The sequence below is a fragment of the Patagioenas fasciata genome, chromosome 1 (assembly GCF_037038585.1).
Source record: "Patagioenas fasciata isolate bPatFas1 chromosome 1, bPatFas1.hap1, whole genome shotgun sequence".
Classification (NCBI taxonomy): Eukaryota; Metazoa; Chordata; class Aves; order Columbiformes; family Columbidae; genus Patagioenas; species Patagioenas fasciata.
The window spans coordinates 10730647-10802735 of record NC_092520.1 but is presented as its reverse complement, the minus strand read 5'-3'; the positions used below and the strand labels follow the sequence as shown (position 1 = coordinate 10802735).

General features: G+C 38.4%; 2 protein-coding genes and 1 long non-coding RNA gene across 3 annotated transcripts in view; 1 reads left to right on the top strand and 2 right to left on the bottom strand.

Moving 5' to 3' along the window:
* The window catches only part of LOC139826827 (uncharacterized), a 10724-nt gene extending 7893 nt beyond the window's left edge, over nt 1-2831 (bottom strand). Inside the window, exon 1 of the long non-coding RNA XR_011736979.1 lies at nt 2747-2831. This is a non-coding gene — a long non-coding RNA (uncharacterized lncRNA). The remainder of the gene's footprint in view (nt 1-2746) is intronic.
* Nucleotides 2832-10664: 7833 nt separating this feature from the next.
* On the top strand, nt 10665-29395 carry CHORDC1 (cysteine and histidine rich domain containing 1). Its single transcript, XM_065832592.2, has 11 exons — nt 10665-10885; nt 16228-16277; nt 18430-18486; nt 18957-19117; nt 19700-19800; nt 20743-20801; nt 21815-21885; nt 22112-22217; nt 23914-24033; nt 24728-24790; nt 25282-29395. The coding sequence occupies exons 1-11, from the start codon at nt 10822-10824 to the stop codon at nt 25423-25425; spliced, it is 996 nt and encodes a 331-aa protein (XP_065688664.2). The 5' UTR covers nt 10665-10821; the 3' UTR covers nt 25426-29395.
* Nucleotides 29396-36805: 7410 nt separating this feature from the next.
* On the bottom strand, nt 36806-71289 carry LOC139825420 (N-acetylated-alpha-linked acidic dipeptidase 2-like). Its single transcript, XM_065832631.2, has 19 exons — nt 70263-71289; nt 68622-68733; nt 65473-65659; nt 64025-64126; nt 63096-63221; nt 62485-62671; nt 61265-61358; nt 60884-60982; nt 58566-58651; nt 57855-57974; nt 57325-57407; nt 54569-54632; nt 51119-51186; nt 46113-46204; nt 44702-44792; nt 43796-44060; nt 40550-40631; nt 39564-39656; nt 36806-37418 (listed from the first exon to the last, which is right to left on the bottom strand). The coding sequence occupies exons 1-19, from the start codon at nt 70342-70344 to the stop codon at nt 37229-37231; spliced, it is 2223 nt and encodes a 740-aa protein (XP_065688703.2). The 5' UTR covers nt 70345-71289; the 3' UTR covers nt 36806-37228.
* Between the last annotated feature and the right edge of the window lie 800 nt (nt 71290-72089).

Sequence of the window (72089 nt, the reverse complement as noted above, 5' to 3'; positions counted from 1 at the left end):
GTTTCAGCACTTAGTTTCTCATACCGGTCACATATGATCAATTGCACAGCTTTCCTCCTTTTTAAAATTTCCCACTGACTGACACATCCATTTATTTACAGTTAAATGGACACAGGCTACAGATCTCACTTCCACCCAGTGCTACAGGATAAAGGATATGAACAGTGTGGAGGACAAGCAGCAGCTGGGTCTTCTCATTCCTCGCGTGGTCCCTCATTGACAGCAACGGAAGAATATTTCAAAGGGGTCCGCAGAAGACACTCTACATAATGTGTAGTTTTCAACTTCTTGCTGCAACAGAGTTTTCATTTCATTTCTAGGAAAGTGACTCTACAGAAGGTTTGTACCTTCCGGCCTCTTTGCAAGAAAAGCGGTGTTCGTAGCTCTCCAGATGGAAGCATTACTTCCAAATAACTGCATTGACATTTTCTTCTTTGCCCTCTTACTCTCCTGCCACAACCACATTAATAAGTCAGTAAGAGCAGAAGTTACAGACCAAGATGTTTCAGATGACTAATAGAGTTCAGATACCCCAATTAATTTGGTGTCCAATAAAAGGCATCTTAAAAGAACCTCAATTTTTCAGCAAATAGTCATTCAGCATTTTATGAAGATAAAATAACATTCCATAATCTCAAAGGCGGTGGCAAGTACCAAATTAAACCAAACAGGAACATCTTTGGATTTCATTAGGATTTCTCACAAAAGAGATAAAGGAATTATGTATTACTGTGTTTATCTAGAAACTATGCTTTTGTGCATTGCGCAGTTGAAAGTGCAGTCACTGTGCACTTCAGTACTACGCTGAACTGAACTCCATATTTGCAAAGCATTTTTGAGTAATGTGGTCTTTTTTCCCCTTTTTTAATGAAATAGAAAGATCATGTACTGTTTGTAACAGTACTGAGCACTCCACTAATAGCATAATTTCTTTTGCATCATCCTTCAACTGTCTTTGATTTCATATTGTTTGGATTCCCCAAAATAAACATTTTTTCTCCTTCTTTTGAGATGAAACTGTTAAATACAGACAGTGAACTGGTATGCAATATGGTAATGATCTTTAAACATATTCCTAGGAAATGTATTATTTATAACACAAATATTTGTATTTTCAGCAAATAAGTTCATTTTGGGTTAACTCCCTCCTAGCTTATGCCTCAACAGAAAACAGGGCTGCTGGCAAAACTACTCTGAGGTTTTTCAAATGCCCAGGTCTTAGGATGTAATCCACAGACAATTTTCTCTTTGGTATCTTTGCGATACCTACATTTTTGCCTAAAAGACACCTCATCTGTGAATATGCTGTCCCTGTATATGAGCAAAACAGATGTTTGAACTTACCTCAATATCTTGGCATGTTTTCCACATAGTACATATATGTTGGGTCTTTTTAACCATGCTTTCTATATCTATATTCTGCACCTGTATTGATATCTGTATCTACTCATTATTCGCATTTTCTGCCATCTTTTGCTCCTTTTTAAATCAGGTCATTCAGTATCTTAATCACTGTAATTGTTGCGGTTTCATTACCAATTCCATACATACTGTCCTATACATACTGCCCCAAACAATTTTGTATTTATACAAGGAGAGAAACAGACACAACATAATGCTCCGTTATTATAATCTTGGGAGAATGTTTGTCTCTGTCAGAACTTCAGCAAGAGGAGACTAAGAAAGCCACAGTCACTCTAAAAAGCTGCTAATTTTAAAAAGACTGCCAGTCACAAAATTATAAGAGTGTCAGGGCTTGCTCTGGGGCTCTCCCTTTTTATTTGATTTCCTGCACTGTTCCAGCAGCTCCAGCCTGCTTGCCCTATAATCCAGCCAGGAGACTGATGCTCTCTTGAACTGCTGTTCCTGTTTACTGATACGTAGATCAAGCACAGAATGCTTTTATTTTTCTAGCTCATTTTATCATGCTGACTCTTCCTAATGTCACATTAAAACTCTGCTTTGTCCATTTCCGAACTGCCCACTAAGTTAAAAAAAGTCCATGACTATAGTTACCATAGAAACTATCTCTAAGATACAGAACAATTTCTTAAAGAAATCTGCAGAGGAGTATTGAGTATCATCAGAGCCATGATACAATGGTTCAGAGTGAAATGCAGGACGGGCTGTGCTCCAGAGCCTGAATTCCTCACAAGTGTCTCTCCGTGAAGGGTGTCTGTCACGGAGGCACCCCAAGGCTAATTTAAGGGACAACAGGGTGCAAAACAACTTTTATTAAACCGGTGAGAAACAGGGTTTTAGCGCTCCAAAAGTGACTTAAATATAGGTTCGGGTATCAGTTGAGGAAAATTATTAAGGGGCAGCAACTGGTACAACAGGCGGTCCACAGAGTGCATGCACGTGGCTTCACCCAAAACAATGCCGGAACCACCCCCGAGTCCCAGAGGAGTACACACTTGCCTGAACACGTGCGGGATTATTCTTAAAGAGATAAAGGTAAAGCGTACGCTCGCGATTCCGCGAGCGTAAATTTATAATACACTCGCAATTCTGCGAGGGTTAATTTACTTACACGTGTGAATGTGCACGGAATACTACACGTGCTTATGTGGAAGCACGGGAGGAAAATCACTCGCGATTGTGCGAGGATAAATTTATAATACACTCGCAATTGTGCGAGGAAATAAAGTTACACTCGCGATTGTGCGAGGAAATAATTTAAAGTACGCGTGCAAATGTGCACGGAATATAAATACACTCACGATTGTGCAAGGGTTTTACTCACACACGTGGCGGGAAGGCAAGCGGGGTCTCCATCCCGGGGAGGAGGGGTCTCGGCGGCAGGATCTTCCTCGTGCTCCGAGAGACCGGCGACAATGGGCCCAGTCTCGACGAGGGTCCTGTTTTTATACTGGCTGATCAGACCTGACTGTAGGCATTCTAGAAGCTTCTCTGCACCCCCACACCGTGTGTGGGGCGCCCCTGAAGCCTCCAAACATCCCCCACACTGGTCACAGGTGCCCAGCGGCTCACTGGCGCCTCGGCAATCCCTTCTCCTAATGGCCCTGGCCAGGGTGCTCTGGGCCAAACAAAAGAAGCTGTTAGCCTCAAGTAGCAGAGAGAGGGAGATGTGCCTACTCCTTCCATACTGAAGGAGGTGGGGGAGAGAGGGGGGTTTGCATTCTGCCACAGTGTCTTTGCTGGAATGGCTATTCACAGTGAAGTGACTTACCTGTGGGTCACACAAGTATCACAAGTTCATCATAAAAGAGTAAAACAAAGTAAAAAAAAAGTTATCATTACACTTGTTAAGAGTATGACTGGGGTGCTGCATCAGTCCCAGCCGATGGAGAATACGTTCTGCATTTGCGTTCAGATCTGTGAAAGAATGACAGAATTCCTCTGGATGGAAATAATGTGTTATCTGGTCTTCTCATGGGACTGACAACTTCCAGTCTTGCGATGCTACGAGCAAAACAAATCTCTCGTCATTTCAGCCCATAAAAGGCTCCCTTTGGCATTAAAAAGTCTGTAAAAATCATAATTACAATTGCAAAAAAAACAGAGACAAAACCCAAGTAACAGATCGTACACGCATTCCCGACACATGACATCCCAGGCATAAGTGCAGACACTTTTCTACTCAAAGATGCTGCCAAATGAAAAAAAAAGAGTCAATGCTATTTGTTCCTGCTACTAAAAAAAAATATGTTTTCTGAACTGCATTTCAAAATCACTTTGTATTGAGAATGCCTGCTGGAACACAATTCAGAGCTGTTGCAGGAGAATTCTGCTACCACCTTCTGGCTGACAGAAATACTTAGCATTTATTTAACCGGCGTACGCTGAGTTCGTAATGTGTTTGCTGTTTTTTCAGTCTGCTCTCTTCACTCGTTACTGCCCTATTTTCTTTAATTCAGAAACAGAAAATACACACCAAAAAAATTGCACTTTCATTTTACAAACCTTTCTGGTAAAATAAAAAAAAAAAAGAAAGAAGCCTAAATATTTAATGTTTTTCAAGGATTTGAAAATCATTGGTTTGTAATTAAGAAGATTTAAATTGATCATAACTAAAATTAAACTCCTTGACATAAAACTGAGGTTTTTTTCACTTCACATCCCTCTAAAAAAAGTGACATGGTTCAATCCAATTTATTTCATCAAGTTGTCAATGAACAGAGAAATCAATTGTTTACGTTGCTATAACAATTCACAAAAGGTGTTGCCTTTTAAAGTCTTTTGCACACTTCTCCCATTGCACATGTGATTGAGTCCCACTAACTTCACAGTACAAGAAACAAAGATGACCGGTGTGCTGGATGGCTGCCTTTAAATACAATTGTTGGCAGTAAATTGAAAGAAAAAAGAGCATAATCCAGATCACAGTCTTGTTAGTTGTGTTATGACCTTTTCTACCATTGCCACAATATATTGCTAAAACTTCCCAAGTTACATAACAAAATCGGTACTTCTTTCTTTTGCTCTTTTTTTTTTTTTTAAAGAAATGATCCACCCTTCAGCTGAAGAAAAGCCTGAAGGTGTAAGATTAAAGGTTCAGAAACATGATGATGAAGAAAAAGAACTTCGTATTTTCACATGTACAATACGCTTATTCTTATAATAATGTCTGATGTGGAGAACTGTTCAAGAGCAGACTGTGAATGAGCCTGGCAACACTGACCAAGTGGGAGCAATCACATGAGCAAAGGGTACAGGAGTAAAGGTCATCATTATTTTGATAATTAAGACCAGGTTCGTTCTTGTAATGTAAGCCCTTCCTGTTGCAGAAACAGGTGGTCAGAACTCCCCCTCACCACGCACAAAACCAGATTTAGTTGTGTTAGTTCCCTGCAGGACAAAAGAAGGAAAAAGGACAAAAAAAAAGGGAGATGTGGCAAACAGAAGTTCAAACATTCCATGAAAATATCCAGGAAATTAAAGTGAGCATGTTACTACAATGTACCCTTTAAGTATCCAATCTATATTTAGGTTTTGTTCTTCTCCCACTAGTAGTCCCATAAGCCATCAACTTTATTTTCAAATTGCTGTGGGTCATAGCATTACTACACTGTGTACTTACATGAATTATCCAAGTATTTTCTCCTATCTAGGGAGCTGAATTTTTTAAATTTCATCATAGCATTTATGTTTAATTATTCACAGATTCTGCTGTATTTCATCCTTGTTTCAGCTACACGAAGGATGAAAAAGATCATTAGAACTCGCGCATCACTGCAAGTTATTGCAAAGCACCACTCTACAGAATGCATCAAAGAGGTTTTAATCCCTGCAGCTAGGTCAAAGGCATAGAAAAATTCAAATGGGGAGGCATCAATTTAGTATTTGGACTTAACTCATATCCTCTTAAACTCAATAGAGAAATTCCTAGTCTCCTTAGCACGACCTGAAAGCAGACTTCTCAAAACTGATTAAAAATTATAATATTTTCTAGGTTTCAAAGGCCCCTTGAGAATCCAGCCATCAGTGACTAAGCCTCTCTCAAAATGCAGGCACCTGTGTTACTTAGATGACACCTTTGAAACTTTCGCCTTAAATGAATCCTTGCGATCACACAGCAAGCCTGTGCTAAAGCCAGATATCAAAGGCAGGTGGTGAGCCTTAATGAAGCATCTACTCAAATTCAGAACATATTTCAGCAGCAAGAACTCAAGTGGATTATCAGAAGCGGGTGCTGATTAATCTCTCTTACCTCCTGGGAAAAAATGGCATTTAAAAAATGTTAGCAACAGCATCACAGAAGGGTGGGGAAAAATACTGTCTCCTAAAAAGCCAGTCATTCTGCTTCTCTGCAAGATGTGACATTTTAAGACGTTCTGCCCATCAAATCTGAGCATATTCAGTTGAACTGGACAGTTCATCTTGCAAACTCTGTGGGCTTTTGACTCTCTTCGCTTTCCAGGGATTTGCATTTGTATTTAAACCTCTGCTAAGCTTCCCAAATAAAGGATTTGTTTCATTATTTCACATTTTGATACTTCCAGATCTGAAACAGAGCTACCTGCCTTGACTCTCAATGACTGCCCAGGATCCCTTTAAATTTCAAGGGTTCCCTGTCCGTTCCAAGGAAGTTGAGGGCGCCCAAAATACCCTTTGTCACTGATGAGAATCCAAAACACTCCAGTACCACCCACACAGCAGCCCTAGTTGGGAGCCAGAATCTTGACAATCTTCTCCACACCCTCTGTCAAGTTTTATTCAAAACTGGTTTAGTTTGGATTTTTTTTTTTGCAATCCAAGGATTGGCAATTGTGCACGGACAATGTCCTGGCTTGGAGACAGTGGGACCCAAGGCCTCCCACCAAACAAACTAGCACGAAAATCAGAAGATTCCACATTTTGAGAAGTGAACTAAATCATGCAGTTTATTTACAGATTCAGTTTTTACACTGAAACCCTGCTGTCACAAATGCTTGAAAATTCATCACCATCTCATGTATAAACTCCATTAAGCATGGGCAAGACAGGGTGATTTTTAACTGCTATAAGCTCCAGGTGGCTTTTGGCAGAGGAAATCTTTGCACAGAATCTAGCTCTATTGAAAAAAAGGGGATATAAATCTCTCTGTTATTAGTGAGAAAACACACCTAGCATGTCAGAACACACAGAAAGCGTTCAGTGGCCAAGGGAAGGGTGAAGTGACATGGTACCTAGCAGTGACAGCTGACCACGGATAACATTACTAAAACACAACAGATCTGATTATAGATTTTCAAGCTTGGAACGCACTGAAGACACCACTTTTGCCTGCCTAGAAGTGTCTTTGACAAAGAATTGCCCTGCAATGTCTCTTTTGACAGAATTCAACATCCCATTCTGATCATTTCATCTGTTCGGTCTAAAGCAGCAAATATAATTCCTGGTAGAGGCTTCCTACTTGGTACAGAGTGCCTTGAACTGAAAACCTTCATAACAAGACCTTAAAATATTGAACTATTTTTTTTAGGAACATATATATTAAGAAGAATACAATGCATAATATTTCATGGCAGGTGGGTGGAAAGGATGAGAAAGCTTCACATGACAGTGGTCATCTCTAGGGGGTAATAAGCAAACATTCTCAAGAGCACAGGATGGGTAGTAGCTCTGCACTCCAAAAGGCAATTCCCATTCGTACAAAAACACATTCCCAGTTGTACTGGTTCAGTCTGTCTCACTACCACTTTGGGGGAAGCAGAGAGGATTTAGAAAGAGAAGAAAATATTGTCACAATGAATGCATTGCTGTGACACTTCAATCTTCTGGTCCAGATTGCAGATAATGAATCCTGAATTAAAAAGGATTTTCTCTGGGAAAAAGAGATTGAACTGCTTCACCACAAGAAAAACTCATTTTCACTGTCTGATCACCTAATTTTACTCCCCTGAATAACAAGACATGGGAGCTTCCTGGACCAACTCCTGCTTTCGGCTATAAAATCTGTGCAGTGTTTCATAGATATGTATATATATGTGCACACATATACATAAAACCAACACATACCATACAAACCCAATCTTCCTTTTAAAGCTTCCAGTGAAGGAAGAATAATAATAATCCCATCGATCATCACTACTTTTAAGAATGTGCATCTATTTCAGGACTGCAGATGTGTAGCTTCCCTTTCTAGCCAGTGATTTTTCCCATCCCTTTCCATTAGTCTCAGTGATGGCTGCATCAGAAATGACAGTTTTCCACGGAATTATACAAACTAACCAAGTCTCAACCTTGTCTAGAGTTACTCCAAAATCCCTCTCCAACAGAACATTTCTGACATCTTGTAATTATCTATGATCAGCAACAAAACGGTGTTCTCACCACCAGTGTGACTGGTGCTGACAGAGTATTTCCCACCAACTTTTTAATTCTGTCCAAACACACAGACATACAAGTCCAGAGCAGTAGCATGTTCTCCTGTGTGTTCATTGGGGAACAGTGCTTCCATATTTTTGTTGGTGTAGAATTTCTAATGTGAGAAAAAAAGAGCATATGTAAAGAAAATTAAAAGAAGTTATACAAACACAAATCTCTTCACTGTTTCTCAGATACAGTATCTCAGAGCAAACAACACAAGATCCAGTTATTAAGGATGTGTGTCCAACAGTGTGTCTAACGGTCTGGAAGACTTCACACATGGGACAAAACTCATAAAAAATTATATATGTACTTTTAATGTTTTAAGTTCCAGGGAACCAAAATCCAGTGACCAACAGTTAGGCAGTTACTCCATATCATTCCAAATCTCAGTTAAAAACCGGAGGTTTCTACACAAAATATACAGGAATGAGACTTAAAAGTCTATTATTATGCAAGGAAGATAATTATCTAAATCTTATTTGCACAAGTTACTCCCTAAATTTTCAAAACTGGATTGAAAAAATCTCTTATGCCTTCCTGTCAAGCATGGAAACTGCCTTTTTGAAGCTATGCAGACTTCTGTGAGATGCTTATTGTGTACTGTGAAACTGTGGTATTTTCTGCAGGCAGAATATATGCCATTTCAGAAGAGCCACTTAATTACAAACCCTATTTGCTTGTACACTGTTCTGTGAAACAAAAAGCTAGTTCAATTTAACATCATGTACAAAGAAAACAGATACAGCTTGGTAACCTTCAGAGAATCGATACTTGTGTTAAATTTAACAACAAAATGAGTTTTCAAATTAGTTTTTCATTTTCTGTAATGTGATACACTACAGAATTTTGAACATTCTTGATTAATTTGTTTCTGGAAGATGTAAAGGCATGTCTCCGTATCAGTGAGATAGTAAGTAGGTATGGAATAGCACCACATGATACTTTTGGTGAACATATAGGATTTAAAACTTTATTTTTCTGCCCACAAGTTTTATCTGTGAACCAAACTCCATTACTAAGGCTATAAGAATGATATTGTTTGATCCAGAAAATACCATGTTGGTAAAATAATGCTTTTTGAATTTTTATACAAACACCCTCAGAACAGGAACTGATGCTGCTGCCCCTGAAGAAGCGTAAGTTTTTTGCATTGCACAAAGCCAAAAATCGTTGGCTCCTTCTAAAAAAAAGCATTCTTGCTAACTATTAATAACATTCAATCACAGTCACAAAAATACCACACCACTTATGTTACAGTATCAGGTTTTATTCTTATATGGTAGTTTCACTTACAGCATATAAGGTGAAATAAATGTTTAAGAACAATTCTTGGCCCCCGAATAACAATGCAAATATGCTTACTTTAATTATGCAATGTTTCTGTCACTCTCCTTATAAAATAACATATCCAACATATCCAAAAGGGAAGCATAAAATTTACTTCTCTCCTTTCATTCCAAAATTACCACGTGTATTTATACATTAAAATACTGCTGGAGAACAGCGAAAGAATGTTTTTTTTTCTGCTTGAAACTAAGCAGCTCATCCTCCCAGTCTTATGAGAGGCCTATGGGAGCTTCAGATGAGAAGCAAGCACTTAGTATTTGACAGCTCAAGTGAACCTGTGTTTCTTGAGCAAGAATATGCATATCTTTACATAAAACAGACAGGTAATGAAGCAAGGGGGTGCATCTCACATAAACATGTAAGTTTGCAGAGGCTCAGGGCTACATTGGAGACAGTCTCCTAATTACCCTTAAACTTCCTTTTAAGAGGCACTTGTAGGAATCACTTAATCTGTTCATTCTTTACACATCTGCCTTAGGACTTGTTACACGCCATACAAACACCTAGGCATCTTTGTTTTAAAAACTGTGCAGTAGACGTTTAATTAGAAAAAATCAATTTGTATTCACCCGTGGAAACATAGCCATAATTATATAGAACCTATTATAAGACATCGAAGGGGTTTGCACACTATGGACGACACAAACTGGTCAGCTGACAGCACTCAGGGAACAGAGAGAACATTAAAAAAACTATCTTTCTCATAGTCCTTTCTGGTGCAATTATCTTTGTTTCTGTGCAAATGAGGCAACCTTTTAATAGATACACAAATCCATCAAAAACCAAACAAAATCAAATGTATCTAAGACATTCAGCAATCAAACATTCAGTTTCCTGTCTTTTTATGTGGCCAAATATTTTTTTGAGGTGACTTAACCAACATTTTCCAAACTAATTAAAGGTTCGCCAGAGGCCGAGCACCCACCCTACCTGTCCACCCACCACCACCATCACTACCCCCACCCCCCCACCCCCGGCTACAGCCCAGCGACAGCTCCGGCCACAGGCTGAGGTGCTCGCCGGCTCCTGGTGACCCCACGCCGCAGGGGAGCACAGCGCAGCCGCTCAGGTGCCTTTCCACAGCCCGTGCCAGCCAAGCCGCGGCCGGGCCCCCTCAGCACCGCCCGGGCCCTGCCGCGGGACGAGACTGTGAGGAGGCCGGCCTGGCGCGACCAGATCCTAGGAACAGAGAGCACCACTACAGCCAACAACAATCTGCCTCCTGCTACAGCTGAAGGGCTCTCCAGGAATACTTCACCCCGGCGCCAGCCTCTCCGTGGGCGGAAAAGCCGCAGGGCCATCCGGGGACAGGGAACCCGCTGCCGCCCACTCGCCTCACTGCGCATGCGCACGCCACCCGCTCGCTGCGCACGCCCTCCGCGCATGCGCCGCGCGGCGCCCGGTCACCCCGCGCCTTCCTCCCGCCTCCTCCCGCTCTGGCCGCGGCTCCCGCAGCGCCTGCGCAGTCACGGGTGCCCGCTCTCCCCTTCCCCCGAAGCTTCTTGAAGATTCCGGAAGGCTGCGGCCGGCTCTTTCCGCTGAGGGAGTCGCCCCGTCCTCTGGCGCTGCCCGGCTTCCGGCTGCCGCCTCCCGCCCCGCCGGGCTCCCGTTCTGCCGAGCGGCGGGGTAGGAAGCGCCGCCGGCCGCTCCGTCGCCATGTCGCTGCTGTGCTACAACCGGGGCTGCGCCCAGCGTTTCGACCCCGAAACCAACACGGAGGGTGAGAGCGGGGGGGAAAAAGGAAGAGGGGCGCGGGGTGCCTCCCTCTTTGTCACCCCCTTCCCGGGGGGTGAGGGAGGTTCTTTCGGGGGGTTATGATGGGTCTGCAGGAAGGGTCTTCGGCTTCCCCGCCACCCCCTCTGTGCTCCCCCGTTGCCGGCACCGCGACGCGGAGCTGTCACAGGCCCCCGGGCAGGGAAGGCCCTGGCTGGGGGAAGGGGGTCCCTCTCGCCGTGGCCTGCCTGTCACCGCAAGGTGCTGGTACCGCCTCGGTTTTGGGCGGTCAGACGGTGCTGCCGGGCCACTGGGCAGCGAAACCCGGACGGTGTCCCGGTGATGCGGGGCTGTCGGGGAGCCCGGCTCTGCCTTTCTTTTTATTAATATAAACGGCTCACAGCTGTATGAGGGAAAAAAGGCAATAAGAAGCCGTTCTGTACATTATTGCAGTGTGTTCTAAAGGTAGAAACTGGAGGCCTCCAGCAGCAGATGGCCTCTGAGGGTGTTGAATACATGGCAGGTATCAACGACTGTAGTATGTGGACTTGCAGCAGGTAATTACAAGTATCTACTTTACTTTGCCAAGTGCCGTGAGCTCCTGCAGTGCTTTCCCTGTGCATACTGGGGATCCAGTGCCTGGTGAAACATGTTAAAAGTGCTGTCATTTCAGGTTTCATAATTCCACAGAAGCTGCAAGAGAGTGATTTGAGTTGCTAGCAGGCTCGCTCTCAATGTAACTCTGTTGGCTGAATTTCTAGAATAGCCTCTTTCCATTAGCTTAATTTCTACTGACCCACAAGATTAGAAGTAGGCTAACGTGTTCTAGCATGTGTCTGTTTTCTGATTAAGAACAATAGCATCAAGTGTGTTTATTTTTCTGAGCTAAGTATTTCCAAAGAGGGGCAGCATTTTGAGTAAGACTCACTAACATTAGTAACAGAAAAAGCAGATGTAGTGATTGAATGTTTCCATTTAGTGATCTCTTCCACCACCACCCGCACACCTCTTTACCACAGAAGATAAAGCAGATAGGGGTGTTTGTATTAAAAATTCTCATTGGGGCTTCATAACCTGTATTTGTAAAATAACAGTTCTTTACCATGTGTTCAAGTGTTCATGATCAAAGTTGTAGTAGATGCAATCTGGTTGTCATAGCCCTATGCTAGTATTGTGGTGCTTGGATTGGGAAAAATAACTTATTGAGATGAAGTTTGTTTTGGTAAATAGCTGGAACACTTACTAAAATTATTGTGCCCTAGACTAAGCAGTTCTAAAATTAAATGTAGTTATTCATAAGCCACTTAATGAAGTTTGATAAGGCATCTAAATCCATATGTAGCTGTGTATGGCTGTCAGGTTCTAATGTTTGTTTTTCAGAACTGTGTTTGCATTTACTTGTAAAATATTGTGAGGATTAAGGCTAATACATGTGTTAAACACCAAAATACTTATCCCTTTAATAAGTTTTGCATTGATATAATCTAATACTTTTATTATCAATATATTAATAGGAAATTTTCTTAAATGGCAACAGGTAGAAAATAAGGCCTGCTGACCTCAAAGCAGTTTTGGATCTTTCAGGTTTTTTGTCTACATTTAGCCTGCAGTATAGATATTCCTATAGTAATGATGGATATAAGAGGCTATTAATCTCTTCTCTTTAGAATCAGGTAGCTGAAAATTTCTGTAGAAACTAATTGTTTCTGAACTATGAGTGGCAACTCATTGACATGAAGGACTGTGTTCCTGTTAAAGAGAGACAGAAAAAACAGCCTGAGGGCAAGCATTAAAGTATGTCTACACAGTTGTGACTGAGTGTACAGTTATGAATTAATCCATGGCGTGCCTGGCAAGGTAAATGTTTCATGTGCATTTTAGATGTGTTAACTATTAGTTAATCCATACTGTTGAAGACTTGTACAGCATCAGACATGGAAGGCAGAACTTAACTTCAGAAATATTCTTTTTTTTTTTAAGCTGTGAGTGGCCAGATGAACATTTCTAATCCAAGGTCTGGTCAAATTTTGCTGCTAAAACACTGGTATATGCACATTTTGTTTAGATTTGAGAGCAGTGCTGCTTGATGACAACTGTAAAGGTGATATGCACAAACAGGCAGAATGTGTATAGGTTATATGTGTTTCTCTCAATTTCTTCACTGTACTGCAGTGGTTTTTGGTTTAGGCTATGATTTGCATCTTTCTTAATACAGTTTAATTTGTTCCATTGCCATAACAGAGGCATGTACTCTTTTGTGCTTGTTTATACCCTTTTCCCTCAGATCCAAGTTAGTTATGTTGCACCTGTAGGACAAACATGATCACAGATCTGATGAAAAAAATGTTTTCTGTATTTCTGGGATGGAGTTGCAAGAAATTGTAGGCTAAATTTTTTAAGTCTGTGTGGCCAAAGTCAACTTTCTTTATCCTTACGTAGTCCCACAGTTAAAACTTTTCCTATAAAGTGCGCTCTCTGATCCTCTGTCTTTACCATGGCTTTCTGTTTCTCAGGCTAAGCCTTTCTTTTCTCTGTGAACTATTTATAAGCTGTTGCCATACCGTGTTTTCAGTGGAATTAGCTTCCTAGCTTCAGCAAGTGCTCAAAGGCATCAACTTACCCAAGGTTCTGAATGAAGTTTATCAGGTTTAATGACCTTCCATTGCTTTGAGGCTGCAAGCATTGCTTGTAGAACATGGGAGTGTTTCCACAGGATGGCAGATGGGTTTGCAAGTTGTATATAGACACGTGTCTCATTTAATCCTCAAGAATTCAACAGGATTCCATTGTAAATATCTCAGAGTTCGGATGACCTGTACCATTTTCTACTCTGACGTTCAACAAGACGACGTAATAAAGTGCTGCAATGAATAAGCAAGGATGTAGCAATAAGGTAACAGCAGGCAGCAATGTGTACATTGTGAAAGTGGGGTTGGTTTGAATGTGAAATCAGCCTAAAAAAAAATAACACCAAACAACCTGAAAATTTGTGGTAAATGCATCTCCAAAAATTATCTGAGGGTGAGAGAAAATGCTTTGTTTTGAAAAGCCTTAATTTGTCCTGGTTAGGGAATGGTGTTAAAAACTCTGGAGAGGTGACTTGATTTTTTTTTTTTTTTTCAGTGAAAAATGTGAAATAGCAACCACAGACTGGAACTTGCACCCTAACAGATCAGAAATAGGTGTGCTCAGGTGGCTGTTGATGCGTGCTAAACTCCTGATTTTACCCACCTAGTCTGAGGTGGGATATTTTTATGGATGTAAACTCTAGTCAGACAAGAGTTGTTGAACTTTGTATGAGTGAAAATGAGTGATGTGTTACTGTCCTCTGGTAGGCAGAATGGTCAGACTGCTTAGCAGGTGGTTCTTGCTGCCTGTTTTTGAGGTACTACAGAACTCTGTGTCTCAGCATTTTCTACTGTGGAACATCCATGGCCCTCATAAGACAGCAGAGGCTGGGCTGTCATTTGCTCCATTATGTACCTGCTGCAGAGAGTGCTTCACGGAGCAAGGAAAAAGGATTGGGGCTGGCCAGATGGACAAATACACTTGTCAGTGTCTGGCTTGTGAGCCATCCCTAAGCTAATTGATCGTAAAGTGGTTTTGATCTCTAAAAGTATTGCACTAACAGCACCTCTCTTATTACAACCTATATGCCCGTGAGGCATTAGAAATATTAGTTTAGGTCTTCTGATTCAGAAATAACCTTTTCTGCAAACAGAGCTTAGTTTTACTACCATGATGCTTTTGATGACATACTTTTATACTTCTGGAATAGAATAACCTCTATTTTTAATTTTGTGAAGTCCTGGGCTCTTTATGCAAAACAAACACTTTTTTTTTTTCTGTGAAACTTACATTTACAAAAGCATTAGCTTTTCATCCTGAAGCTGAAGGAATTGGTAGAAGTTCATGGATATGTAAGTATGTAAGTCCAGCTGAAGGACTAAATTCCCAAAATATGTGCCTTGTGAGCAAAGGTGGGAACTGTTGTCTCAAAGCAACATGTCTGTCAAACTGTATTAATGCCTTAGACTTAGAGGCACCAAATATAAAGTAAATGCTACTAAGCAAGATTTCTTAAAAACCTACATACTTATAAAAAATGAAAACAAAATTATTTGTCCTTAAGCCCATTTAATATCTGTAAGCAGATTACCAATAAAGTTATTTATCACTTTTCTTTTTTACCTCTTATTATGTGAATTGTGATATTTTCACTCTTTTGTTTAATGGAAGCTTATTAGAAAAATTGTTACTGTTTGTGTCACTTTTAATTTTAGCTGCTTCTAGCAACAAAAATTTTGCTTTAAAGGCTGAGAGGTACTTAGTGTTTCTCATCAGTTTTACAGTCAGGTCATTAAAATATTATTGCTGCAGTATTTGACAGGGAGAAATGATATAATCAGAGCAGTTATATTACACTTGAAAAAAATACATCTGTTAAATAAAAAAGGAACAGCTACTTAATAAAAAGGGAACAGCTACTTAATGAAAAAGTATAGTGTTGATAAACATCTGTGAAGATAATTTAATTAATGCAACTCATGTTTCAGTGTAGTGTTTGTACAGAACCTATTAATTAATAGCATTGACATATCTTAATTGTTTGTGTGGAAGACTGGCCTTTGAGTTCAGGTCCTTAAATGACCTGGGGTACCACAAACGGTGAAAAAAGAACAAGCTAATTATCATGAGTAAAATAATGAACTCGAGATTTATATTAAGATAATTTTTTGAACAGAGTGCTTCTAGATAGAAGGCCTTCATTAGCTGCAAATGCATGTATTCGATGCTATAAACCAATATTTTATGTCTGTCAGGTGGCCATAGGGTCATGTTTTTACTTCTTCTGATTTACCATTAAGGATTAATTATTGATGAAGGCAAGGGATGGTCCATAGAAAATTTACTTGCTCCACATGGAGCAGAAGTTTTCCTTAGATGCCTGCTTTGTCATTTGTGGTGTATAATACAGAAGAAAAATATCTGTATTATTTAGGCTTAATGTATACACTCAGAAAGCTTATTCTGTGGTGTTTTCCTTCATAATTGTGTGCACTTCGGGAAGTGAGACAGCTCTGTGCAACTGCTCCACATGGAGCAGAAGTTTTCCTTAGATGCCTGCTTTGTCATTTGTGGTGTATAATACAGAAGAAAAATATCTGTATTATTTAGGCTTAATGTATACACTCAGAAAGCTTATTCTGTGGTGTTTTCCTTCATAATTGTGTGCACTTCGGGAAGTGAGACAGCTCTGTGCAACTGTGAAATTTTTGCTGGGTTTGTGATCAATTGAGTAAGGATTCTTAGTATGCCTAAATATTAATAATACTCATTTTCTTCCAGATTCATGCACATATCATCCAGGTGTGCCAGTCTTTCATGATGCTCTCAAAGTGAGTATGCAACTACCTTTTTAAGTCTTCCTTCTTTTTCCATACATGTAAAAGAATATGCTCGTTTTCCTTTTTCATTCCAGATCTTTCAGTGATGTAGAAACTGATGTTCAGCCTGTTTGAGCAACCCCATGAAATTAGAAAAGCAAATTTACTCAAAACTGCAGAAGAAATTAAAAACTGTACTCATATGCTCTAAATGCCATGCAAGTCTGTATGACACATTTCCTATTGATTGGCTTCAGGTGTCCCAGCAGCTTAATTAAGTTCTCTGAATAGGTCTTTGGAGGCATTGAGAGGTGTCATAGTCTTTAATTAGCCTGCTTGGAATTTAAACCAGCTGCTTGAGATCTTATGTGGCTTGTGAACTAATGTGCATATGACATTTACCTGATGTAAAAAATAGTGGTGTTCTGTTGATCTGACAAACAGGTATATTGGTGAAGTTAGAGCTGGTTCCCATGCCTCTGATGCAGCTGTCCAGGATTCTTGGGCTACATCTTTAGTGGTGAATTAAATATATCTGTGACTGGTCTCCAGTACTTAGGCCAACTGCATAGCCCATATTTGTGATATTAAACTGTTTTCCTACTTCAGGATCTACTGGATGCTTCTGGATTGCCTACAGGCAATTATCTGAGACACAACTGATAAAACAGCAATGGAAATCATTCTAACAATAGTGGATGGTCAGAAATCTGTTGTCCAGAAACGGAACCTGACGTTGTTTACTGTATTCATACAGATGTAGCCTAAGTGGCCTTTCTTAGGCCACCAAATTGCAGTTTAACTGAGCTTTGAGGCAAGCATTTTTTCTTGATATTAAGGAACTGCTGCTGCTGGCAGCGTATCTCGTCCCTGTTCCATAATGTGCTGTCTTTTGGGCTTATGGAAGTTTGTGCGTATATGTTGTGTAGCGTGTTTTCTGTGAGCTGTTGCTCATATTGCAGTACGTGACACCGGAGTCAGCCACAGCGTACCGCTAGCAGATTGGGAGGGATGATCTTAGATCAAATACAATACAGTTACTTAGGCTGGGAGTCTAAGTAGGAGTAGTTACATTTATGCAGTCCTAAAATTACATTTAGCCCTTGGAAGGCAACTGCGAGGCTGACGTGGCCCCTGATGAAAATGAGTTTGACACCCTTGACTTATACAAAACAAATTGTCATAGTCTAAAATTATAGTTGTACTCATAAAACAGTACATAAAGCTTCTACCTAATTATGAAGACATAAATTATACAGTTACTTCAAAATATGTACTCCCTCTTTTTCTTATATATGCACCATTTTTAAAACAAGTATTCCTTTCCCTCATCTCCTTATCTCTTGGTTTAATTACAAATTTATCATTTTGTACGGGCATTTTTCTTCTTACTATGAATTCTAGATAATGTAAGCAGACAGAGTGAACCTTTTGTCTCCTTGCCTGTGGAAATAGTTTATATTTTGAAGATATTTCAGAACCACGTACCTAAAACCCATTGTGCTACAGTGCTTAAGCTGTCGAAGTGGTGGTATACTTATTAGTCAACCTGTTGCCTTTAATAAAGTACTTGAAGTTGTAATATACATTATCCACAGAGGCAAGATAAGTTCTCTCTAAAATTGGATTTCTGGTTCATATAATAAAAAAGTGCCCTTGGTTGATATAGTTAGATGGCTATACAAGGCAGATCTCCAGCATTGTGGTGGGAAATAAGCAGTTGTGAGACTTGACTAGTGCTCAAGGAAAGAAAAAATCCTCATCATTCTAGGAAGGGAGCCTGTATATTATGCCACAGGTGAGTCTAGTCTCAGGTATAGTATTTGTTTTGTTTACGTGTTACTTTATGACATAACATAACATTTCTGTTTTCTGTCGTACGGAATTGGCGCATACCTTGTCATGGAAATATTGCCTCACATTTACTGAACTGTTGACTAAGGCAGTATGAGTGAACTAGAAGTGGCAGCGATAACAGGTTTCTCTGTCTTGGCTTTTAAAAATGCAGTTGATGACAATATTGTGCAAAGAAAGGAAAAAAAAAAACTCTAATCCTGATATATTGCAGCTTGTAAAGGAATATAATTAGTCTTTTGCTTTTTATAAGCTGTTGCCAAGTTAAGGCACTCATGCTTGGTGTGTTTTTATTCTAAAATGTTTATAGGGTTGGTCATGTTGTAAGAGAAGAACAACAGATTTCTCTGACTTCTTAAGCATTGCGGTATGTACTCATGATTATTTACGATTTTTATAGTTGTCAAATGATAGTCATAAATATTAAATTGTACATATGCTTACCTGTTTGAAATTTGTGTACGTTTGTTAAAAACTGTCTTAAATCTTGTATGCACTATTTTTCTTGGTATAATGTTGATGTTGAGTCTCATTTTCAAGCTTTAATGGTTATAATTAGTTCTCTCAAAATCTATTTAGACGCTTGTTAACAATGAAAGAAGGTCAATACTTTTTGTTACTTTGCTTGATTATGGGAAGGATGGTATATTTCTTTAACATATTTCCAAATTAAGAGATTTTCCGTTTCAGTTCTAGGATTTCCTTTGCAGCCAGTGTTTAGCGTAGACTAAAGGAGAAGATGGGACTGAAGAAATAAATCAGTTGCAGATTTTGATAATTTTTAATTGTGTGCACAGACTACAGCACATATATATAAACATATGCTTTCCATAATAGGGCTGCACAAAGGGTTTCCATAACAGTGAGAAACCTCCTGAGCCTGTTAAACCAGAAGTCAAAACTACCTCTGAACGAAAGGAGCTCGCTGAACTGAAACCCAAATTTCAAGAACACATAATTCAGGCACCAAAACCATTGGAAACAATTAAAAGGCCAAGGTACGGTATACAGAATTAAATTTTGCCAGATTTGTGGTCAGTTGGCCAAGTTAAAGCTTGTTCGGTTATTCAGTGTTTCGCATCTCGTATAGTGTAAAAACTCCCAAATTAACTTTAAAAGAGCTTGTGTTTGGTAGCAGGGATGGTGTTATCTTAAGCTTCAAAATGAGATAAAAGACCTCTGCTTAGGACAAGGTAATATTGGATCTCTCAGCATTTAGCCTCCCAAGAAACAAAAACTGTCTAAAGCCTATAGCTTAGTATGCCACTAGAAGTTGTGTTTAGTATTTTAAACAGTCATAAAAATAATTTTAGGGAGCTTTTATTTAGATTTCTTTCTCTCTCTCTTTATTTAGGGTTTATATGTAGGGTTTTCTGTTGAAGGCCCAGACTGCCTTCGAAATTTCTAATCTATTTTTCCCATTATCAGTAAGAATTGGCATTTACAAATCTGATTTGTTTGTTGTTGTAAGGGAGGTTGGAAAGGAAGAGCCTTATAGCAAGATTGAAAGTTACTACTTTGTTACCTTTTTAAAATTGGTTTTCATGAAGCTGACATGATTACATGGTCTTTTTTTTTAGCCCAGATGAGCCAATGACAAACTTACAGCTGAAAGTGTCAGCTTCCTTGAAGCAAGCACTAGATAAACTGAAACTGTCATCAGAAAACGAAGAGAAAAAAGGTAAGGATATAGGGAGGTTAAGCAGAAATATGATGCTAATTGTCACACAGATAACTGAAATGCTGTTTTGTTTGTTGTTGTTTCCGAAGTAATTATGTCATGTAATTATATCCTTGCTCTTAATAGTCTGGGAAATACCTTCCGGTCTAGGGAATGATAATCAAAGTTGAAATGTGAGCAGTGTGGAGACTTGGGTGTTAGAAGCAGTATGTTCCTATTCAAATTATTTGAACTGCCTATTTTGTAAGATATTCAGGTAGAATGGACATGATGGGAACATGCATTTCTGGATGACTGAAAGAGTTTCCCAAGAAATTAACTCTACTCCTATGTCTTTGCAAACACAGTATCATATAAAGTCTTAAATAAACTGTTGAAGTTCCTCTGAAGACTAGTTGGTTCTCCCTCGTCTGTTTTTCCTCTTTTTTTACTTTCCACAGTTTATTTGGAATTTGCTTTCAGAACTACATGGCTTCTTAAGAAGCACTTTTAATTTCATTTGCAGCTATTTGTTCTTGTGCCAAAGCTGTCATTTACCTCTTCTTTCTACTTGGTATCCACATTCTTTCCTTGGTGTGTGTTCATAGAAAACAATTGGAGCCTTTTACAGTCTTAGTTTTACAAAACCCAACAAGTAATTGCTCTCTTTCTCTATGATTGTAATAATTCTCGTCATCATTTTTTTTGCCCCAGTTAAAACAAAGTAAAGGTATGGAACCTGTAATCTGATGCATGGGTAATACAGCTTTTGGGATGCTTGCATAATTTGTTTCATTGTACTTTTCTGTCAGACTTAAGTGCCAGGCAGAATATCAGTAGTTTGAGACTTTGGGTTTTTTCCCTAGTCTACTCCTTAGCTCATTTTACTTCTTAATAAAAGCAGAATGTTTAGTACATTTTGCAATTCAGTTGCAATTTTCTGTAATATGCTTCTGTTTCCAGAGGAAGACAGCGATGAAATCAAGATTGGGACGGCATGTAAAAATGCAGGCTGTTCTAAAGTAAGTGATCCAGTTTCATTCTTAAACCCAGTTGCTAAACTATTGTGTGCAGTTCCGTTTTCCTTTCTTGGGTGCTTTTTGTGTGCCACAATTTGATTTGGAAATGGCACAAAGTCCATCAGGCTTAGCGAGTGAACATTTGATTACATACTTTAGTGTGGACAAGTGTGGGCTGTTTTGTGCTGGGGATGCAGTAAGTTTACTTTTTCTTAAGTGTGTCCTGAACTTCTAATCTGTATGTCTGCCAAATTCATGATACTGATGTATTTCAACATAAAATGTTAAATAAAATGTTGGTGAGAGGTGGGTTACTAATAACACTTTAATTGTTCTTGATAATCTGTGTATAGATCAGAAGCATCTGCAGATCTTATCAATTAATGGTTTGTGCTAGAAGAATCCGCAAATAAAATTCTTGAACACTTCTAGCACCAAAATTAGTCTCTATATTACATAGTCAAACTGAAAGCTTTTTATACTGACACCCTTGTGCTATACAGAACGAGCCAGTGCAATTTAAATAGGTATTTCACATCTGACAGATTTTGAATTTTCTCCTGAAACTCTAGTGACAGAAGAATTTATAGCAGTCTTTTGTATGTTTTTAGGAAGAGCTGATGTGATATTCAGTGGCAGAGTTGTATATTGTTTCATTTACTGCCTTTTGAGGATCCATGTGGTTTATGAATGATAAAATGAATTTATTTTCCAGTTAACTTGTTTTCTCTGAATATTCAGAGTATTCTTAAAGATATCTTGGGGATCTGAAGTGACCTTTATGAGGATAGGTCATCACATCATTGACATACTCCATTGAATGTTAGTAGAGTGCCAGGGAAATTTTGTGAATGAAGGTCAAATGGCTATTTTGAAAAGCTAGGGGAAGCCATTTGGTTTAGATTATTTACTCAAAAGCTTTATTTCTGTTGTAGGTTGTGTTTTGTTTTGTTTTACTTTTTCCTTTGGTCCACATCCTGTAACAGCAATACACTTTAAATGCTTTGTTTTACTAGACGTACGAAGGACCACACAGCACAGAAGAAGTATGTATATACCATTCTGGTGTACCTATATTCCATGAAGGGTTAGTATTCCGTTAACTTTAATTTTTTAATTATTCTATTATGTGTTCCGGATTCCTTGTAAATGTTGCCTTGTTTTCATTCTGTATTTCTTCTTCAATCAGAAATGACAATACTTGGAAGGGGGTGTACTAAATTAACATTATATTGCACAAAATAAAGATCTTAAGTATGCACAGTAAGTAGTGTCCTAAATATTGTTTGTTGATTGCTTTGTGAACTTTCAAGGATGAAGTATTGGAGCTGCTGTAAAAGAAAAACATCTGACTTCAACACATTTTTAGCTCAAGAGGGCTGCACAACAGGAACACATGTATGGACTAAAAAGGATGCGGTAAGTAGCATTTATGTTGTATTCTGTACCTGGCCATTCTGAATTTTGAGCACTGAAAAGTAGTTTGTAGCTTGATTGAGTTATTAGTGTAGTTGAGCTGTTATGGATTACTGCCTCTGAAATAATATGGAAGGTACGTACACCGTGACAATGTGAAATGGAATTTAAAGTGCTCTGTGGTAGGAGTATACTTGTAACAAAGTACAACCTTTAGTTTTCATGATAAATATAATACCTCTGTTTTATAGTAAAAGTGCTTTTGGCAAATTCTGGAAAAAAAGCAGTGTTTTCTGATTTGTACCTTGAGAAAGTCTATGGTATTCTGTATAGAATATGTTTGCTATATATTCCTTTAAAGTGAGGTTATTAGAAATCTTTCCTCTTCCAAAGACAGTAAAGAGAGCAACTGTACATGTTCTGTGGTAAAATAACTGTGCTTCAGGTTCATTCACAGCATTTGAGTTGTTTAGGTCGGCATGGCAGGGCAGATAAGGTTCCATGGGTGGGGACGGAATGGCCTCTTTCTGTCTAATTTGGCTTATTTTTATTTTTCTGTCTGTTTTTCTGATCTGAATCTAATGCACTGTTTTGGTTTAGCCACCATTATAACACACACAGACAGAGCATCTGTTTAGTTTGTGGCTATTTCTTTGCAGTATTGTGAACAAACTGCAGAATTACAAGGTGAAAAATATTCTTAGAGAATAAAAGGTTCTTAGAGAATATTAAAGAGCGTAATAATGCAACTGAACACTTACTTTAAAAACTTTAGCTGGTCACATACTAGATGCATGTGAAGACAAAATTCTTGTTATGAATATATTGTTTATTGCTGAGGCAAAATTGGTTTAATACTGCAAACATCAGTAACATTTAACAGAAGAAAATAAACATAAATTCTAAGAAGTGTAGTTCTATTACATCATTCTGTAACAAATACTTCACAAGTCCTTTACTTCCTTCAAGTCATGGAATTGCTGGTTGCTTTGAAGTTATGTTTGTGTTTAAGTAGTATTTTCAAATACAGAATAGAAAGATTAAGAAAAAAAGCTGGAGTTGTGAGCAGGAGAATATTCATGTAAAGAATTTACCCAGATGTTTAGAAACTATGTGTATATTAAACATGAGTATACTGAGATAACAGGCTTCTAGCTACCGGGGCGTTTTTGGCTTTACCTTTTTGTTGGTCTTTTCTTGTTTTTCACCATTTATTTTTCCTGCGTCAGAGAAAAAAGGGTAATATTCAATATTTTTTTGCAGTAATATGGAAGTTTCTTGGAGACATGGCTTTCTTTGTTCACTTGCTTTCTACCTGCTTGATAACTGCGGTCTTGAAAAGGAAGTTAATCCAGCACATAAGATTTATTTTTATTTTTGGTATTCGGGTTTTTTTGGTTTTCTATCTCCATGTCCGGGTTTCTTACTGTAGTCTCTGTCGTAACCATTGATTTGGCTTTTTTTTAATTTGTTTTTTCACCTCTAATGTTTGTTGGGAACCAGTAGCTCAAACATTAGTAAAAAAGGATGTTAATGGAGTCTTGCAATCTCCTGTGAACATGAAATATAGACCTTATTAGCTATGCTTATTGGCTATTAAAATAGTCCTGAGCTTTTATCCTGATTAATCTTGTAAAAATACTCCTCAATGCCATTTACCCTCTTTTTTTTTTTTTCTGTACCTTTTTCCTTACAACAGGGTAAGAAGGTAGTTCCATGCAGACATGATTGGCACCAAACTGGAGGAGAAGTGACTATTTCTGTATATGCTAAAAACTCTGTTCCTGAGCTCAGCTACGTAGAAGCAAATAGCACTATGGTGAGTATCTATCTTAAGATGTAATTTTTCATATATATATATTTTTTTTAATTCTTCCAGCAGCTTGAAGTTAGGAAAATCTGGCTTCTTACTTTATTTACAAGGCAGAGGTAACATAAGAATCTTTTCTGAGTAGCGACTTTTTCTTAGCATTTGTGTTTGTTCAACTATGTGTATCTCTTTTGTTTTTTTTTTTCCCTCCTTCTGTTTGGACATCTGTAATGTTTTGGGTTTGTTTTTTTCTTTCTTTTTTAGCTACAACATAATATGTTAAAAATATCTTTAATTTGACTTCGGCAATTGAAACCTGATTGTGGTGGATTTACTTGGTGATATGTGTAAATAATTATAGATTGATGATTTAATTGTATTTGGCTTAATGTAATTTAATATTGTTCTTCATGATATGCAGTTTCACAGCTACTAGTATTAAACAAGCGTTAGAATGCTTCTCCGACTTCTCAGTTGCACATTTGGAGATAATGATACAGCTTCCAGGATGGAAACCACTGTTGACTATGACACTGTATCAGAATCTATTAGAATGGATTTTCACTTCTATGTCTGAGGGATAATTTGATCACTTTGTTCATTGTAGGATCTGACTCTTAATGTGATAAATTTTACTTAAACATACCTTAGCTGTCAAATGTTTAATTAGCCTGACAAAATTTTCTTTTGTTTTTCCTGTAAGTTAAATATACATATTGTATTTGAAGGAGAAAAGGAATTTCATCGCAGTGTGAAATTATGGGGAGTAAGTATAAGAATAATTTTTCTATCTTAAAAAAAAAAATCAAACCTTAGCTGCTTCTCTTTCAGAACATTTTTCCTTGTTTCTCTGCTTATTGAAATTCAGTTACATGCCATTCAATAATTAAATTAAATCTGAATCTAATGCCCCAAGTGATCAGTATGACCTCACAGTTGACACTGCTTTGAGCAGGCAGTGACCTCCTGAGGTCCTTTGTGATCCCAAAACCATGACAGTGGTGTTGCAGGAAACCCTTGATACTATGTAGTCGCATGCTCATGTATGTGTTAGACCAATGTATATGTTATATATGCATAGGCATATGTTCATAGCTTGGAAATGGGAGAGGGCTGACTTTTCTGGGTAACAGAGGGAACTCCATCTGCCTAAACATCTACTCAATTTTAATGATAAGTTGCTCTTCCTAGCTGAACTCCCAAATACCTTGCAGTCTGTTTCTTAAATTGAAGTGTGAAATATGTTTTCTCTTCTAGGTAATTGATGTAAAGAGGAGTTATGTGAACATGACAGCTACAAAGATTGAGCTCACTATGAGAAAAGCGGAGCCCCTATTATGGGCAAGTCTTGAATTACCCGTGTCCAACACAGAACAAAAAAAAGAGAGTTCAGATCAATAATGATTCCAAGAGACGAGTTATTTCCCATATGAAGTGGTGACTTGCTACTGTAATCAAATATTTAACTTTTATATAGATTATTTTTTTTTAATTCTAGATCATATGTTCCATTCTACAAAGAAATTTGCTGCACAGTAAATGGGGGTGTAAATCTGAAGGGTAATAGCTATTTCTCCTCTTGCTCCCATGAGTATTTTTATTCTAGTTGGAGTGTCTCCATGGAGATCTAGAGTAAAGGAACTATTGCCCTTTGCTTACAGCCTTACCTACTGTGCACTGACTGTCCAAATAGATTAATTCTCAGTCCACTGTGGGTGTTAATTTTTCAAGTGTTGGTTTTAGACTGGACCTACGGGATAGCACATGTTAAATTCAGCACTGCTCATTGTGAAGCATACAGTAATACAGGTACAAAAATGGTGAGTTTATGAAGTGTTTCACATGCAATTCTGCATCTAGAATTAAAAAGTACATAAACAAATACGAAAGAACACTTTTAGAACACCTTTTGACTGTGAAGGGATGGAATAAACGGTATTTTGCTAAGGATTTCAGTACTTGCTGACTCTTTTGCTGCCTTTAATGTATAAAAGCAGGAGATCAGATTAAAATAAAACCAAAGTTGGCAAGAGGGCTTTTTTTTTTTTTTTACTCCTGTACTTTTGGTGTTTGAATTGTTATATATAAAAGTAAGTGGACAGTGAAATGTCTGAGTAACTTAGCAGCTCAGTGGTGGATAATATACGAACAGCAGAGTATTGTAAAATTACCAAGGTGCTGTAGATATTGGACAGTGTTTAGAATGTATATTCTGTCCTATTCTGCAACATTCAAAATTATTAATCTCTTTTTGAAGTAGGTGCATATGTGCAGTAGAAGACAATACACACTGTAGATGTCTCAGGAAAATTATTTCCATGCATAGCTCTTGTTTGTGAGGATGGTAATCCAAGAATTAAATTTTATCCACAGGACAGATCTTAGGAGAAACAAATGACAAGCTTTAAAATGTCTGTCTCAAATCATAATTGTACCTTTGAATTAAACTACTTTTAAAAATATTATTTCTTTCAAACAGCATAAGCAAAACGCTGTAGTTAGAAATCAAGACCTTGTTTTTGTTTTCAGTTCTCCATCAGTAAAGATTTGGCGCTGAAAACAGGATAGTTTTAAAGATGAGACTTTCTAAAGCAGCAACTCATGTTGTTTTCTTTTCCTTTTTGACATAGTTCCTTAATTTTGGGTTGCAGCTGAAAGAAAAATGATGTTTTCATGTATAAGTCATGTAAAGTGTACACCATTATTTATTGTGCCAAAACTTACATATGGAAACAAGCAGTCCTGTGGACTGTTGAAATGTGTGGATGCTCATCTGCCTCCCTTGGCAGACCTGGAATAACACCAGGAGAAACAGAGCGAAGTAAAGGCTTTAAATGTGGGTTCCTAAGAGTCTTACTGTTTTCCAACAGGTATAATTTGACTTGAGCTCAGAGTTCTGTCTCTAGCAGTACTTGAAATCCTACTTCATGCTTAAAGTAGTAGGAAATACATTACCAAAGACACCATCCCTAAACACCAAGAAAGTAACTACAGTGCTGTAAATATGAATATTTTTTTTGGTGCTTCTTTACCTTTATTTCAAGATCCTGTTTCTTTATTGACTTGGAGGGAGTATGGTTGCTTATTCCTTGAGCAGCTATTAAATGTTCCAGCTCTAAGTTCTGCCTAAAAGATTCTATTTACTGCTAAAAAAAAATAAAAAATTGAAGATGGCAAGTACTATAAAGTGATAGGGTACAAGCTTACAAAAAAACATATGCCTGCGATTGGTCCTCTAAAAATCATACACACGTTCCCTGGTCTGTTCTGAAGCAAAAAGTGGAACTCTTGCCAGTAAAATACTGAGAGCAATCACTTCAGTGAATGAAAAACTCCGTCTCGCAGTACCTGGTCACGTGCCATCTGTGGTTTTGCGTGCGGAACTCTGAGCTTGGACAGCAAAATGAGCCATGTTTAAAAGCCAGGATAAAGTTCTTATTTAACAAGCAAGTTCAAACATACTTATCCGTACGGATATATAAATACCCTGGATATCTCATGTGTTCCACTTTTTTTCATATATCTTCAGTTTATCTACATCCTCCTGCAGTAGGTTTACATCATGTAAAATCTGTTTTAAAGAACTATGAGGAAAGTGGAACTTCTTGGGAAAATCTGTGTTTTTAAGCAAGTCATCTGCTGCCTTAGAATACTAAATGCTAAATGGAGAAAATTGTGGATGAATGGACTTTCTGCTGTTACTGGTGGAGGCTTTGGGACCCCGTAGCTGTTTTTTGAGAGTATGTTCTGCTGGCAGCTGGGTCAATGTGGTCGTAAGTAGAAGAAAGCTCCTGTAAACATAGTCCTCAGCTTTGCTTTTGCTCTTTATTCATTCTTCCTACTCTTTTACTGTTGTTTATACCTTCAGCAGAAAATTATAGATACCTCAGGAGTTCCATAATGATTTTCCCCATCTATGACAATAAAACCAAGTTCAAAATTCACCTGTTTAAGAAAGTAAGTAAACAGAGAAACCCCAGCTTTGATCAGCCAAGAAGCTGCAGGTTTTACAAATAACAGCCTAGTTTTCCATAACCTGTGATGTTTTTCACATTAAAATTATGAACTTTCAAATTGCATAGACTACCATGAGTCTCTTGTTTAATTGCATTAATTTGCAGCAGCCTTTTATAACCAGATATCTGCATCTATGATCAGCCTGCAAAAGCTTTATATCTCTGACTGAATTTGGGTGTTTTGATCGGTTGCTTAGATCAGTCTACAACACGCTGGTGTTTGATCCTGATTATTTGATGAAATGACATCTTGACGTGGGTAGTGATAGCTGACACTCAGTGGAATATTGGTGTGGCTGGACATTTTATTAGTAAATGTGGAGGAAAGGTGAAACTATCTGTAATATACCAGACCAATGACAATACTTTCTCAAAAGCAACATCTGAGAAGCAAGCTAAGTGAATTTTTGATCCTACAGGCTTTCACCGGTTTAATAATAGTGAAACTGAATTGCAGACAGGTATGTACTTGCAGTTAAATTTAACCTTTTTTTTATGTTCTCAGAAGTTGTGCTGTATTTAACAAGTTGATTAACTTGCTGCAGTCTAGCTATATTTTTATAATCATTGACACTTTAGAAGCCGTAGTGTGTTTCAGTATGGGTTTACATGTTCCACATGTTGACAGCGTGTTACATGTCTCAGAACTGACTGGCAGGGTGCATCTGAAACTTTTCCCTTACAATCACATTTTAATATGAAATATTGTATGAGTATACAAATTTGTGACAGAAATTTTTATCTTCTCCCTCCTGTATAAGCCCGTTTTCCTGTCTGGCATTATACGCCATCTGTAACAACATTTGGAGGAGCTGGAATTTAATGTGAATACACTGTTAAGCACTGGGCTGTTCAGCTACCCCAGCTCTTATGTTTTTCATGGCACTGATGTAACTTGAGAAAAAAATCTTCTATTGGATGATGTTCTGTAACATGTACATTATCAAGTCACCATTTCAGTAGTTTAGGGACTAGTTTTAATAGGAATTTTGCCTTGGAAAGAAAAAACAAATGTAACAATGCATCCTTTGCTTGCATTCTTTAAACATGGCATGAGTACTGTTTAAATACTGTACCTGTTAATCATTGGTCTTTCCCAATTGCTACTGTTTTTTTTTAATCTCCATTCAGGAATGAGATCCTTTTTAAGGTAATGAGTTACGTGTCTGGAACACTGTATTATGATGGTATTAATTTTCCCATTATGAGAGTCTTGAATTAAAGTTGGGGAGATGTCTTTTTGCATGGTTATTTGATTCTGCACATTCATAAAACTTACATATGCAGGAATTAATCTCATGACTTCATGTTCTAGTTTTTTTTCTAAATGTATTCAATAAAATTCTTATTACATGCTGGTTGCATTTTGGGTTGGTTTTTTTTTAATTCTTTTGTCATGAGAGAGAACTTTCTTTGCATTTGCAGTACCACTGTAGAAATAAAATAGAAGTGGCCATTTCCTACAGGTCAGTCTACATAGGAGGGAAAGTGTGTGGCGAAGGGTTTTTACCCCACCCCTTGGTTTGGTTCTTTGCCTGTTGTTTTCTGACACAACAGCCTGGCCCAGACGTGCAGGTTTTGCAGCAGTTTGATAAGTGTGACTACTCAGATGGGGGCCTGTCTCATTCGTGGAAATTGTCCTGTCTGAGAATTTTGAGCTGTCACGAACTTATTGACACTGGAATAATTTCAAGTACAATGTTAGGGCAGTTTTTAAAAATGCTGAAGATACTCCAGCTCTGGTGCTTTTTTTTCTAATTTCTTGGTTTCCTGGAAAAAGGAAGGAGATATGCATCAAAACCTCTCTTCCTGCGATGAAGAGAAAAAGGATTCACTTCTTGGGGACCGAAATTTCCTGTGGTGATAAAAACTTTGTGTTTCCTCAAAATTTGGGTAGGTGTTTGAACAGAAAAACAGGATACTGTCACAGACATTATGAACTAATGCGCAGTTACTGTGCCAAATGTTAATTGCGCTAACTCAGTTTCTTTGTGTTTGCAAACTGAAGGGGAGATAGGATGTCAGCAGGATGGGCAGGCAAAGGGTCCGATCCTTGAGACGTCTCTGTGGGCAGCACAGATGTCAACCCCTGTTCATAAAGTCAACATTTTCCTGTTCAACTTGGAATACTATGTTTTGCTGACACAATGTTGGCATGAACAGGATTGAAGAGCCTCTGCATGTGACCGCTGTCAACTACGTGTTTGTGGTCAGTCCTATGAACCTGAAAGGACAGAGGCTGCAGGAGCAGATACCTGTCATCGGGTGGGATGCGAAATACATCATTGTGGGTTTTTTCTTTCTTTAGCTCGGTTGACCAACCTCTATGATGACTGATTCTGGCTGTCCAAGAAGCGTGCAGGTATTTCTGCAGCCAGTGCACTTCTATGTGAGAAGGAAGCATCTTCTTGAATAAACAATTTTTGTCAATAACTGGAAACAAGTATTTGAAAAATTAGTTTCTGGTTTAATACTAATAAAAGCTGCATTGCAACAGAAGCCATTGAGAGCTACCTGGAGGCTGTTACCTTACAACCATTTATGAAATATTTTTAGTACAAAATGTGTTTCAAACTTATGATAGTGATACTGCAATATTATTGCTGAATTCAGGGCTTAGGAGAAAATTAACCTAATGTGTTTGTAGTTTAATATGCATGCTAAACCTGATTTGTTCTTCCTCTATTGAAAGTAAGACAGATGTGTAAGAGGCAGAGTTGATACTGTGCGCTTTTAGACCCCAAGGGACCTAATTTGTTTTGAGGGAATGCTTTGTGATCAGGTTATATTGTTGTATACATAAGCATTAACCCAAACTTTAAGTGTTCTGCTTTCATTTGTGAAAGCAGTTAACATTTGGAGTGTCTACTCGGAAACAAACCTACAACAAAAGTGTTCAGTTCAGGATTATTCTTTATTTGTAGATCTGCAAATCGGAAGCCTGTTAGCACTTTTGTTACAAAATTTTTACTTCAATGGATTTATAAATTAGTGGAATGTTTTTACTTTACAAGAGCAGCTAACAGTTGTAAATGAGGTAAGGCAGAAAAATGGAGGATATTAAAATGTAGTTGAGAAAAAAAAATATATATATATTATTTTAAGAGAAAGGTTTTCACATTTATAGAAAAAAGGGAATAGTTCATAGAAAACATGCGAAGGCTGAAGGGTAATACAGAGCAACACCAACTGTGAATGAGCCAAAGCACTGAATCTTTTCAAATCAGTGTTTAATATTTTCCTGTGTCTATAAAAATTCACCTTGTTGCTATGTTTACGTGAGCAAAGTGGTGTTGTCCAGCTTTTCCTCTTTTGCTGTTTTTACTCTCTTCAATTATATTTTATTTTAGGATGCAGGCATTAAGTTTATTGCAGTTATTATTGAACCGTTATATTGATCCACACTGCCTGAAGACTGCAATGTGCTTGGGACTTGCACAATGAAAAGTGGCCAGAAATTTCAATGTGTCTGAAGTGGCTGTACCAAAATGTTCAGCACAGAATTCTTAAGCTAAAGTGTGTGTCATTATAATGAATTTTTGCATTTCATCATTTTCTTATACAATGCAGATATATTTTAAGCAAACGTAACTATTCAAGATTATATATTAGAATCTGTGGTGTTGTACATCCTCATTTTCCCTGTGTATGCTGTAGGTATTCTTCAATGAAACTGTAAATACATTTGTCTGCAGTACGACCGCTGGCCATGAGAGAGCTGACAGATTTTGCCAGAGCTTCTCCATATTGTGAAAATTCAGGTTTAGTACAAAACCGAGTATAATGCTGCCGGAGAGGCAAGTGCTGATTCCTGCAGTTACACTCTGAACCCTGTATAAATATCGAGTCCTTACGCGGGTTATCATTTATCAGACTGTAGGTGACAAACGTCATGGGTATTTGTGAAAACAAAGTCTAATCAGGCTGAATTATGTGAATGAGGATGGTTTGAAGATGTAAAAAGAAAAGCTAAGTCCTTTATCCATTTCTCACATTTCTCACATACCAGGACTAGATACTATGTATAAGTAGTTGTCCTTAATGATTGCTCTTTCAAAATCTGTGGTCTCCCCTGAGCAGTCGTGAAGTGCCCATCTCTGCTGACAGCTCAATAAGCTTTTCCCAGGTCTCGAGGGTCTCAGCACTTGCCAAGCTTGTTTTGAATGTCTCTTCGCCGGCCTGCAGCTTTGTTTTACCTTTGTTTTTCCTTTTATAGTTACATAGTATAACCCTATTTTTTTATGTATTTATATTAGTAGCAAGCAGTTTTTCTGTGCAAAACAGTATATTTATGATTCTAGCATCATGTTGGGGAGGAAGACAAGCCTGTGATGTAGAGGACCACGAGCAGAGGACAATTAGAGAAGGGGCACAGGATGATACTGGAGACCCCAGGAAGATAAACAGCTCAGTAGTAGTTGAATCATTGTAGACTTATAAGCTGGGCAAAGATGCTTCTGGGGGTCAAAAAAAAAAGAACTCGGTATATATAAGAAGCTGCATGTAATGCAAGGCTGAGTTTCACAGCGATGGAAAAAGAGAAAGGTGCAAGGTCTGCTGGGAGACATGGGAGCCCCATCGGGTGCGGAAGAAGGACACATTGACGTCAACTCCTCATAGTGAAGGGCTGGATGTCATTGACCACTGGCTGCAGCTTTCCAAGCCAACAAGGGAGTGAGGGGGTAGGCACTAGGAAGTGTGTATTTAATCATGTTAACTGTTTTGTTATTGAAAGGTTTGCCTGTAATAGAATTCCTTTTTTTTTTTTTTTTTTAATTTTTTGTTTTTATTATCTTTATTATAGAATCATAGAACAGTTTGGGTTGGAAGGGACCTTCAAAGCTCATCCAGTGCCACCCCTGCCATGAGCAGGGACATCTTCACCAGATCAGGTTGCTCAGAGCCCCGTCCAGCCTGGCCTGGGATGTCTCCAGGGTTAGGGCATCCACCACCTCTCTGGGCAACCCGGGCTGGGGTTTCACCACCCTCAGTGTAAAAAACTTCTTCCTCATGTCTAGCCTGAATCTCCCCTTCTAAGGGGTGTTTGCTTCTACCTGTAGTAAGACAGGCAGGATCCTCATGTTTTACTCCTCTGCCATGGCAATGGGCGATGCTGTGTGAGTGCCCATGTCTCTGCAGGCTGGTGCAGGATAATTCTGTCTGTGCTGCAGGCTGCAGATGATGTTTTAGCACAGGCAGGAGGTGCCAGGGTGTGCAGGCTTGGGTGGAAAGAGCATGGAAACATGGCTTGGGAGACAGAGAGAGCTGAGGGAGCAAAAGCAGCGCTTCAGGTGGGGGTGTTGTTTCCAGGAATATCTAAAGGCATGAGTGATCTCAGAGGGAACTAAATCTTTCAATGCTCAGTGTTCAGAGCTGATTGTTTCCCCAGCCTGATGTCCTACTGCTTATGGGTTGCATAAGGGTGTGTTGTCACAACAGTCGTTGTGTCCGGCAACTGTGGCTTGAGTTTCCTTCTAAAAATACAGCCAGTTTTTGAGGTAATGCAGATGGCAGCATCAGGAATGCGTCAGCAGCTCACTGTCAGCAAGCTGGCAAAGCACATCTGGAGAAAGTGCCGTATAAACACAGCAAGTCTATTCTTATCTGATACCCTCCTGCGAAATGCTTTTCCCATTATCACCTCTCTTGTTCTTTCCGTTTATGGAAGGCTGTACCGTGTTTGCAGTTTACTTGAACCAGGTCCAACCCCTTCTGCGTGAAGTGCCTAACAAACCACTCCTCTGACTTCTCCATTCTCTGAGCTCTTAAAGCTCATCCAGAAAATGGATTTGCCTTAAGGGTGGGTTGAAGAGTAGCTCCTAGATTTTCTTGGGTGAGGAAGGTGTTTAAAGGTGTAGGATCCATCGTGACAAGCACTGTGTTGGCACTGACAAGAGCTGCCTTGACAATTTACAACTGGCACAAACAAGGATAGAGTAATTCATGGGACACAGAGACCTTAAACTGTCATTTAGACTGTTCCTCTTGCTGACACTGATTAACAGAACTAACTGCTGAATTTGCCTAAGAGCTGAACTCTAATACACCATAGCCTTCCAGCTAAACTGCAAGGTTAAATGGTTTTGTGTTACTGGAGCTAATTTTAGTCTTGGTGGTGTAATGCAAACAGTCCTTTGCTTTTAAAAAGGCTGCTCACTAAATTCAGCTCCTACGGTTTCCTGTAGGGGCAATTTCTGCATAGCAGGTGCTGCTCAGTGAGGAGCACAGCGCTTTGGTTCGGCTGGGAAGAGAACGGAGTAGCAGAAGAAAAATTCTGTGTTTCTTTTCATTAGTGTTGTCTTCTCTGCTTTGCCATAGGGAAAGTGATGTTCATCATCATTCACCTCTAATGATGGCACTCTTAACTGTATGCTAAAATCCTGTGAATGAAAATAGGGGAATTTAAAGCAAGAGAGAGAAAAAACAGGCCATGCTGAGTATATCCTATTCCTCCCAGCTGCAGAGAGGAGGTTCCTGACTGCTTTTGATGCTGTCTCAACTGGCAGTTCCAGCTCTGCCTCCTTGAGGGTCTCTACAGTATTGCCTGGGAGGTGCAGAAAGTCCTCAGTGACTTTCAGACCCAGTCAGGATCTTCCAGAATCTCATCCTGCTGCTGTTTCCATAGGAATAATGTGGGGTCACTGCAGTAGCTCTTCTCTTCACATGCTGCACATCACCTCTTAGCCTCTGAATGACACCACCCCAGGAGAAACTATTTCTGCTCGCAAGCAATTTTTCTTTCTTAAAGACCTGTGATTGACATATTTCATCATTATTTTGGTTTAAACAGGAGAAAAAGCAACCTTTTAAATGTATATTTATTCATTTTCATGGGCTTCAATCAAGTGCACATGAAGGAGGAAACACGCTTTGCTAGGTATTTCCTACATGGAAATTCCTTGTTTGCCTTATCCTGTCATGATCCTAGAGCAGCGACCACTGACAGACCTGAAGCTGGTTGCTGTTGACAAGGAAAAGGCGCTAGTGGCTTTTTTCTGCCATCTGGATATCCCAACCCTTCCTTGGGGCACATTTAGTTACTGCCCATGGCAGTAAACATGAAGCTGTGATGGAGCAGGAAGAGCGGGAGATTCAGAAAATGGGAAGAAAAAGTGGTGCAGGGAGGTACCAGTCACCGTTCACAGGGTGTTGCATCCTTCAGCAACACCTTAAGCTATAGATGTGGAGATTAAGGGTCTGGAGAACCTTTCTTATGGAGACTGAGCTGGGTCTGTTCAGCCTGGAGAAGACTGAGAGGGGATCTTATAAATGCTTATAAGTATCTCAAGGGTGGATATCAAGAGGAGGGACCAGACTCCTTTCAGTGGTGCCCAACGATAGGATGAAGGGCAACGGGCACAGACTGAAACACAGGAGGTTCCATCTGAGTATGAGGAGAAACTTCTTTACTCTGAGGGTGCCAGAGCCCTGGAACAGGCTGCCCAGAGAGGCTGTGGAGTCTCCTTCTCTGGAGACATTCAAACCCACCTGGACACATTCCTGTGTGATCTGCTCTGGTGAACCTGCTTTAGCAGGTGGGTTGGACTGGATGATCTCCAGAGGTCCCTTCCAACCCCAACCATTCTGTGATTCTGTGAGATGAACAACTCAATAATTTTAAGTGGCCTCAGTAAGGCAGAAGCAAAGAGAACAACTAAAACGTAGTCACTGTTCTGGTGTCCTCAGCATTGACTACTCACTTCTCTTGTGAGCAGGCTGACAAGGTGAGTTAAGTGTTATTTTGTCCAACAGAAGAGGTAAGGCATAGACTATGGGAGTGTAATTGCCTCCTCATGTGCCTAAAGCTTGGTTTGTGTAAAGCAATTTCAAAGTAAATCACGAGTACAACATTCATAGGTACCTTGTCCTTCATCTTTCAGAGAGGTGTAATGGAAGTGATGCCAATGAAAACCTTTCTTCTTGGTGGCATATTAACCCCCAAATGAACCTCCCAAAGGACTGAACTACAGTGATTTTTGGTTCCCTTTTCTGAATTCACGGAATCTGAGATCGAAACAACTCTTTCTGTACCCTAGCAATAGTTTTATCTTCTGTCCTGTTTTTCTAATTCTGGTTTTTTAGTACCGCATCTGTTCCAGTCTTCATAAAAGAAATAGAAGATATTATTCCCACAACCTGGTGCAATTTATGGTTGTGAGAAAAGCTGTAGTATATTTTACATAAGAGAATAAATTGGTTGATAGCAGCTGCCACAAACTGGAATATGATTTAATAAAACTCTAGCAATTTTATTAGTTGGAAAGCATGTAGATGAGAAGTACATTTAAAGGACAAATGAAGCAAGAATTTTAAAATTATTATTATTTTTTATTTTTTTTTACCAATTAAACAGTTTTAAATAGTTCCCTTCTCCTGCATTTCAGTTTCTCTTTGAATACACTTACAGCTTCTGATGGGAAACTTTCTTCAGGTCTTATCTGAAGACAGAATAACATCAATATTCAATAGTGACAACATCCCCCACCTCATCAGTTGGAAGAAGACTTCTTCATGAAAGAGATCTCCCAGAAAAACAGGAACAAAAGCTGTCATGGGTTGGGACTAGTGAAAACACCAAAAGGAGCAGAGAGGTCAGCTTTTGGTTGTCCCGACAATCTGTATATTCCAAAGTGCAAATAAAGGAGAGAGGTGCACAGTGTGCTTCAGAGGGATGGATAGTCACTCCATGAGAAAACACTATTGGATTTCTGTGTATAATCAGCTATTTATTTGATTACTAAGAATGGCTAGTACTGTTTGAGCAATTAGCAGGTAGACAGTATTTTACTTTTTCAGGAAAAGAAAGCAAATCAGTACATTGAGCACTCACCAGTCCTACAGAATAGATTCTAAAATACAGAGAATGCCTTTTGTGTCTCATAAAAGCAATTATCAGAACAAGAAAAATATATGAAAATGCATGTGCTGAGCTGTGTTATAGGCTTTTTTCTCATGGAATGTGTGCTGTTGATCACTGCTACAGACAAGATTTACCAGTTTTGTAATTGTACATCCAAAATAATGGGTCCTCAAAATTGTCAGATCTTTCAGAAAATTCTCATTGGGAACTGATTCTTCCTTTTCCCCACCCCCAAATTTGCTTCTGTCTAGAGCTGTCCTTTCATCAGTGTCAGAGAAGTGGTAATTTCTAGCTCAGGAGTTCTTTGATGGATTTTGAAGTCATCACCCTATGCTACTTCTTCCAGTGTCCCTGCTGCTGCCTGCACAGTGAAGGCAGCGATGGAAATCTGCCTCTTTACTTCTTCCCAGGCTCTGTGCTGATCTGTTTTGCTTTCAATATCAAACATGGCGTCATAGATCCCTGGGAAGGACTCTCCAGCGTACTTGTTGTGACTGCTTGGAGCAAAGATGACATGTCTGGCAGGAAAGAAGAAAAAAATGGAGATATGCTAAATAAAATGATCATTAACAGTGTGTATGTTTATTGTAGGGAGCTGTATGTGTGTGTGTGGCAGTTGCACAACCCCCAGTGAAGCCTGGAACTTTCCATAGGGCAGTTGACGGCTCTTTAGTGTATTCTGTGCCCCACGGTGCCTGTTCCCACCTGCACACCTTGGTTGTACACACCAGGTCTGCAATCATAGACTCTCCTCCTTAGACTGACCATCTAAGGAACATTCCCCAGGGACTGAGACACCTTGCCAACCTGGTAAGTGATCTGGGTGCCCTTCAGAATCCTCCCTTTGTAACAGAATGAGATGTGCATTTTGAATCATCACTATAGAGTTCTGGTATCTGATCCCCTTGAGTTTGAGTTGGCTGTGTAGTAATCGACCTCCTAACCAGTATCCAAACCTGTGTTGTATAATGTTATCAGACTGCTGAATAATTTTGGATAAACTCTGTTTGTAGTTGGTTTTCTGCTAAACCTTCTGGTTAGAATAAAGTCTGTTTGGAGCTTTTTGCCTGCTTAAATTGACTTTTCGGTGCCCCCGTGACAATGTGCTACATAAAGCAGCTATGAATCCTGTGAAGATCAGAATTTACTAAATCCACAGGAAATCTACCCGTCCCTGTCTTTGAAAGGACAAGAGGAAGCAGCCCCAATGGCAAAATCTATGGGAAAGGACACAGATTTGGGACAGGTAGCCTTCTCCTTGGGAAGAGATGGTATATTTGTCTAATTAAGAATCAAGCTGTGTTAATTTTTTTGAAAATGGGAATTAAACAAGTCTGTTGAACTAATGTGGCTGTCTGGAACAGGGAGTAAAGCTAGTTATGAATGTACAATGAGAAGAGAAATGGAAACCTCAAAAATAACTAAGCAGTTGAATGATGGTCTGGGGATCTGGGAAATCAATGTGAAAAGAGCGGGGAAAAAAATCTCTGGGAAAGTTCTTGAGCAAAGCATGAATTCTTCAGAGAAGAAGTGATCATATTGGAACAGAACTGCACAAAAGTATTAATTTTATTTGTTGGTGGTCTTTTTCTCTCAATGAATAGCCGCAGATCTGCTTTTAAATTGATTTTGTTCGTATGAAGCATAACAGCACAATTGTAGCTCGGGAAATAGTCCTCCCAAATCAAAATAAACACTAAAACTACATTAATAAATGCAAGCAAGTTAAAAAAAAAAATAAATCCAGACAGCTCTAAATGATACGTAACACTCAACATGAAGAACTGAACAAAACTACTTCATTCTTCCCAAAGTGTGAACAACAGTTTATCCCAGGAGGATGGAAGTGTGATTCTCAATTCTACCTGCCCGAGGGACTTCTGGCTTGGTGTGGAAGCTGTCAATCACTCAGTCAGGTATGCCCCATCATTAGGAAAAGGGGGTTATTGAGAGTAAAGTGAAGTGAGGTGGTCACACACCTGACACTGGAAGCCAGCTGCTTGTCAAGTGTTACTGATAAATGAATCGGGTTTCTATAAAGGATGTTGTGGTACACTGAACATTGTATTTCTCTGGGCCCATGTGCTTGTACAGAGAAAACTTCAGGAATAGCTAATTAATGATTTAAGTTAATGGAGCATATATAAAAGCAGACAAAACTGGGACAGATAGATCTCTGCAGCACAGTTCACGGGCCTTTATTTAACCTGTGCTCAAAAGTCACTCTCCAAGCTCCAAGACTTCTCTACTCACTTGACCCTCACTACACATCTTTTTTCCTCCCCTTGTACCCTCATTTCTGCCTTCTTTCCATAGTCGATTCTGCACTCGATCCTCAGTTTGTACAGTTTTAAAAGAGCAAATGGTAACAGAAGTAGAACCACACACCTGGAAATAAAAGTCTTAGAGTACAATTGCTAATAAAAACAGTGCCAAACCCAAGAACAGGAATTAATCACCACAAGACTGGTACAGCCAAGGAGTTTTCCTTGGGGATTATAAACAAAGTCTGCTACTCACTGGGTTGTATCTAAACCAATCTCTTTAGCTGTAATTCATATATGAGGCCTCTACAGCTATTCAACTGACCAGTCAGATAAGGTGGGATTCACCTACAGAAATACAGTGCCTTAGAATGCTGATGAAGAAACTTGTAGCCTCACCTGTAAAACTGCCTTCCTGGTAAGCCAAGAGGATCAATGAAAGCTCTTTCTATAAGCATCAGCTGATCATTCATGATCCGCACTGCAACTGGACTGCAAAAAACAGAGACAGACATTGCGCACAAGGAGGAAACATGACTTCTCAGTTTCATTTAAACACTTTTCCTCTTGTTTGGACAGAAAAAAAATAATCAAGATTGTCTACAGTTTTCAAAAATATGAGGGTTTGCAAATGGAGATATTTAATACATGTTACATTAATGCAGTAGGATTTCTGTGCATAGAAACTCAACTACAAGATTTCACACTATACACAATAAAATGGGAGACTTTATGAGAGTGTCAGATACTTGCTTAGTATTAAACAGCACTGGAAAGATCTCACTTATCAGCAGGGAAAAGGCAGGCTGAGGTTTAGGTCAAGATGAAGACAGCTAGATTTTGGTGTCTACTCATAAGCCAAGTGTTCAAACTCTTGCCCTAATCTATACAGCAAAACAGAAAGGACAGGATTCAGTTGCCTAAACACAACTAGCTGGTACTGTAACAGGTGCACAGGAGTCCCATAGGGCCCTCGGGTTTGCAAGCATCATATGGATATCTTAGCTACTCATCATCCTGTCACCTTGAGGTGTGCTGAAAGTACCAATTCTGCATCACCTGCAACACCTGCAATGTAGCTGTCTAAATACAGAGCACAGTCAAATTGTCACTGCTACCTGCCTTTCCATGCATTACACTAATTTTAATGACAAGCTGATACTAGTAATAAGCTCTAGAGCTGATGCTATTAATCACAGGAATTCATCTTAGCAGCTATTGCCTGTCTCTGAGTTCAAGGGGTCTGTTCTACACTAATTAGAGAGACTCCTTGTGTAGCTACTGGGAAGAAAGAACTGCCAACTTGGATACCTAAGGCAGATATACATATGTATCTAGATAGGTAGATATAGATATATAATTTTATTATTTTTTTTCAGACTTACTCTTTCTTGTCAACTTGTTCAAGTCTCCTGTGAAATTCAGCTGCAGCCTTTGAGAAGTTCACCACAGCAGAAAAAAGAGGATCTACAAAATGAAGGACTTTGTGAACAACTTCAGGGCATCCAGTAACCCCAATATACCTTTAAGGTGACCAGCGGGAGAAAAACTACATTTGTTTTGCCGATATAATTGCATTAATTTTGTTGTCTTTCCATAATTCATTGGTTTCCCTAGTACAGACTTTAAAGAGCTCATTATGAGAAGTAATAGACAAAGACCTTGTGCAACAAGACCAACAATAAAGCAGAGCTCTTGATAAAGCTTTCATCAGTTGGCAAGGAAAAGACTGCCTGGCATTGCAAACAGAGAACTCTGCAGTTTCCTTTTAACAAAGGGATGCAGTAGGTCTAGGCCATGTGGAATAATTTGGCCAAAGAAGCAGCAGACCTTTCAATGACAATATCAGCTGTGTTGATTTTCCTGTGGAAGGGTTTATTTAGTGCAGACCTGGGAAAAGTATCATTTTATACAAATACTTTTTGTAGAATAAGTAAGAGGTGAATGTTGTGAGGTGAAGAACTTCTGGCCTTACCAAAATTCAACTAATTTACAAAGAAGGAGGTTTACAACTTGTACATTTTGCCCACAAGTTTCAGAAAACTTTAGATCATAGAATCATTTTTGTTGGAAAAGAATCTCAAGATCACCAAGTCCAACCATGAACCTGGCACTGTCACTAAACCATGTCCCTAAGAATCTCATCTACACATCTTTTAAACTGTGACTCCACCACTGCCCTGGGCAGCCTGTTCCAATGCCCAACAAACCCTTTCAGTGAAGAATTTTTTCCTAATATCCAGTCTGAGCCTCCCTTGGTGCAACTTGGGGACATTTCCACTCATCCTATCACTTGTTACTTGGTAGAAGAGACCAACCCCCTTCATGCTACAACCTCCTTGCAGACAGCGATAAGGTCTCCCCTCAGCCTCCTGCTCTCCAGGATAAACAGCCCCAGTTCTCTCTCAGTTCTCATCAGACTTGTGCTCCAGATAAACCGGAGTGTCCTCTCAGGGCATAAGATTAGGTCATCACCTAAATCTCGTTCTCTGCTGGCAATTATGGCCTTTCACTGTTTTTAAATTTATTGCACTATTTTAATGTGATAGGCATTCTGTAGGTGATATATGAGACTATTTATTGTGAGAGGCTTTCTCTTCCCAGGACTCCTACTGAAAGCTGTTTCGCAGTCTTATTTGTTCTTCTATTTCTAGCAAACTTATTTATTCATCACCAGCCTACACTTCCCTATTCTTGTATTAACATTTTTGTTTCATTTACATAACTAGAGGCAGAGATTTTATGTATGGAACATGTTTATGGACTGCAGGATAGACAAACCCATGCCACTTTCTGAGGGTGAGAATTTACACCACGTCCATAGTTATAAGTTTCCAGAGGACAGGGTTCTGCTGTGCTGACATCATGGTTATATCATGGCAACAGATTATATTCCAGAAGCAGTAGGAGGGGATTTGAGAGAAAACAAGAAAGGTCATCTGAAAATACATAAGAGAATTGGTTCTTATGTTGCTTAACTGTTCAGCTGGCTATTTTAGAAAATATCAAAACAAATTTTCTTCCCTTGCAAACCTTTGTTCCTGATAGCATATAACTACAAGCACATATTTAATGAAGAAAAATTTCCAGCCCTCATTGTTGCAGAGGAACAGCTGAAATGTGAATTCAGAGGCCAATAAGGACATTAATCTATTATTTTAAAGGCAGTTATTATGTGATTTATTCAGGCTTAATGATCAAGTTTCTGACATTCAGTGTTGTCAATAGGCAATCCTATGAAAGTGCTGACTGAAATGAAATTTAATTTTCACACTATTGTATAAACCTCCTATATATTTTAATTCACTATGGTGCAAAAAAAAAAAAAATTGTTTTATTTAAGAAATAATTTAAAACTGATCAGACATCAGATAAAAGCCATGAAAAGACTGAAGTAAATGCTTTGCAAAAAACTAGTCAAAATGACACATCTATAAAGATATTAAGGAGAGGGTTAAGTCATATTTTGGGAAAAAAAAAAAAAAAAGAATCTCGGAACCAAAATAGATGCATTGGTCAGAAGGTAGTTTGGGCACCTTCTAATCTGAAATGAGAAAGAAACTCAAACAATGAAAATAAATGACTTCATGGAAATTTTGGTAGATGTTATACCCCTGCAAAAAGAAATAAAGGGTTTGATGTCTCCTTACAAGATATGCTGCAAGAACATATTGAAATAAATCCTTGTGCTATGCAAAATCTCAGACAAGATGACCCATCACACAAGGCTTCCTCTGTCATGAGTGGCCTTTTTGCAAAAAAAGTGCATCTTTTCAAAATCGAAGGATCACGGAATATTAGGGACTGGAAGAAACAGTCAGTAATAGTCCACCTGAGCCATTATACAAAGGTTTAAAAGTCTTTTTTAGTTCTTCCCAAATGAGCATTTGATTTGAGCTACTTCTAAGGTTTCGCACAACCCAAAAGAGTCCTGCATCTCCAAAAAGATCATTTATGCCTCTAAACCGTGGGTCCACCAGATAGCAAGTGAGTTAGGACTGACTGAAGATCCTCCTTGGTACAGAGAGAGGGAGAGAAAGACTCTGACTGTGGAAGCTGTCCCAGCCTGGGGACCAGAGCACTCTGCTGCTTCACACCCGCTCTATACGCTTCGTTGCAATGTGTGCAACTGCTCAATAAATTGATATATTTATGCAGAAGTTTTAAGAGAACTATTCCTGTTGTCTAAATGTGGTAGCCAGGCACTGACACCGATGGTGAGCAAGTTTCCCAGGGTCAGATGAGATCTTTGGCTGAGGAGGAGTGGGCATCTCTGTCTCTCAAGTTCCAGGCAGTTGACACAAACATTTAACTTGTCTTCTTTTTTTAAGTAAGAAAGTGAGGAGCAGGCTGAGCTATCTCTTTGTTATACATTTGATTGTGGTCCCTGACTGCTCATAAGCACTGTAATAATGCCCACAATTAATAATATGCATGAAAATTGTTGTAACTCTCTCACCTAGGCAATAATGTATTAAACCTGTGTTAAGTTTAGAAAAAAATTAGATGCTCTTTATTATGATTGAAACACAAAAGTAAGGAATTCAGTTTAAGAGCTATAACGGATATAATGCGTCCATGCATAACTGTAATTAATGCACTTCAGAAATGCTCTTGTGATTATTACTCACCAAATGATACTTTGTAAGTTTTCAGCTGTTCTTCATGTTTCTTGGCCAATATATAAATTCTATTGCTGTATCCTTTTAAGGCTTCTCCATAATCTCTACAGTCGAATGGAATGACCTGGGAGTCTGCCAGTTCATAAACCAGTTTGCCTCGTAACTGGGCAATTGTTAGCTGTTTCTTGAAGGTGGGGTCATAAAATTTTTCCACTAACTCAAAGGTCTCATACACGGTGTGATAAACAGGATAATTGCTGAATTTGTCTGTTTTCTGAAACAGAGCAAGCAAATTCGTCAGTGCCCTGGATTCTAACTGCAGTTAAGGGACGTACTGATCAGTTAATGACTACGATGTTTTGCACAGTTCCCAAATTAAAAAAGCTATTTGCTGCAAAACACAATTTACTGTCCTTCCATTTTTGTGTGTTCATTTTAGGAAACTAAAACAACCTGAATCCACAGACCGTTCCTTCTCCCTGTCCACACAGACCTGCCTTCAGGTCCATTGTACAGAGATTGCCTCCACTGAAAGTAAGAACAGTTTGTGGCTTTGGATAGCAGAAATCCTCAATCATGGCCCCCTTTCATCTTGCATAGTCACTTCTGAACAAAATCACAATGATTTGTATATTAAGGGGGTTACTAATAGTATGGTGGAATTAAATATATACCTCTAATCAGATTCTATAAATATCTTCAAGTGAACTGGACAGCCTATAGGATATACACATCATGGTAACGTGTTCTAGTCTTCAAACATTTAGGTTTCTTGCTACATTTTTGTTTAAAAAGGCACTGATATACAAACCAGTGAAAGATTCTTTGAAGCTTTTTTAAGGATTACAAATAAATGCTTTTAAAAGGTGACTGCTCAGCACTATCAAACTTCTTCAAGCAACCTGGAAGACTTACCCTGTTCTTGGTGTAACGGACTCTGCCTGACGCAATTCCCAGCCGCTGAAAGTAAGCTTCAAAATCACTGCCTGATCCCAGTTTGTTTATTCTGCATGTGGAAATGACAACATCTTAGTGAGAGCACTTACTTTATAGAATGGTATTAATTTATGCAAAATGCAGATTTTTTCAAAGAAATGGAGGTCAGTTCTTCTGGAAGGCACATCAGGGACATTAGTAAGATCAGAGACTGAGTGGTAAGGCTAAATTACTCTAACATATTATTCCACCACACTAATTCAGTATTAAATACTGCTAGTAAGATCTTTTAACAGTAGCAATCCTGATCATGACAGTGGCCACTTTAAAAAAAAAGTGTACATGTTATGCACAAGAGCCATAAAATTGTATCAGACATGTCTCTTCAATCTTAAAACATCCATCATTTATTTCCAAACGAATATGAATTGGGCAGCAATATATGTAAAGACAGACGTGTTTATAGCCTCAGCATATTCCACAGTAGAATCAAAGACTGATAAACAATTTCCACTGTAGAAGACACAATTCGTATGTGTTACTTACAAGCAAATATTGCCATCTGCTGGGTAGGTGTAGCAAGACAGAGGAAAAGAAAATTAAAATAAAGACAGATGTAATACTCTAACTATTTTCAAACATTTATTTTAAGTTTTATATTATGTTTTAGGTTTATATGTCTAGCCTGGTGAATAATTGGTGTTTCTTAGCTAAAAAAGAAAAAGTTTCCTCTGTTCCAGCTAAAGTTCTTCTCTTAGTATAAATTTCTGCAAGGAACTATTTGTATCAACAGAGAAAGATCAGATGTGGTAGCTTTTTCAAAACGAAGAAATCTTGGAGAGTCTGATGAATCTAGAAATGAATCACAGGCCCAAGCAGTGTTTTGGAGTTTTAATACTTTAAAATATGAAGATTTAATGCCTTCATATATAGCTTTGTAATGTATTACATTTACATCCATTGCATAATCAAAGAATATGTATTGTGAGAGCTTTTTAATTACCGCTCTAGGCAGTTTCTTTCAACTGAGCATTTGCTTATCCTAACAATTTTGATATTATCTCATCTAGCAGGGAGACTAAACTGTATTTTGAATTCCTTCCCCACCCTGTTCTTTTTTGATTGCTTTCCAAATTGCATTTTTGCTAATAAAAGGCCTTTTAAAAGTGTGAGGTTCCATTTTACAGCACGCATAGATGTCAGCACCATTAAAAAAAAAAGTCATAAAATTTTATTTTATGTTACTTTGAAAGATATTGCTAGAGAATCACCTTGCACTAAAAAGTTTTGTATTGCTGTCATCAATAGCACATCTTGAAAAATTCTGGAGAGTAGCCATGCTATGATATGATGAAAATATTTGGAAATAAAAAGCAGATTAATAACTTACCTGGGATAGCTATTGTTTTCAATTGCAGGATCTTTCTCAAGCCAGCTCTCATAAAGAGACTTATTTTCATAACCCTCATCAGGGCTTAAAATCTGGAGAGGAAGATATTACAATCTCATTGGAAATACCTCTAGCTCAATTTATTATCAAAGCAGACTTTTACAGCAATCTGCAGCATTCTTAATCAGCAACGTTGCTGCATGCAGTGAAGTACACCTACACTATTTATATTTGTTACATACATTTATGGATCCCGGTCGTGAAAAGCCTCTAATGGGAAATTGGAACCAACCACAGACTGTGGGGAAAGGAGATAAAAAACTCAGGGAGACCAGCTGGAGTTCACCCACTTCCAAGGGAAAAGGATCCCTGGGGATTTCTAGGGCTTCTTACTACCTTATTATAGCACTGTGTACGTACACACACAACAGTATATATACCACTATGGAACTCCTCCAGCATCCAGGATGCCCCAGCTGCTTTCCTTTCAGCAGGAAAAGGGAGATGACAGCCCTAACCCTGTGGAGGTTTGCCTCATACAGCAGCAGTATTCTCTCAAGAGGCTGAGCCTGAAATTTGACTGCTTTTTGCTATAGGAAGGGTACAAAAGAATTGTGCTAGAAGGAAGGATCAAAACCAGTCATTAACTATATCACAGCAGTGCCAAGGAGACTCAACCGAGACTGGAGCACCGCTGTGTGAGACACTGTATGTACAACTGTAGGTCCCACCCTTGCCTTAAAAAGAAAATCCAAAAGCTGTGTAACCTGGATGGAAAAGGTAAGTATTAGTATAGCTATCATACAGCTGGTAAAACTGTGAAAGTAGAACTATGAAAGCTCTAACAAAACTTGTGGCAGAGGGAAAAATAAACCAAGACTCAGGCCCCATCTCCATCTACACTTATGCAATCTTTAATAGGCATGGTTCTTTAAGTATAAGAATGGTTATGATGTGCAGAGGATTGGGATTTTTTTTTCCAAAATACAGAGGATAAATGCTCATGGCTAGATACATAGTACCACAAGATTTTCGAGACTTAAATTCTGCATTGAAAAATATGCAGACTACAAACTGAAAATCCAAGGAGTTTTGACCTCTGCGATATGTCAGCAGCCAGCAGAAAAAATGACTTTGTGCAGTCACTGCTTGGCTGCTGTCATTTTCAGGGCACTTTGTTCAAGTTCTAGCGCTAAATTGAAAAAGGCACATTAATAAGAGCAAATTTAACTCTGACATATGGGAGTAAAAGCACTCCATGCTCTGGCAGAGATGTTATTCTGACTGTTCTGTTTATATCAAAACCATTGGCCAACCGTTTTGTACAACACTGAGAGCCCCGTTAAACACTATTTGCCCTTAGATACACATCTAGAATCAGCATAAGCTTACTGCTACCACAAGGGAAGATGCAGTATTCTTTAAACATAAATAAAAATAAGAAGTTATGAGCAGAACAGGGCAACTGGAGCTGACACTGACTGATGGTGACCCAATGTCTAAAGCCTGGCAGTAGAGCAGGACTAAAACAGACTGTCAACTGCTAAATGTCCCATCTGTATGCTGAGGACCACACTTAAATGCAGAGCTCCTTGAAAGATGACTGCTCATGTGTACACTAGAATTTTTTGTTGAGAAGTGACTCACTGAAAAACAAGAAGAGCAAAGAGATGTTGGGATGCTAGACAGTTGGATGCTGAACTCTTTAACATGAACAGAAATAACTTTCTTATGGACGTGCATAATCACCCACATCTGCACTAATGTTCTTTCACACACTGGGCTTTCCAAATGAAATTCAATCCCATGCAAAAGCCAAGTGCAAAGCATAGGGAACATTTCCATCATGTTTATGCTGTTGCCAAGAATTAAGCAGAACTCCTGAGGTGCACAGGACTTCTCACTTTTCCTCTTCAATAAATTAACAACAAGGGTATGCAAAGGCTTAATGGGTTGAGGCTTTGATGTGTACATCTAGCTTCCCAGCGTCATCCAAAACCAAACGCACTGCAGTTAAAATAGAAAAACCTAGAATATAATCACTTTCTCTTAGTCCTTGTAGCCCTTAAAGAAATTAGGGTGTTATTTTATTAAGATAAGTGGAAAAGACACAATCAATTAGCAAAGCTGCAGATTGTAGTCTTTGGTTGTCTTTATAAAAGGCTACCTAAATGCAAGTGAAGAAAAAAAAATTAATAAGATTCCTCTGAAAAACAGAGCTTCCCTGTTCTAGCTGTTGCTTTAATTTGTCATCCTCTTTTGATAATCCAATTTACTGCAATTTTTGGAGACCTGGAGAATAAAGAGGTTTGAACCCTTAAATGATTTTTATTCTATGACGCTAGAAGCAGTCAGCCAAGCTAAAGATGCGTCGCATTTCTGTAGGGTCTATCAGTCATCTGAATACATGTTTCTATGCTAATTAAAAGATATACTAGTTAGAAGTGGTCCTTCAGTGAAAGTCTTCTGGTATCCCTGACTTGTGTCCAAGAATGCATCAAAATATATTTTTCCTTGGGAAAATTCCAACAATATCTATTAATAATCTTAGAGAAAAGTGCAAAAGAGTTTAAATGTTCTAGAGAGTTTTCACAGCTTGTGATTTGTGAATCACTGGAGGTCACTCATAGCACGTCATACTGGTAAATGAAAGATGGTTTGGAAATGAAAACTACAACGTTGAATTACTGTAAAAATGGAACCACAATTTTATTTTTCAAAAAGACGAGAGGTGGTCCCAGGTTTAGCAGTGAAAAAAGAAGAAAACACTCCTTTAGAAGCAAGAGTCTTTGGACAAGGACAATATGGTAAAACTGGGGAAAGCACTCTTCAAATCTGTACAGAAAGCAGAGAACAGCAGAGAATGAGAATGTTGTTGCAGAATTCCACTCTGCAGAATAACGGAAAAGAAAAAGTAGTTGTGGGTTTTGCCTATAACAAGGCAAAAAGAAAAAAAAATCTAAGATGTTCCAACAATGGCTTTAAGGAGTTCAAGAAATATGCTTTTCACTGACAACTTTCTACCATAATTGCCTTTACAAATTAAGCTACGAAGCTCTTCTAAGAGCATTTTAGCAAGGAAAGAGCATGAAATTATGGAATAGTTGTCATGCTTCTATTGTTTACATTATACATCTGCTGTTAAAAGCTTAAATAACATTGAACCGGAAAACTAAAAAAAAAAAAAAAAAAAAAAAAAAAGCCAGTCTCAAGTACTTCATATGATACTTTAATGGAAGATTTCTACTCAAACCCAGCATTAGTTCCATAGTTGACATAAGATCAAGAGTGAGGCATTATTTTTAGCCCAGAACATTTTTTGACTTTGTCTGTGTTTTACAGAAAAAATGCATCCCTGGGTAAGTGTCTTGCTGCAGACAGAAGGTAAATTATTTTATCCAGGGCCCTGCAGCACTAAGGACATAGAATTTTTTATAGGTGGAACACAATGCCCTCAGTGTGTAAAGAGTCACAGCTTGTGTTTGAACAAGCACAGATTCTTCCCCAGCAAGGAAGAAAGAGGAGGGTAAAAAGAGCTGATAAGAAAATAAAATGTAGAAAAGAAAAGAAAAACATGTTAATAGCATAAATAAACTGCCCCAGATTCAATCCATGGCAGTTCCAATGTTAAAAGCAAGTGTACTGCATTTGAAAATAACTGAGGATAAATGCATCTAATGGGATCTAATAGTTGGAGTCATCCTATCAAATTTTGTTACAGTACAGATTTTTACATCAGACCAAGTCACCTGGGTTCCCTTAATATCAGGGGAAAAAATAGCTTGAGAGTTCTGTATGTACAAGAGTAGACAACCACATTTGGTCAAATGAATCTCATCCTAAGGTACCTATTTCTACCTATTGCCTTTAAAGGGCGCCTTTGTTGCTAAAGTCAGACAGAGGTGTCTTCTGTTAATGGAGATGAAACCAGATGGTGACAGTGGCTCATGCTAGGTGTCTAATCTGGTTAACTCATCATATGGTCAATGATGTTTCATGCTTTACCGGATTGCAATCTTTCAGTCTCACAATAATTCATTCTGAGAGGTGAAAGCAAAGGAGACATGATTAGACCACTTGTAATCATGCAAATCCATACATCCGGCCTATTACAAAACCCACTCAATACTTCAATATTTATCATAGTATTTCAGGGGCTCAGTGAGATATGAAGGAGTTTCAAGGGGAACAGATAGAAAATGATAGCTAGCCAATGTGAAATGGAACATGTTCTCTGTTGCACATGAAATGGAAATTGAAAATGTAATTCATTACCTTGAATGCTTATCATTTTAGAAAACTGATCTTACTCAACTGTTTTATTATTTTTACTATGTATTACTGTGGCAGGATGCAACCCCCGCCTCCCCCGCCTTCCACCTTCAGTATGGAAGGAGTAGGCACATCTCCCTCTCTCTCTGCTACTTGAGGCTAACAGCTTCTTTTGTTTGGCCCCAGAGCACCCTGGCCAGGGCCATTAGAAGGGAGTGCCGAGGTGCCAGTATCTCTTTAAAATAATCCCGCACCGTGTTCAGGCAAGTGTGTACTCCTCCCGGACTCAGAGACGGTTCTGGCATTGTTTTGGTGAACCCACGTGCATGCACTCTGTGGACCGCCTGTTGTATTAGTTGCTGCCCCTTAAAAATTTTCCTCAACTGATATCCGAACCTGTATTAAAGTCACTTTTTGAGTGCTAAAACCCTGTTTCTCACTGGTTTAATAAAAGTTGGTTTGGACCCTGTTGTCCCTTAAACTAGCCTCGGGGTGCCTCCGTGACAATTACAAATGATATTCCACGTATGTTCATGACATATGTCAGTCTTTCTCAGAATACTGAGAAACTTGAGAGCCTGGACTCTGTATTGTTTTGCTATTGATCTTGGTGGGATCAAGATGCTTCCAGCACACTGATAAGATAAATCTAATATTATTAATTATTCAATTTTATTCAATAAACTTGCAGTTTACATTCTTAGCCACAAATAATAGACATTCTGATTCTGTACCTCTTTTGTCAGATTATACACCAGTTTGTAGAGAAGAGGGGTGCAGTCAACTCTTAATGTGTAGTTTCCTGAAAATGAAACAAAGACTAGGAAATTTTCCCTTCACATACCAATGGCATTATCTTCTTAATGGATTAAACCCTACAGTCCTTTCTTAAACATATTAACTCTACGGCAAGAATTTAGGTCTTGCCTTGGAATATATACAGAAAGACTACTTTGTCACATTGTATGAGCTACTGCTACTATATGACAATGATGTATTGGTTATAGTACATACACAGTCAAGTAATTAAGCATTCCAATAGTTCTAAACTATTCTCAACTAACCCTCATTAGCTACAGGCCCTTATCACTTACATGCTCCCTGAAGCTTGTGTTAAACAGAAGTCAATGGTAACATCCTACTTTTCGTAGGATGCTAAAAATAAAGTTAGTGCCCTAAGGAGCTGTGCAGGAGGAAAGATGTTGGAGAATGGCTTAAAAATAAGGGACATGGGTCTGCAGAGCAGTTGTATGAGCAGAGCCTGTTCTGAAGACTTTAGTATAGGTAGTAAGGTTAGGCCGCGGTGGGAACCGCTGACTGTTTCAGTAAAATCAGCAAGGTCACTGAGACCTTGGCAGAGTTTCACAAACAGCTTTCAAGAGCACAAGAATGTAGAATAAGCATAGCTAGCAGCTGCAAGTAGGAGGACCATGCAAGTGTGACTGTTAGAGCTTAAGCCAAGTAGTAGGTGACAGGTATGCATAATTATCGTGAACTGTATAAGTATATGCTGTTCAGGCTAATAAATCGAACTATGCTTTATCACTCATATTGAGTTGACCTGCCTGTTCCTCTGCCGCTCAAAGAAAGATATATTTCCTGCAAGACTTTTAAATAAGTCTTGCAATGTAGCTGCTTCTTCACTTATCACAAAAAGGACTTTTTCTATGTTTTTGCAGACTGTATCTGAAAGACAGGTCATCTTCTAAGAGACTTGCAAGACATTTGGGATTTTATATTTCAGAACTAAGTAGCACCCAAACAGGAGGCAACAAAGATGCAGAGCATTGTTTTCATCTGTTGTCTCCTAAACCTTCCCTTTTACCACTACACAATGGCTTCTGCATTTTAGACCTGTTAGGTTTCCATACGACCTGTGGGCTATATTGAATCATAAAATAGTTTGGGTTGGAAGGGAACTTCAAAGCTCATCCAGTCCAACCCCTGCCATGAGCAGGGACATCTTCACCCAGATCAGGTTGCTCAGAGCCCCGTCCAGCCTGGCCTTGAACATCTCCAGGGATGGGGCATTTACCACCTCTCTGGGCAACCTGGGCCAGGGTTTGACCACCCTCAGTGTAAAAACTTTCTTCCTCATGTCTGGCCTGAATCTCCTCTCCTTTAGTTTAAAACCATCACCCATTCTCCTATTGTAACAGGCCCTGCTACAAAGTCTGTCCCCATCTTTCTTATAGGCCCCTTTTAAGTACTGAAATATTCAGCTAGGTAAGTATCTCATCCCAAAGTTGTCAGTTACAACATCAAGAGCCCCATTTAAAAGAAGATAACAGCACTTTTGAGGCAAGCAGGAGTGTGAAGCAGTCTTCTGTATAGACTACAACCATCAGAACTCAGCTGGGCAAACAGCTTTGCCCTCAAATACAGAGAACTACAAAGAGGCTAAGAGGGATGAGAAGGCTTTGACATAATAAAACATAAGCTTTCAGGTAACACTGTTATTAGAGTTTGATACAGCTTTAGACCTTTGGATCATCCTTTGCACATTTTGTACTCACAAAATGACCAGATTGACAACTACAGAAAACACCATGATGGTGGAAAATATACTAGATAATGTTACCATTTCCAAGGAGAGTCTGTATTGGAGAACTAGAAATTAAAGGAAGAAAAGTGCTAAAAAGCATGACCCACTATTATTTTTTTAATTGCTAAAGGACAATGAATAAAAATAATCTGATGTCCAAAATGTTGTATAAGAAGTGCCATGGAGAGTGTATGACGATAAACAAAGTAATAGGCAGAGTACATGGATTCTATGGCTCTACAGAGGATTTTGATGCTCAGTCAGATGGAAGACGTTCCTGATACTTAAAACAGTACACTGCATCTTGTGTTCCTTTCCTTATTACATATTTCTTTTCCAGTGGTTTTACTTTCACATTTTCTTTAATGCATAAAGTGAGAGGCATGTTTGAATAATCAAGGTTTGGAAGAAAATAGTGAAGGCAGCATGTTGGCTGCAAAACAACTGAAAAATATGTGTTACAATCCATGCTGAGAATATGAAGCAGTTGTAAAGCTATTATTTCACTTGTGAGATCTTCTAGCCATGAAATTCTGCTCTGCTTTTTACACAGCATGTAGGCTGCATAATTGAAGGAACAGCTCTAACCCTCCCTACACCACAGGTCCAGCTGAGCATTTAGAAACTGAGTTTGGCTTTTCTTTCTTTTCATTCCTTTTGTGACAGACAAAACTTTCATCTGACAGGAATAAAAAGAGTCCTTAAATATGCCTGTTGATATCCATTTTATTCACACACAGTAGACCCAAATAAGTTGGGTTTAACACAGGAAAATGCCCTTAATAACGAAGGTTATGATGCAGGACAGCTTCACAGGGCTCTACTGATTATTATTTCAGCATAGGCAACAGTAAATGACATCATTTTGTAATAAAGCTCAATATAATTTCAGCAGGATTTTGTGATTTAGGTCATAATGTTGGACCCAACATTCAAAGTCCAGTTTCTAAGCAGCACTCCTGTATGCCAGATTCTTCTCTGAATCTGAAGTGCATAGTAAATTAGATAATGGTGGATCAGCTTTTTGTGAAACACTCCTCAATGTGTGATTTTCTAGGAGAGCCCTGCCATAATACGTAAGTTACTCCCTGAATATTGACCCTGCTCACAGCAATAAGCAAAGGCAAAAAAGCACAAAAAATGACTTCTCACAAAATGTAAGCCTAAGGTTTCAACACAAATTATCTTGAGATTGTAATAAATTATGATGTCCCAATAAATTATAGTGTCCCAAAATATTATAATTACACAGGAAAAGGAGCTGGAGCCGCAAAGAAAACCAGTAACAACCTTACATTAAAACTGTAATTGTAAATTAAAGGTAATGCAGTTAAACTGGAGTTTAACATTCAGACCGCTCAGTTCATTAGCACAAAATACTGAACTCCTCCAGAGGGGACATTCAGGACTCCAGACACATTGGCTGCAGCTCATGGATGGTGCTATTCGCAACAAGAAAGCAACATGAGAATATAATTTTTCCTCTCTCTTCACTTAATTCTGTATTTGCTACATTTATTCTGAACATCACATTATCCATATTAAGTTTGCCAGCTCTGGATGCAATAAATTATATACACAGTGAACTATTTAAATCAACATATGTGAAGTAAAACAAGTTTAAAAATCAAAGACACACCTTCTATGGAAGAATCTGTGTTGATGTAAGCAACTGCGCGTTCCTGAAGGACTCTGGCATTTTCCTGGGGTTGTAAAAGTGTAATTATTACTTTCATTTAATGACATTTAATCAAAAGCATGTTAACGGTACTGCTTTTTACAGCATTATCTGTAAGAACCCTATCAGGATGATACATTACTAATTATGTCAATGTTTGAGCATGTGAAATTCACTCCTGCTTTCTGGGACTTAATTTGTTGTGGAAAACATCCACAAAATGTAGGTGCTGCCTGCTGCATCACACAGTAGCGAGGTGGAGCAGGAAAATTACCGAAGAGCATTTTAACAGGGTAAATTGAGGTTATACACGTGTTTTAACTGTGCACTTGCAGTGCATTTTGAACATGCAACATGCGACTGTAAAGTCAGCCAGGACGCCTCCATGCTTTCAATCCCTAGTTATTCATATGAGCTCCCAGCACAGAACTCAGTTTTAACACTGATAAAACAAGTCGAGCTGTCATTTTTACACTCTTCAAAAAAGGAGCAATGAGTCAAAGCACTGACATTTCCTATTCAAACGAATCTGACTGACTGTTTTGAGACAACCAAGCATTGTTTTCATGCTAAATATACACAGAAACACATGCTTAATATTTTACAAACTAGCAATTATGTTTGAAATTGATATTCTAATCAGTAAGTGGTATTTTGTTAAGTCTTGGCTTTGTGATAGATATTCTAATTAGGTTAGCAATTGTTATTTGATTCATTCAATTTACAATCCAACTAATCACTTGTAAATCATACGAACTAAAAATTGGATCGGTAATTGATCACTTCATAAATAAACTGATATCTTTAAAACAAACATTAAAAGGAGGTTCTGCAAAAGAATTCAAAGGGAGGGAGCAGGCCTGTGCATGCATACACATGCATATATGCAAAAGCATATTTACAACATCAAGAAATTCCTTCATTTACAAGCAATGGAGATTGTCTATGTAACAAAAGGATGTTGCCACAGTTTCAGAGTCTTTCTGCTACACAGAAAACAATGAACACAGTGGGTTAATTTTCCTCAAGATTTAATAGATGACAGATCTGGCAGCTGCAGAAAACATAAATGTAAGCTGTGAGGAATGTCTCTAGAGAAACTGAATCTAATTTAGGTGTCAAAGAGAAGGAATGCACACCATCAAGATAAATCAGGAAAACAATAATATAAAAACATTGAGGTTCTAATACAAATTGTGCTCATGGCTTTCTAATCTAGTACAGCTGCCGTTTTGTGAAATAATGGATGATAGATTACTAGATACTAAATTATTAAACAAAAAACACTACAGAGCAGCAGTAGGAATATGTGAACAAATCAAATATATAAAGGACTAATTTACTCACAGCTTGCTCAAGACAAATTAATCATTTAAGTGTCATTGTTCCATATACCTTATAGTTAAAACAACTGTGCGTTTTTTCTTGACAGCACTTAAATATGTGCACAGATACACAGGGAAAGAAATCACAAAGTTTTATATACAGTATAATTATGTCACCAGTAGAGCACAGGTGGGACAAAATGTTAATGTCATCCTTTTAAAATCTCTCAGTAAATGATGATAATCTAAATTATACTATCTTCATGTGATGTCCCATACAGCATGAATAAGGTGCAGAGAGTCTGTAGCAGCTGGAAACCAATTTGTGAGAGAAAGAATTAGTGCAATTCAAAGGAACAGAAGTCTCAGCTTTGTTAGAAGAAGAACAATGGAATCCCTTTGGTGTTTGGGAACATGCCTCTGGTTCTGTTCCCTCCTCTGACACGTGTCATTTTGCTATGTTACTTTGTGGTTTACTGAAATACATGCCAATAAACAAAAAGATTAAAATATTCTATTTTGCAGTTTTGAAAGCTCTATCTGCATACTTAAATATAACCTAGTAAAAATTCTAACAGAAGAACGAGACAACATATTTCTGTTAAACCATTCAGTACTAATAAATTGACACAGTTCAGCAGAAATGTGTTTCTTCAAACAATTTTCTGCCTGCTCTATTTCTAATTTGGATTTTGGATTTTACAGATATTTCTTGGGGGCGGGAGGTGCTGAACAAATTCATTTACAGGGCTAAGAACTGACCATGCTCAACAGGGAAAGGAAGAGAAAAACATTCAGAACCACATTTCTGAATTTCACAACATCATTCTATCAAGTAGGAAGGTAGTCAGGGACCACATTACCAACTTAATTGATTGTCCTGCCCCTGACAGTCTACAATAATCGAAGTTTCACAGGAATTTGGAACTATTCATTCAAAGAATACCCACCCTTTTATTTACCCAGAAGGATTAATTTCCATGCAAAGGGCTCGGTGTGCTTATGGATCATAGGTATATGATCTGGACTTCAGTTTATAGCAACTAAGGAATTTCTCCAATATAAAGTTAGAAAATGAAGCAATTTAGGTCATATAAAATGCTAACATTCTGTTAAATTAAGGCATAGATTTCCACATAGAGACAACTGAGGGACATTAGCTTTGAATCAAAGTAGATATTTATATCTTAGAAGAGTTAGTGTTGCAAGAAGTTAGGTAGGTAATTTGTATAAATATATGAGGGTCTCACAGCACATGAAGGAGTCTGTTGTGCTCCAGTTTTACCTTGAAGCTATTGATGGCAGCCTAGGAATAGATACCAGGAATAGGTTGCAGGAATAGCCTGCAACAGACTTTCAACCTTTGCTTTCTTTACACTATTTTTTATTTACCTCAGCCCATTCTGTAGAACCCAACAACCCAAATTCTTCTGCATCCCAGCTAGCAAAAATAATAGTTCGCTTTGGTCTCCAACCTGCAAGCACAGAGTTAAACTTGAGAATTCAACTTAAAGCTAGAAAGTCTAGTGAAAGGTCACAGTTAATTGAAATAACTTTAAAAAAATAGCACTTCATTGATATAGCAGTAAAAAAAAAAAAAAATAAAATAAAAAAAAATATTCCGCTTTAAACTCCTTAGAGGAACGTATTATTGCAGAAGCATTTCTAGTTAATGCAATATTTTCATTCCACACAACTAAGAGGGTACTATTACACTGATGAGAGACACAAGGGAATAATCTCAGTCAACTAAGATGCAACGCTACCTATGCATCACTTCAATGAATTTGTATCTTTCGTAATGAGGGATACAACTTTCTGTAGAGGCAAAAAGGTAACACAACTTCTTATGAGAACATTCAATAAAGTTCCTCAAAGTTGTCGTTTTTCATATCTATCATTTTATGTCTGTAGTAAGTTACCTTCCATCTTCATTTTACCAAAACTCCGTACAACCTCTTGCAGAACAGCTGCACCTGTAGTTGGATCAATACCGCCAAATACCCAAGAGTCTCTGTGACCTCCTAAAATAATATATCTGTCTGGAAACAAACACAAAATATCAAACCTTAATTAAAAATGCAGTTAGGTTGCTTATACTTCCTCCGATTGCACAACTACTTGTGTCAAATGAAATATGAAGTTTAATGCCCGTGTTACAAATTTATGTTTAAGGTAATCTGCAGTCCTTCACTTACTCTACTGAAGTATGTAAACGAAGACAAGAAATATTTAATGCATTATTTTTCCACTTAAAAATCTTCCATGTATATGACTTGCTGCTAAGTATCAACACTGAGGTCCCAACTCATCACTAGTTTCTGTACTTTGCATTGTGTTAATTTTTGCAAAGGCAAAATGTATGAATGATGTAAGGGGAAAACTACTGTAAAATGACAGGTGTCATAAAAAAATTATCTGACTTCTGTCATTCTAGCATTCCTATTCAAATATATTATTGGAAATGACAATGAAAAATAGTGTAATGGGAGGGACAAGACAACTATTAAAGGTTTCTCAGATTCCATATTTTCTGACTATCTGAAAAACTTGAAGTTTCTTGCAACATGAGAACAATTTCACCAAACACAAAATGAAGAAGGAATTAAAATCCTCAAGCAGCTGATGCTCACCTGGTTCTACAGCTCCTCTGAGGATGCCAATGACATTGTAAATTCGTGCTATTTTATTGTTTGTATGAACATGCATTCTGACTTTTCTGAAATGAAAAGCAATATGTAGTAACCATTTCTGAAAGAAAAGGCAATAAAAACGCAACAAAATAGCTTGTAAGCCAGAAAGTCTGTGCTTCTGTTCTGCTTTGTGTGTCGTGCTACATCAGTGGCCCACTTTTTATCTCAGATTAACCTGCTGACAGAAAAACTCCTTAGAAACAAGTCTATGAAGTGGGCCAATCTATAAACTTTCAAACATTTACAGAATTTATTGAATAGTTATTTATGAGAGTCAATTGCATAATTGTGTATTAGAGGAGTAAACTGAAAAGCACATACAGTAGTTAAAAATACATTTACGTTATGATCAAAATTATAATTGTCGATATATATGTTCTTATAAAGAATAGACTTTGGGTTTGTAGTACAATTCAGTGTAATAAGATAGAACTTGGAGAGAAAGTAATTAGAAATATTCAGCCATTAATGAATTGAAATCTCTGTTTAGAACAGCAGATCTAAGTGAAAAAGATTTGTCAATCCTCCATCCTTCCCACACCCAGCAAAATCCACTTGTGAAATTTTATAAAATACAAGGCAATTAGGAGGTATTAGGAGAGCTAAAAATAATGTAGTATTCAGCCCCTCTTAACCTGTAGAAGAAAGTAAGTATCAAACAATGCTTTTTTGTGAGTCTGGCAAAACACCAAGGGTTTCAGATTTGAAGTTATCTTTTCAGCAGCAAATCTGCGTAGCTGTCAAAATCAAAACCCACTTCAGGACAGCTACTGGAGCTCTGCCCAGAAAATAACTGACACCAGTGCCTTGAGCATGCATTTACTTGCACACTTTCCATTTTGATATTGAGGCACTCTGAGGAAGAAGTATATGTAGAATTAGACCATATTTACAAAAACTGTTACCCTATCAAGCACGAAGATATTAAATAGTGTATTCAAAAATATTTCCTATGTATAAGTTTTCGGGGTGAATCATTTTGTTTCTTTTCTCACTGTTGCTCTTCAAGATATTCCGAACAGCATCTTAGTTACGTCAGATGTGTTTTCTTACTTACTTATGCCTACTTTATTCATTTTCAGCTAGTGGTAAAGCAGAGTAGAAAAGAATAATGATCAATTAAGTCTTTATAAAATTATATATTCAGACATACTCTTGTTTTGCAGGAATGATAATTTGTGATAACTACATTACACACTGTTCATTGTTCATTCACTACCAATCCTCATAGAATATCTCATGTAAACTGAAAGTATTTTTAAGTGAAAAAGTGATAGAAATGTGATCTTTAGCTTTATCTATTGCAGTTTATCAGCTATAAACAGCAAAGAATGCTATGACAGTCCCTGGTAGCCAGTCACTGATAGCTAAATACAGTTTTTAAGTGGCTTAGTCTGCTAGACAGTGACTCTGTTAGTGCTGGAGACCTGGACAGTTGTATTTCTCTGTTGGAGCTGAAAAACGTAAACCACAAACACAGCATCGCTGATCCAACTCGTGAAAGGCCAGCTCCTCCCAAACAAATTAATAAGATATATGTGCTTTGGGCTCTTCCATCCTGTCTAGTGAACTGGTGGAGCCACCATCCCTGGAGGTGTTTAAAAGATGTGTAGATGAGGTTCTTAGGGACATGGTTTAGTGCTAGAGTTAGGTTATGGTTGGACCTGATGACCTTGAGGGTCTCTTCCAACCTAAATGATTCTATGATTCTATGACTCCCAAGTCATTGACAACCTTCATAGACTGGAGTTCACAGAAACACTAGGAGGCTTCCAGTGGGCAAGGGAAACATGCGTAGAAGAAAACTACTGAATTATCATTCCTTCTCCATTTGACTGTTAGAAGCCAGTTGTTCTATTGCCCCCTTGGTTATCAGAAACAGAAGAGAAAGACCAAAGCTTGGAGGAGGAAGTTTAGGGTTAATTCAACAGTATTAAAACATGTCTACTTACTGTTACCTAGCCATCTTTAAAAGGACCAGTGAAAAAAAGTCAGAACCTTAAAGTAATGATTAAAGTTAGAATGAAAGGGCTGGACCTATGCCCTGTGAATCTGTATATCCACTGACAGTGGGGACACTGAGAAAAAACATAGTTTTGATAATTTGTTTACAAATTCTAATAGCTATCACCAAGTGTTGCCCACTCAGAAGAAAGTAAATTTTTCTAGAATATCTCTAGATGTATTGTTTCACAGTCTTTTTCTTGTTGAGATTTTTTTTTGCAATATTTTATAAATAGGAAAACATTAAACCAGACCTTGTAGAAGCGTTTCCTGCAAATCCTGGCCCTATGTTATATGGCACATTGAGACTTCCCTTCCAGCTGCTGTCTGGAGCTGCAGGTCCTCCCATTGCACTGGCAAGTGAAAAGTAAGACAAATGTAGTTGACTAGTAGGCTAAAACCTTAAATTCCCTTAATGGTTACTTGCACCTAAAACAAGGTCAGTATACAAAGCACTTAAAAACATTTTGCCACAAACAGGTTGCTTTGGATTTTTTGCATTTTCTGAAGTACACACTACTACAAAAGAACTACGAATACAAGTAACAGCGTAGATCTTACCATCTTAGTATAAAAAAATTTGCTGTACATTTTTGAATACTGACTTCTAGTGAGGAGGTCATACATATACTCACCGCAATAACACTTCTGCATCATGATATCCAATGGGATGAACTGGGATTTTGGGAATCCCTACACCTTCATTAACTTTATACCTGAAAGTGTACTCTGAGAAACCAGAACAAAACGTCAAGTTTATAGCGTTCTTAGCAAGTTTCACCAAACTGGAAATACATTTAAACAGTGCAGCCACACAGTAGCCACAAGCATGCATGACTCTTCTCTTTTTAATTCTTAGCTCACTTCTTAGATGTTATTTCTAGGAAACCAAAATGTAATGACAGAGTCACAAGCTCTATAGTGCATCTGCCGAACTGTGTAAGAGAAGACCTTATGTTTGACGTAAAGTTAGATTTGCTGTCCATCCATACGATTACACCTCCTCCAAGGTGACTGGGGGGCAACCAAGCTGGTATGTGAGGTGAAGACAGCCCCTGTGTAGTCTGTTTACAAGCTGTAGAGAACATCCACATATGCATTTACCTATGTCAAAGACCGTCAATGTCTTGCCAAATCTGGTGGGCCTGCCACATACAATCTATCTCTTTTTTTCAGTATGGTGTTGTCTTGTGGCCCCAACAATGATCACATGGGCCACTGAGCTTTGCAGAAGCCCCCCTGTGTTCCCATCACACTGGTAGACAGGACTGGTAGGCACCTTCAGATTGTGTTCAGGATGCCTACAAGGACGAGACAAGCACACGGTGCCAATTTTCGAAAGACTCCAGGCTACAGTTATTTTTAATACAGATATTTTACTGCCTGTAAAGAGGATTTTAAATTGTTTTTCTACTTGGAATTTAGGAGCAGCAAGGAAACATACCTCCAAGCAAAGCTATTACTCCTCTTTGATGGTAGACTATAATCTAGTTTGAACTGGTCCTCTTGAGAAACACAGGTATTTAAAAATGTCTATAAATTCTCAGCCATTTTCTAGTGCTTCACAGTCTGTAAACCTACACATCCTGCTTTTCTAAGAGTTACAAAAGTGGGCTTATACAAAGAAAATTTCCTAAATACTTGCTTTCTCTGCCTACCTCTAAAGCAACCAGTTGAAATGACATACAGCTAGAACTTAGTCTGCAATAGGATAACTAACTAATGCTAAAAATAGTTTAAAACAACATTTGTATTTGCATCTGTATAAAAAAAGTGATTAATTTCTAGTGCCACAATAACTTTCAGCATCATTTATGAAGGACTCAATGGCTGAGGGTTCAGAGCTTTCACTCACCTTTTGCAGGATAACCTGGTGTTAGAGGGTCCCCAGCCCCATTCAGGTTTAACACATTCCCACGCTGGGCTCCTCCACCTGGAAGGTTCCAGCCATCTGGATAAGCACCTACTCCTGGGGCGCAGTAGTCAGCAGGATCTGAATAAAGTATGATCCCTTGGGCTCCTGCTAGTATGGCATTTTTAACCTGTGAAATTATTTGCTTTTAAGAAATGCATTTTTTTTTTTTCTTTTTTTCCTCCATGGGGGCATAGCCTTAGAAATTGTGTGTGTGGAAGAGTGAAAATGTTCACAGACTCCTTATCAAATACTTACTTCTTCAAAATACTGCAGTTCTATAGATGAAAACTATTAGAAGCTTTGGCTCTACCAACTACTCAGTTCCCTAAATTAACCTTTTGCCAGAACTGCCTAAGGAGTTTGCAGTCATCTCAATCTCAGGAGATTAATACATTCATCTGTGCTTATTGTTTTGGAAGTTATTCTTAGAATGCAGTCACAATGGACATATTGCAGGCTTCCTTCTGCTCCTGTGTTCCTCATTAACTCCCTCTAGCTCTACCATGAGCAGTGTCTGACCCACTGAGGAAAAAATAAAACACAATATTTACTTTGTTTCCTCTAAAAATCTTCCCATATCTGGCAATGGCAATCTTTCCTGTACAGTTAATTCCCATTTCACGCTCCAGTTTAAAAAAATCTTCAGTGCGGCCATAATTCACATATACCAGATCTGCCTGCACAGAAAAGAAGAGCAGTTTCAGGGCAACTGGTCATTAAACACATAGAATCACTGTTTTTAGAAATACACAGTTTTATTCACTATATATGATATAGTTTTGTTTTTCTGTTTTTGTTTGTTTTTTGTTTGTTTGTACAAATAAGAATCTGTGCTCATACAAACAATAGCAAAAGATTTCCATAATATTCTATAGGAGGCCTTGGCTTAAACTGCTGGCCTTTCTATATTATCTTTCACTGAGGTTGTAAACTAAACCAATGTCCTTTGCTAAACTGACAAACTTCTGTGGCCATGAAAATATAGTGGTATTCCTTGCATGCACAAACATTCATTATTATATAATTTAACCTGTGCAATGCAAAGCTGTCCCTGACTTGGCCCTCCATGACGAATTACCAGATTAAGTGAAGCTTTTGAAGACATTTACTTAATCTAAAATGTTTTCCAAATTGATTTACATGTTGCTATTTCTACTTAAGGCTTTGGCAAGCCCTCTCCATATGATTGAGTAACGTGGAGTAACCTGAAATGTATCCAACATTTTCCGCGAAGATAAAGGTTTTTCACTTGTTATGTGATTCAGATTTCTAGCAATTTGAGAAAGCATTTTTTCTAATAGGAGACCTCTAACCTCCACACAATATGTGGCCTAGCTGTCCTTACGTGTTCTCTTATACTAATAGTTAATTAAAACTACTACAAGAAATATTTTTTAGAAGTTGGAGCAACCTATCACAGCAAGTGTTTTGCAATATATGACTTCAGCTAATTATACTCTAACATATATTTTTTTCTTACCTCTGGTACTCCTTGTCCTGAAAAAGCATTATACGGTGGTAGTATATCAGTAACATTTTCATACCCCTGCGGTGGTGGTTCAAACAATGATGTATTGAAAATCTATCAATAAATAACAGAAGTCTTTGGTCAAATACACCACCTCCAGGCACAAGATTGTACTCTGAGCTGGGTTATTGCAAATGATATGCTACTTTCTATAAATTGTTAGCAAAAATAAAATTCTAACTAGCATGCATAAGTTCAAACAAAAAAATAGCTAGGGTTTTGAATAGAGATGTAAATACTGAGATAGATCACTTGTTAGAAGATGCTCATCAGTTGCTGACTGAACCTAGGCAAAGATTAGCTGAAAATTGTCACCAGGTGGTGACAATAAAGACACCCAGTTCATCCATGAAATCACACATTTTTGTGATTCCTCTCACCTGCATTATTACTCCTTTTTTCACCTCTTTGCTAGTTATGCTCCAGTCCAATGTGTTGCCTTTCATCACTACCTATTGTAACACTCATGTTGCCTCCAAGTTCATGTCCACCCTGTCTCACTTCATCAGATTATAGCCGAAAAACTATGTTAGGAAGTTTCTGGAAAAATTTCTTAATTCTGTCATCCCTAAGCTCTATCACCTTCGAGCACTTATTCCTTAGTTTCTACAAGGGGTCTTCATCCCTATCTATGTGCTATGATGCTTCTCTGGCAGCCCCATCTCCTCTCCTTGCTCAGGTTCCTTGTCAGATTTTGCACCTACTTCCTTAATTATTATTACTGCCAACACCAGCTTAGGAGACACCATAGGAAGCCAGTAGGATCAGGTTCAGAACAAATGAAACAAAGCAGTACTTCATACAATGGGTAGGATCTATGTGGCATTCCTTACCTCTGCATGTTGTGGAAGCAAACATTTTACAAATGTTCAAGCAGAGTTTGGACAGGTACTTGGGAGAGAGATCTGCTGAGGGTTACTAAGTGGATAAATACTTGGAAAAGAAGTCTACTGAGGATTCTTAAAGACAATAGTTGTACTGTGCTCAGAGAACTACTGAGCTGAAAACAGCTAGACACTGGAAGAATTTAATTCCTTGAATGCATTTCTTTGTTCTTAAACTTGTGCATACACTTAAGGCTGTTTATGTAAACAGAATATTGGCCTAGATGTATCATTAAGCTGAAGCGCTGTGGCCATTCTTACACCTCATGGTCTATTGGTATTAGTAGTAGCCTCTCCACACATCCCTCTCTTCTGTATGAAGCACTGAGATTTCAGCCACTCTGCTGTTCTGCTGCACACTCTGGAAAACCATTTGTAAATATGAGTTCCTGTTGCACTGGATTTTTTATCATATTATAAAGCACATGCTGGGATGAGTGGGTGGGAAAAGAGAGGAAGACACTGTTTCTTTAAAGAAGTCTGACATAAATATAGTTTAATCCTTAAAAAGATCACCTCATTCCCTTCATCATCAATTACTGAGATGTAGTTTGGCTCTTTTTCATTTGGGTATGAAAGAAGTACATCGTAATGAACGAGTTCTGCTGAATCCAGTCCAAATTCCTTCCACTGGCCTTGAATTTGTTTGGCAAGAAGAAGATTCTGTTCAGTTCCTGCGAGGTGAGGCAACTTGGTAAATGAGCTAGAATAAAATAGAAAATCACTTGTAAGCAGCAAATGCATAGGAGCACAATAGTGAACTTGGATCAATGTGTATAAAGCTTATCTTCAAGCCACATGCATGGAAAGTAAGGTCTTATAATTAAAGTTTGAGCTGTATAACATGATTGTTTATCAGAGTCTGCATCAACATAAGCATAAAATGAAGTCAGCGTAGAGGATCTTCCCGAGGCCTCAAGATAAGTCAGATGAACCTTTCTGTTTGCATAACAGAAATAGCCACATCTACACACAAGCATAGGAAATCAAAGACATTCAGCAAAAGAACATGGACACTATGCAAGGAGCAGAAGTAGGTACAGAAAAGGTACATATTCAGAAAGGAGCCCTCCAAATAATTCTGATGCCTGATGATGGGTTGGTACATAGTTGGCATAACAGGTACTAATACATTCAACTTGAAAATCATTATGTCAAATCATCTGCATAGACTCCGGGTTTTTTTTCTTAATCAAAAGCCTAAATAATATAAAACTTCTTATCAACATTTACATCCAGAACAGATATAACACATAATGGTGATAAACAGTCAGGAACAAGATCCAGCCCCTCTCGGCTGCCCTACAGAAATCTGTCTACAATTTGTTTGGCCCAGTGAACAAATGAGTTATGGTGAACACTGATCAGCCAGCAGGGTACTAAGCACCAGCTATGAATTCCCAACAGGTTACTTGTTAATGGCTGCCCCACAGATGTCAGATACCATTAATTACCATAAATCAGTGCTATCAAGTATTATGATTAGCACGACCTCAGCCTGTCAGTTCAGACTATTTTCAACCCATCTAACAACTTCTTCAGTTCGAGCTTCCTCAGCTTCCAAATGAGATGATGTCCAAGGCCTTGTCAAAGTCAAGCATGTTACAGCCACTGCAACATCTCCACTGATCACATAGCCAGTCTTTCCTTTGCAGAAGATAATCACCCTGATCAGAGTGATCATATAAACACATAGTAAAAAACGCTGGCTGTTTCTATATTCATGTTCTTCATTTTTTAGAACAGGCAACACATTCCAGAAGGATGTCTGGTCACACTTCCAGGGACTGAAGTGAAGCTGACCATCCCACAGTCTCCCCAGGTTGTCCTTCTTGCTTGGCTTCAAGATTATCAGCCCTTTCAGCCACCAGGAACCTCCTTCAATCACCAGAACTTCTCATAGGCAGCAGCCTTGCAATCACAACATCCAGGTCTTTCATGTGAATCCTGTCTGGCATTTGAATGCAAATTCTCCATGTAGATCACAACCTTCTGCTCTCTGCTGTTGTCTTTATCTCTCTTTAAACTATGAGGGTATGTACTGAGTTTCATAAGTAATCTTTGCCAAAGCTTGTTGCCTGTCTTCTTCTTGCACCTTAACTCTCTAGAGTACTTTAGGTATCTTTTAATTCCTTAAGTACTCTGGTTTAAATGCTACATGGGCCATCAGGAAATAACAGGTGAAGCCTTTTAGCAGTCTGTATTTTCTGGTAGTTTCTCATAGGATCTTTTCTCCACTGTATAAAAGCAGATTTAGCAGTCTGAAAAACTAAGAATATGGATCAAAACTCTCAAGCTCACATTTTTTCTGCTTTTAACAAAGCTTTTGGATAGTCTATTAGCATATTTTTTTCTGTAGTTCCTGCTTTTTATTTGAACTTAGGGAAAAAAAAACACCAAACAGTATGAATATTTGGCCCATCATCAAAGCAAGCAGACAAACTAGACACCATTAATACCCTATAGACAAGGAACTTCAGCATGATCGCAGAGCTATTTCATGCTGTCATCAGTCTCTGTGTTGCCTGGACTCTCACTCAAAAATAATCTTCAGGAACTTTCCAATCTACTGAGAGCAACAAACACAAAATAGGATAAGGCCTATAGACTTAAAAAAGCAAATTGATGTTAGAAATGAAACGATTTGGTTTTAGAATAAATGTACAGAAAATCCGTCAACAATCCTTTGATGTTTATGATGCAGCTGCTGACTTACATGCTGAATATTAACATGTTACTAACCAGAGGTTGTATTTGTTAACTTTTTGTCTAAGTTGTTTGTTCTTTTGTAGAAGATATGTATCTTCAATGCATGAGAATAAGGTGGTTTTTTTTCATTTCCACTGAAATGCACAGCAAAACAAGAGGGTTTTATATATATTTAGCATTTTAGAGGTTTTGAAAGAACTGCATGGATACACTAGGATGCAAAAAAGTATTTTTAATAACAAATACATCATGCACGACTTAACCAACCATACACATGCACTGCGCTTGTACAGGGCCCTTCACCTTCTGAAACAGAAGACAGGGTATAATGGGAACTCAGGCACCCAATTAATGGGACATTATCCAGTTTGGCCACACTACAGGAATTACCAGTTGTAACTATACGTGCAATTCAGTGTCATGCAAACTTTGTAACGTTTTTAATATATTCATTTTCTATTTAGACTAATTGGTTTATTAGCCACTCAAATTGAAAGTTTAAGCAGACACTGGACAGATTATCAATCAAATGTAATAAATAGCAATCAGTGTATCCCAAATACAGTAAAATCATCCCAGTCTGAGACAAAGCAAAGTTATTTAATGTTACAGCTCCAGACACCTTAGAGGAAAAAACAGACACTTATACTGCATGAAATGAAGACTATGGAAAACCATTACAAAAAAGCATGTTAAATACTGACAATAATGGAGCTTAAGGGAAGTACTGTTACCAATACAAGCACTCCAAAAAGGTGACTTCAGAAACAGCAAGGGGTGGACAGAAGGGCTGTGAGTTTCTCCCTTCCTCCCCCAGAAATTCTGCACAAACCAAACACTTCCAAAGCATCTTAACAGCTCTGCTTTCAGAGGCTGTTCCTTGGAGCTGATGTTATCACCTTCTGGCTTTTGTGTCTGCTAAAATTATTCCAAAAATCAAGACACACAGGGCTTACCGAAGGAATTGCTTGATGTTTTCTGCTTTCATTTCAGCCACAAGTTTCTGTCTCACATTTTGATAGACATCTGAAAAGTTAGGGTTTTTTTCATTCGGTTTTGTAAGCCATCCTGAAACACAATTGAAAAGCTTCCTACTTAGCAAGAACCTGAGTCCTCACATATTTGAGCCCACCTGCAACCCAAAGTACTGAACAGCCTAATTAAAACCATGAGGATGAACCAAGCTTAGAGCACCCTCTATCAGTGTTTTCTGGCTTAGGCACAGAAGTGAAACAGAAAAGTAAAATACATTTGGTTGACTGAACTGCAAAAAAGGTGACCTAATTAAAAGAGCACATGCTCTGAGCACTGGTCCCCTTTTTAAGGCAGATTCATTTCTCATTAATTTCAAACTATAGTTTAAATTCTCAGTTAACTGGTTGCAGTGGGAGGACTGAACTTCTGATGCTCATTATGAAATTCCCTTATTTAATTTATAGATATATTTAGAATTATGTACATAAGCATATTTAAAGTGACAGTCTATGACTCAACAGTCACCCTGCCAGCATTATAATAGTTACAGATTTGGGAAAAGGTGGGGATAGTCTATTTAATAATTAAAAGAATAAAGTTAACTGTGACCCTAGTCAGTTTTAAAAAGTTAAAGATTTTTCAGTTGACGTAAATCTGAAATTAGAGAGTATATCAACTATATGAATTTGTCTTAAAAAAAAAATACAAATCCTTTTACTATTATAGCTAGAAAATCCCTAACTGGGAAACTTGTGATAATAAAGCAAAGTATATGTGCTGTTGAATGCACGATACCCGTGACGTGTTAGACTTAAATGCAATTGTAGTAACTCTCTGAACACAACAGTGATACTGGATCAGATCAAAGGTCCATCTTTCCCAGTGCTCTGTTTGGGAGCATGGCCAAAAGCTGATGTTCAGGGAAATGAATAAGAAGAGCACACGCCAGAAACTTGCCGCTCAGGGATCACCTAAATCAAATGAATGTTTTTTTATATTTAATAGCCTTCATGGATTTTTCTTTCATGCTTTAGCTTTAGGTGTGTGCTACAACACAAGTTTAAAAAGGACAGATGCAGATGTGCAATTTTAGGCTTAAAAACAAGTGCTGCAAGTGACTGCTGAAAATAATCTAACATTCTAGTGGAATTCATTGTACATGATGGAAAATTCAGCAACTCCATGTTTGGCTGTCAGTCAAAACTCCTCCTCTGCCCTTTAATTTTTAAAATAGCAACTGAAAAGAGCATTTAAATAGATCTGCAGTAAAAAAATCAGGAAATACTATCAAAAGTAATAATCCTGAAGGTTTTTCAATCACAGTAGTCTCAAACTCTTAATCTCTGCTCTTTGAAAGTCTGACTGCCCATTATGGGAAGCTGTCAGTTCACCAGGGCTCGTTTTTGGCTGAAGCACACAGCCATTATACTCCTCTCTCTCCCTAAAGACAAAAAAAAATGGCTGGAGAGAACAACCTCTTAGAAAAACTGTGGGACGTGTTTTATAACACCCTTAAAAAGCAGTAGAAGCTCCCTGATGGGGCATCAGTCACATCAGGGCTTGCACATCAGCATCTGCAGAGGGCGAAGGCCGTGTGCTGAGCCCGGGGTCTTTGTACTCACCTGCAAGAAAGCCCAGCAAGAAGCAGCCCAGCAGCCCGGGGCAGCCCAGCCACACGCAGAGGGTGGACTTGCTCCTGGCCATACCGGTGGCTTTACAGGCTGAGAGGAGAGCAGGCAAACAGCTGCCTTAGTCCTCCTCCTCTTTCTCCTCCTCGTCCTCCTCCCACCCTCAGCCTCAGGGCTGTCCCTGGTTTGTGTGATTCTCAGCTCTCCTCCTGCCCAACCAGCCTTAATCCCTGGATGACCACAATATGATTTTCTGAGTGCAAGAAAACACTTGCATTTTCTTAGTCTCACCCCACAAGACAGCCTGTGTGTAGCTGTATGTGTATCTCTGTGACAAATATGCATCTAGACTGTCCACTAAGCAATGCATAAACACTATTTTAAAGGCTATTTTCTATTAATTATTACAATTTTCTGTTTTTGAAAGTTCCTGTTTTAGGCTTAATCACAATCAGCATTTGTTCTCGTAGAAGCAGCCAAGAGATGAAATGGAGGACGGGAAAACTTATTTTCTCCTTACCAAGGAAGCACTGAATTGCTCCCCTTTGTAATTCATGGTTACATTAATCCTTGGCAAGCGATTAATAGTTAGAGCAGCTCAGAATACAATTGAGATTAGCCAATGGGGACTTCTAGACATCATTCAATTTGCAGCTGGGAAAACTTGCAAAATGATTTCCTATATTCTCTAGCTTTTTATGTTTTGGATTACAAGGTTATTAGTTATTAGTCTAATTCAGCCAAATCCATCAGTATCTCACGGGAAAGTACACAACTTCAACCCAGGGAATAGTCAAGATATTTTCATAGAATAACAGAATAATCATATTTTGCACAAATTTACCCTACGCCTACACATCACTCCCTGCTGGTGAGTTCCTGCACAGCAATGCAGAAGCCAAGACTGATCTTTCTGGGACTGAGGACCTGCCCATCTGAGACCAGTTATCTGGCTGAAGACAGGAAAGCTTTTTCTGGGAGCCTGGACATGCTCCGAGTTCTTATCACTCACTTCCAAAAGAGTCCAAAGTAGATTAATGTTGTTAAAGAAATGGCAGTGCTCCAAGTATCAAAACTTTCTTAAATAGACTAGATTGAGCTGAAAATACTCAGAAACAGCTGAAAAGACTGGTTAATGTCCTAATTACTTCACTAAGGCATTTCAGAGATTAGAAAAGAATGACACAACATGGGTATTCTGCACCAGTCACAGCCACTGTCTTAATGATACATCTGGATGTATCTGTTCAAATGGTAAGCACGTCCAGTCCTGTCATTTTTTTTTCTGTCATTTCCCAACTGCTTATAAGCCATCACAAATTCTGAACAGCAAGGACTTTTCACATGAACATCTTGCTTGACATATACAAACCAGATGGAATTCCACCTACAGAATTTATAAAGAATGAGCATATTGTTGTATTATTAGCATTTATATAGCACCACTGGTGTAGGACTGGCACATAATAGGCAGTAAAGTGACAAGGGCTTTTGGAGATTACTGTCTAAATTAGACTTCACATGATGAAAACATCAGTGGAGGAAGAAGGTAAGAATAGCAACGGTGAGAAAGTATGAAATGTATTTATTTCTATGCCTACATCTTTTTAAAGAGATAAGGGCATTAGCAATGCTGAGGTTGAACAATAGCAGGAACCAAGCAGCTTCTACCACTTAAAATACAGTCCTAGTACTATTAGTTATTGGTTGTGGCACGTTCTTGCATTCCACAGATTGGCTACTGGTGGAGTATATTATATTCCATAAGACTCATCTCTTTTTGAGGCACTTCCTGACCAAATCAAATCCACATAATTGGAC

Excerpts from the sequence above, each read along its gene's own strand:
- CHORDC1 (XM_065832592.2), top strand. The coding sequence starts at position 10,822 with ATGTCGCTGCTGTGCTACAACCGGGGCTGCGCCCAGCGTTTCGACCCC. Across the intron at positions 16,278-18,429 it reads TCTTTCATGATGCTCTCAAA|GGTTGGTCATGTTGTAAGAG; the intron begins GTGAGTATGCAA and ends AAATGTTTATAG. Across the intron at positions 24,791-25,281 it reads GCAGTGTGAAATTATGGGGA|GTAATTGATGTAAAGAGGAG; the intron begins GTAAGTATAAGA and ends TTTCTCTTCTAG.
- LOC139825420 (XM_065832631.2), bottom strand. The coding sequence starts at position 70,344 with ATGGCCAGGAGCAAGTCCACCCTCTGCGTGTGGCTGGGCTGCCCCGGG. Across the intron at positions 61,359-62,484 it reads ACCAGGTTATCCTGCAAAAG|AGTACACTTTCAGGTATAAA; the intron begins GTGAGTGAAAGC and ends CTGGTTTCTCAG. Across the intron at positions 57,408-57,854 it reads TGGTAAAATGAAGATGGAAG|GTTGGAGACCAAAGCGAACT; the intron begins GTAACTTACTAC and ends CTGTGCTTGCAG.